Here is a 60948-nt window from a genome sequence, read left to right on the forward strand (position 1 = left end):
AAGAGTAGGCTACCACAAAATTTTTAGGATTTTTAGACACACAGAACAACCGATACAAAATAAACTAGCTTAAACACAACCCATAATTTTAGCAGGGGTAAAATTGACATTTCACATGCATGAATATTTTTCCTTTGAATATATTGATCTAAGCAACCCAACAAAATTTAGTTTGCATTTTTAGCATTTTTCCACAATTTGTTCTTCATTTATGAAATTTTGGCCAAAAATAAATAATTTTGAAATAAATAAAACAACTCCTAAATAGGGGCTGACGACTGGGCAACACTAGTCAGTGAGAGCCCAGCCCTCAGCTCCCTCCCCGGTTTCGCCCGCGCCATGGCCGGCATGCGGCCAGGCCATCCCGCGGCGGCGCTGCCCTCGCCGGCGGTGGCCGGCCGGCGGCGCGGCTTGGGCGGCCGGGGGGGGCAGGGGCGGCCGGCGGCCGAGCTGGGGGGCAGCCTAGGGGCGCGCGCGGCACAGCGCAGGGGCAGGGCTGCAGTGGCGCGGCCACTTCGGCCAGCGCAGGGCCAGGCGGCGGCGGCGTGGTGGCGCGGCCTTGTGCCGCGCGGGCACTGCCCGCGGCGTGCGGCGGCGGGAGCAGGGCGGGCCGACGGCGGCGCGGCGCGTTCCCGGTGGCGGCAACACAGAGATTGAGCAGGAAAAAGGGCGATGAGGAAGAGGAGAGCGTGGGGAAGCTCACTGGGCGCTCGAATCGGGCGGAGGTGGACTGGAGGATGGGGATCGACGGGCAGGCGGAGCTCCGGCGAGAACGTCAATGGCGGTCGGGTTTGGCGGGCTCGATTTCGGCTGGTTTTGGGTGCGGCCGAGCTCGGGAATGGGTGGAGGAGGTGCGGGGCAAGGCTGCGCGGCTTGGGGCACGAGGAAATCGTAGCGGGGGCGACAAGGATGGCCGGCGCGGCGAGCGACGGCGGCTCTGCTCGGCTTGGCTCGTCTCAAGCTCGAGCAGGAAGAAGAAGGGGAGGGGAATGAAGTTGAACGCCGGGAGGGGATAAGCACGAGCCCACGCCGAGTTCGGGGCGTGATCGCCGATGCGTGGAGGAAGCTCGCCGACGACGACAGTCGCCGGTATGGGCGTCGCGGCGACACAGTGAAGAGCAGTGCAGCACAGTGATCCATTTGACTAAATTTTGACTCGCGTTTGACCGATTGAAACTCAAAAATTCATATGGCAACTTGAAATTTGGCCAAAATAGAAGTTGTAGAGGAAGATAAGGTCTACAACTTTGCTTTTGGGTGAAAGTTGATTTAGAGCTCAGATTAGGGAGAAAATCGAGATCGAACATAGCTAAGTTGAGTATACTATGCAACTTGATTAGCGCTAACGATGAGCTTAAGTCCATGATTAGCGGGTTAAGCACATGATTAGCATCGCGATTAACACTGGAGTGTTACACCTCCACCTTAGACAAACCAGACTGTCCGCTGGTCAAAGCCAACGGCTAGAAACCCAATCATTACGTGTCAGAGTCGACCGTTACAGCACTTCGCGGACTGTCCGCTCTCTAGGGGCGGACTGTCCGCAGTTCAAAAGCTAAATGACTCAGAGAAGGCAGCGTCTCTGGGCAAGTCAGAAAAAATAGGGGCGGACTTTCCGCACCCCAGGGACCACTTCGTGCACACCCCTAGAGCCACTCTTGTTTCTGTCAAAAGCGAAGTTAGAGGGGCGGACCGTCCACCCTAAAGGGCCGGACCATTCGCCCTTGATTCCTTTCACGTAACACAGAACAATAACCTTTTTGTCCCGAGTTGAGAAGTCAGGGGAGGGCCGTCCGTCCTAGGGGGGCGGACCGTCTGCCCTTACAGTCAGTTCAAGCTTTTTAAACTTAGTCACCGTTTTCTCAAAACATCGTTAGCCCTCATGCATGCAACTTATGTTTGAGCAAAATGGCACTAAAGAACAGTCAAGCAAGGGTACAACAATTCCTCTTGATAGTACGGCTATGCATCCTATTAATCCGGTCATATTTCAACCTCTAATCACCTCATGACCGGCAAAATAGAAAAGCCCTAACATATACAATTGCCTTGAGCGAAACCATCCATGTCATCTCCAATTTCTTTCATGGAATCAACTCATGCACACATTCTCATGGACCAACTTTACATACAAATTCTCTCAAGAAATCATTAGTCCATAAATATTGTCATTAATTACCAAAACACGAATTAGGGGCCTTGATACTTTCACCAGTATTGTGACTGATCGTTTATATGTCCGTTTTCAAATTTATTTAACTATTTAGCTTCCCTATTCCTGGAAACCATTTGCTAATATTAAATTCTATGAATTTATATGTACTTTTTTGTTGGATTTTATATGGATGTTTTAGACAATCATTTATGTGGTTTTTTGCATGACTAATAAGCTACTGTTTTGTACGGTAATATTTTTTTTCTACAATTTGTTGAATGACGATTTACAATGCACTAAAAATGAACATTATATAGTACATATAAAGTGATTGCATATTCAGTACATAAAACTGAATTTATAAAATAAATTGATGTTTGTAAAATACAATTGCAAAAAGAAAAGCAATACACAAAAGTCCCTCAAACCGGATAACATAGACCATCCAACTATCAAAACTGAGCAAATTTGATCCTTGGAGTGGTTTTCAAGATGGTTTTGTATTTAAGAAATAAAAATGAAATATTCTAATTAGATCTAAAAATCAAAACTAATTTATTTTCAATCAGAAAAATTTGAAAGTAGTATCATAAATTTTCTAAAAAGGTAACATATTTATTATTACTCTATTTGAATCTTTATGATTAAAAAATAATAGACATAACTACAAGCTACCAAATATTATGAAAATAAAAAAACTGGATCCGAATAACTAAAAAGTATGGTGCAAATAGATAGGTTACATTTTTTGAAAACTTTTGACACTCATATCGTATTTTATTTACAAAAATAATTAATTATAAACTTTTTTAGTTTAAAATTAAATATTTTTAATCCTCATAAAATGAAAAACCACCTTCAAAACCATCTAAGGGGCCAAATTTGCCTGATTTTAACAGTTGAATAGCTTTTGTTCTCCAATCTTGTTGTTGAAGGTTGAAAATCAAACTTTTGTGATAGTTCAAGAGTGTAAACCAGACTTTTTCCTTTATAAAATTTTGTACTTCAGTATATGAAAGTTTCTAGATTTCATATTTATATGCAAAATTACTCATAGATTTATGCATGGTGTTAAAGTAGAAATGAATAATTATGAGAAGTTTCTAGAAGGTTAGAGAGTATGCATGAATCACGGTTACCATGATTCATGGTGAAATATGAAATATGAAATACTCTAGAAATTATATATTTGTATGGTAAGATAAGTATGAGGAAAATTTTAGAGTTAGATATTTTGTAAAAGAAGTGTGCACAAGATATATGAACAAATATATGGACACATGATAAAACCATATGAGCCATGGAGTTCTATACTTAGAGGTGCCCCCATCTCCTCTTACCATATCATGGCATGAGGTCTCAAGTAGGATATGGCAAGACTGTCATGTCGTGCAATAGTGTCATGATAGGGTAGCCACATAAAAAATGCAAAAGTTTTGTGTTGTATTAAGTTGGTCTATCATATTAGTGTCGAGGTGAGGTCTTCTTGGTGTAGTATGGGCATAGGGTCCACGAAAGAACTAGTATCATACTAATTTGGTACAGTTTCTTAGAAATCGATATCAAGATTAGGGGTGCCGGTTTCTCAACACATGGGTTAACTAGGCTATAGCCCGCTATTCGGAGAAGGATGCGGCCGGAGGAGTCGGCGACGAGGGAGTGGTCGGCAGAGAGAGAGTGACCTAAGGAGTTCTTGACGCAGAATACACCAATGAAGGCAGCGCGGTTGGCAGGAGATGAGGCCATACCAACCTGGCTTCTGGCTGGGCGGTTGTGGAGCTTGTCAGCGACTCACTAGGTGAAAGGTGCTCTATCGTAGTCGGGGGAGCTCTTGGAAGTAGAGAGGCACACGAATTTGTGCGAGAGCATCTCGGTGGTGGAGGAGGCGGGATGGTTGGTGGCGGCTGGCTCGGTGATGCGGAGAATGTAGGATGCACGCCCATGCGCCCGAACGATCTTGCTATTAATGAAGGTGAATGGCTCCAGCGATCTACTCTCGACCACCCAGCCCTTCTCCTCCATGTCCGCGAGCAGGAGCCACATGCTCGTCACCTCAGCGATGGAGACAATGTGGCTGGTGAAGCTAATGGACATGCCTTCATTGTGGTCACGGAGGATCTGTTGGATTTGCTTTAGGCATGACACCTCCTAGGCAAACGCCATGGTTGTTGCGCCTCCTGGAATTGGATCTACACCGAAAAGTTCAGGGTATTTGTAGACGAGGAACGATGAAGGGAAGGAGGAGGGAGGAGGAGGGGGGAGTGAGTTCTCGATCCATGTGATCGGGAAGCCTGGCCGTCGGATGATTTTCGAGTTACGGCTGAGATGTATTCAGGAAAGCACGTGACGATCGTGTCTGCGACATCAGACGTGAGAGGAACGCCATCCAAATTTGGAAAGCAAGAGGCGCGATTAAAACCGGCGTGTGGCATGCCGGCGTCGAACGTTTTACTTTTTTCATTTTATTTGAACAAAAAGACAGTAAAGACAGAGCTCGAGGCCTCGTGCTGTGTTTCTTCATAAGCAAAAGAAATCACGAGCACTGTTTAGATTTAACACATCATATAACCTTAGATTGGCGCTTATGAGTCCCGCTCACTTAGGCTATCAGCAATATAGAACGTGTTTGGTTTGCACTATTAGCGTAAATTATGGTTACATCTAAAGTTAGAGTACTAGTATACTCCAGCGATGAGCAGCAGCAGCAGGCCAGCAACCTCACCTTCAACTTCAAGCTGGGACGATCAGAGTGAGACGGCGCGCCGCACGCGAATGGTGTGTGTCGTTGGATTGGTGGGGATGCGTACTTCCGCTGCATGTCCAGATGACTATACGGTGAGGGAAGAGAAGCTACCGAAAGATGACAGTTGAGAGCCGAGACCCGCCGAGTTGACTTTTACTTCCTTGGTCCTAAAATAAAAATTAGTCGTTTTAGCTTTTCTATAGATACATCAATTTTTTTATTCATGTAAACATAATATTATACTTCTAAATGCATAGCAAAATCGATGTATCTAAAAAAACAACTAATAATTTAGGACAGAGAGAGAGTAACAAGTAATTATTAGCTGATTCCCCGCATGTTGCTGTAGGATTTAAGAGAGCTTTTCGATAAATTATGACAAAAGTTACAATAATTCTTTAAATAAAACGCTATGGAGAGTATGTAGTAAGACAAATAAGCACTTAGATTGAGTTTGTTAAAACAAAAAAAAATGCATAGATTTTTTTCTAATGAAGAAAAACTCGTATAATTTTGGTTCAATTTGAAAATTTATAGTGTAAAATCACCTTGATTAGAGAGTTGGAAAGGCGGATGGTTCTCGACCCTGACGATCCATTTTGTTGCCTTTGTGATAATTTATTTAGAGCGGAGCACTTGATGTAGGGCAAGGAGAAAGAAAGACATGAGAATCAATTTATTTTGAGTGGAGCATTTTTTGTCAGGAAAGGAGATAAGAAAGACATGAGAATTAAATCAAAGTGATTATTTATTTCGAGTGGAGCACAGAGTGCGCAAATAAAATTGGTATAAGGATAGTGTGACGTGATGTTCATGTGTAAGCTAATTAAGATTTTGTTTCATTTGCTTTGCCTCCTACATGCATGCATGACAATATATGTGTGACTGTGAGTAATCGACGTGCAACTTTCGGGCTTGATTATATTGATTGCCCCAAGCTGGTGGAAAAAGTACATGAATTTTGTGATTATTTATTTGAGTGGAGCACTTGGTGTAGAGTAGGGAGATAGAAGGACATGAGAATTAAAGCAGAGTGAATATTTATTTTGTGTGGAGAACAGAAGGTAAAAAGACATAAGCTAGAATGATGAATCAACGGTCATGATTAAACTTGAGATTAAGATCGAATGGACACAATTTTCTTGATGATATAGTGCAATGTGAGTTGAGAGAAATAGAAGTTAATGGTTTGTAGTGGGGACCAACTATATAGGTTTTATAGATTCTCTTACCCCTGCCTTCCTTTATTTGAAAGTTTGAAACATATAAAATGAAAGAGAATATCTCTCTCGCAAGTCGCAACCCACACACATACATGCGACGCGACTAGAGGCCTTCTTCAACATTCAAACGCACATCCGTTTGTAACCCTACTTGTATTTGGATGTAGTTAATCAAAGTTTACAAATGACGGAGGTCGGCTATTTATAAACTAACCCTAACCTCCCTTACCGATACGATGAGATTACAACTTGCGAATCATAAAACAAACTTGTTTAATTTAAACAAAACTAAATCTAAGAGATAACTTGTCAGCTCCATTTGCCAGCTTCTTCCATAGCTCCATGGGTTGCGACACCTTCTCCTGGCCTAAAGGCCCAATATGCTTCATCTTTCTTCTTTGATCCAGTCTGTCCATTCTCCATCGACCACTTGCGTGGGCGTATTTTGTAATTAATAGACTAGGGGTATTTTAGTTTTTCCAGTGGAGAAATTAGAGGATAAATGGAAGAGGATGGGTAGCCATCCACCTTCGCTCGTCAAAACAGATCGCGGCGCCCCCTACTTCCCTCTCTCAGTTCCTCTCTTTTTTTCCCTTCTTTCCACCTAGGGATAGGAATTGATATGGATTTTTGAGTTCTTGAATCTCGAATTCATGGGGAAGGAGATCCTTTTCTCCTTGTGCCCTCCGAGGTTTTAATTTGATTTAATTCGAGTCTCGTTTATCTTGCTGTTTGGTGGATTTTGTGCCTTCGGTTCTTGAACTCCAGGAAGAGAGGCTCGGTGATTTGGAGCGGCAAGGGAGTAACGCACGCGAGAGGAGGCCAGCGGCGACGCGTTGCCGCGCGCACGCCGGCGCAAGGTGCGGGGCAGGCGGCCCCCCTCCGGCGCAGCGGCCAGCCGCGCTTGCCGACGGTGACCGGGCGCGTCCAGCGCGTGCAACGGCGGCACTTCAGTTCGAGGGCGAGGCGGCCCAGCACGCTGCAGCGGGCAGCCGGCCCAGCAGCTTGTACACGCGGTTCAAGGCCTGGCGGGGCACAGGCCGGCCGGCAACCAGTGGCCGTGCGCATGCACGCAGCCCAGGAAGGGCACGACACGAGCAGGCCGCAAGCAAAGGTCCGGTGAGCATTTTTGCTTGTCTTTTATTCTTCCGTACATGCTTATGGTTAGATTAGTTCATTCCTAATTATTGCTATAATCACTTTGGTTTAAGTAATTCTTTCTATCTTATTTGAGTTAATTAATTAATTAGCATTTGGTCTTGCTAATCTCTATCAGTAGCATGCTTAATTAATTGAGGTTGATTAGTGCTAGTATTTTTGGTGAGACTTGTCTTTTACTCTTTGGACAAGATTTGCTTTCGCTTGTTTCGAGCTTTGCTAATTATTATTAAATCGTTGTATGCTCTTTGAAGAAAGTTCTTTTAGGAACCTGTTTGGAAAAACTTTTTCGGCGCTCTGATTATTCTATGCTTCCGCTTTGTGCTGTGCCAAGTAGATAGCTTTTTGCATGCTTCCGCTTTGCGTCGACCTTTTCCTAATCGTTTCTACGGTGAGCTCGTCACGAGTTGGCTTGTGTCACTTTGGCGGTTAGAAGAGAGGTGCGCCGGGTTGGATTCGGGGCATATGTCTTGTTCTTTTAGAGAATATTTAAAGACTCACATTCACACTCTCTCTGGTCACATGTCCGGTCCTTCAGAATTTTTGAAAAATCAAAGTAAATCACAAAAAATCAAAAAACAGAATGATATAATGTATATCTATGCATTGAACATATTGTATGATATAATGTAATAAAAATTATATTTTAGTTTTAAATATATAATTTTATGTAATTAATTCATATCTACATATTACTTGGTCCAATTATGGTAAAAATTTTATGGTGAGTTAATAGTTAAATTCTTAAGTTGCTATAAATATTTCATGGTCATAGGATTATTTATTCTTATTTTATGTAATTAATTCATATCTACAAACTGAAGAGTTTGGAATAATTTGGAATTAAACTCCTGAATTTATAACTCAGGTATACATGATCCAATGAGCATGACATTTTTACTACAGTTTGATCATTTAATTATTAGACTATCATAAAAATTTTACCATAATTGAACCAAAGAAAATGCAGATATGAATTAATTATAGAAAAAATATATCTAAAATTTAAAATACAATTTTTACTAATTTGTATCGTATCGTATGTTTAATGCACAGATCTATTTTATAATTTTTTGTGATTTACTATATTTTTTCAAAGATTTATCCAAAATAAATATAAAAGAAAAAGGAGAAAACCCACTAAAAAATCACCCAGGGAGGTCATCACTCTGTTTGGCTGGCTGTGGCTGGTGCTAATTTGCTGTGAAAGAAAGTACTGCTGGTTGGCTGTGGCTTGTGCTGATTTAGTATGAGAGAAAAATATTGTTGCTAGTTGACAACAGAAAAGGGTGCATATGTTCAGTTTTGCGAGTTGGAGAAAATAAAATACCCGGTTTTTAAGTTTAAGATGGAAACGTAAATACGACCGGTAGTTCAGGGGTAGGACTTTTTTTTCAAAGGAAAACGTGCGGGTGTGCGGTAACGGTATCAAGCCGGCGGCGGGCCTCGAGCCCAGGAAACCGGACCGCTTGACGAGTCATTTGGTGGGCCGTCGTGCTGATGACGGAGTCGGAGCCGTGGTCCCATCAACGGTTTCATTTGGTGGGCCGGCCGATCGAGAAAGTCACGAGGCCGAGGCGTTTGACGGTTTGAGGGAATAAAACGCGATCGTATATACTGTAGGAATACTCCTTGCACTTGCTCTTCCAAAGTTCCAATCGATTCAGCTGGGGTACTTGGGTTGGGTATTTAATTTTTTGACCGTGATGACTTGGCGGAGCGGCAGGGGAAGATCGACGTACTACTACTGGCCACAACGAGCAATCAGTGTATGTGCTCTTTGAGGCTTCCCACGGGCCAACATCTCAGCTGCAAGTCGTTTAGTAAATAGTAGCTGTGTATGTTCAGTGTCAAACCGGGTCTTCCTCTTGGAAACAAAAGATTTAGTAAATAGTAGCTGTATTGCAATGGTGCTCCAAACCAATGATTTAATACGTGAAATTAGAAATGAGATGCAATTCAAATTTTCCCCGCCTGGTTAGCTAGATAATTGTTGACCGGACGAAATGAATTCCAACTATGGCCGCTGAGCATTTCTCCAGCCGCGGCGCTACTGGAGGACGACGGTGGTCTACCGTTGAGGATGTCAGGATGACAATGATTTATTATGCTAATTAAATTACATTTTGAGTTTCAGTTTTGATTTCAACCCTCCATAAAACTGCATTGCAACGAAGCAACAACCAAAACGGGCCTAAATGAATTCCACCACAAAGCACAGCATCATCATTAATCTAAAACAAGTCTGTCTATCTTGCAACCAGGTGTTTCATAGGTCCCTGACACCTGACACCCGGGTGTTCTGAGTAAACAAAACACGCAGATTTTTCATGGGTGGAAAAAACCAAGTGTTCCAGATGCATATGACACCCGAATTTTGCATCCATCCAATTGACATCTATTGGCTGCAGGCATCATCAACATATTCAACACAGAAATCACAAATGTTATTCACACCATTTGACACAAACTTGAAGCCGATATCCGAAATGCTGCACTACAGCACATAGCACATCAGAAAAAAAAAACAGTGGATTGCATATAGTCATATTTCTTCATATATAGCATACCACAGAATATACACACATAATAAAGATAGCTACATATGGTAGTTTCCATCAAACATAGATGTATGAATTGAGATACTGTCTCATACAGGGTAGTGTGTGCATCACATCCTAACTATTTAGTCAAGCTAAATTATCAGTAAGATATAGACATAACTTCATCGAAAGGTCCTTCCATTGAGTTCTCAGAAGAAATCAACCCTGGCATGTTGTCCCACATCGCAATGGAATAGCAGGAGTTAAACATTCTTCACATACTCAAAGCAGTCCATCTTGCTTAATCTTCTAGCATGCAGACGCTGAGCCATTGCATGGTTAGAGTAGTGCAGTAGATAAAAAGATGTACTCTCTCCGTTCCAAAATGTAGGTCGTTTTGGTTTTTTTAGATTCATAGTGTTTACTATGCACATAAATATAACATATGTCTAGATACATAGCAAAATATATGAATCTAGAAAAGTCAAAACAACTTACATTTTGGAACAGAGGGAGTAGCACCTAGAAGGATCACAAGCAATAAGGCAAGCAAAAAAAGGGCCAGCTGAGTGTAATATCTTCGCAAGGGCTTGTATAGTCATCATGATACGGTCGATTCCTAGATGCCGAGGAGCATGCCGTTGACCCATATTACCATCTCTACATATTCCTCTCAAATTGTCAAGGCTTCAGTAACATATCATCTGCAAAAGAAAACATGTAGCCATTTGTAAGATAGAAAAACTGTTGATGGGTATAACACATCAAAAACTGAGACTGGTACTAACAGTGTAAAGTAAAGAGCAGAATTGTTGTACATGGTCATAAATTGATAACAGTATGAATAGACCAAAAAGAATGCAAATATGTTGTACATGATCCTAAATACACACATTCAAATATGTTGTACTTTCACTATTATTTTAACATTTTCAGAAATTATTTCCATCAGAACTTCACGAAATCAAACTCCTTCACATCCAAACCATTCCCATGTTCCTATTCTTCCACAGCTATGCATACTCCAAATTCAGGTGCTGAACATTCATATTCCTACAATCTACACTTACTTCAAGATCAGGAGGCTGAAGCCTGTAGCAGATCCTGGACCCGAGCGGACTCATTCCAGCACATCACCAAAGTTCCTATTTAGTTTCTTCACAGCTTCACGAAAAATAGACGTCGGCTCCTTGTCCCAGGTGAGATGAACTGCGAGCTCGCGCATACGCTCTACAAGCGCACGAACTTTATTTATTGGCATGTGCATAAGCTCCTTCCCCGCGCTAACAACCCATGTAGCAACTTGGGGGGTTACGAATCGACATGCGGGGCGGTTGTCTTAGCGGCGTCAGGAAGCGAAACATTAGGGAGAGGGGTCGCGCCGGGCGAGTTGACGTCGCGGGGACGCTCGGGAAAGCTTGCGTCGCGGGCACGCCCGTCGGAGAGGGAGCAGTTCGGCGAGTTGACGTCGCGGCAAGGTTAATCACCCGGAGGAGAGAGTAGGATATCCATCTTTTAGCTTTAAAAGGCTAAATCTACTATAGTTTTCTATATTCTATTATAGCTGCTAAATTAAGAGTTATTTAGCCAACTAAACCATATAATTAGTCTTTATTTGTTGTTAGTTTATTAGTATTGAACTTTGTCATTTATAAAAGAGAAAAGTCTGAATTACACCCTCGAACTACGGCAGAAGTCAGATTTTCAACCTTCAACTATAAAACTGGATAACATAGACCATCCAACTGTCGATACCGGAAAAATTTGGCCCTTGGAGTGGTTTCTAAGATGGTTTTATATTTTTAAAAAATCAAATAAAATCTAATTAGATCTAAAAAATCAAAACTAATTTATTATAAATTAGAAAAACTTGAAGCTAGTGTCAATTTTTTTTAAAATGTAACATATCTATTATTGCTCTATTTGAATATTTGTTATTAAAAAATAATAGACATAACTACAAGCTACCAAATATTATAGAAATAAAAAAATTAGATCCGAATAACTGAAAAGTAACATGCCAATAGATAGGTTATATTTATGCATGGTGTTAAAGTAGAAATGCATAATTAAAAGAAGTTTCTGGAAGGTTAGAGAGTATGCATGAACCATGGTTATCATGCTTCATGGTGAAATATGGAATACTCTAGAAATTATATATTTGTATGATTAGATAAGTATGAAAAACATTCTAGAGTTAGATATTTTGTAAAGAAGTGTATACAAAATTAACACATGACAAAACTATATGAGCCATGAAGTACTATACATAGAGGTACTCCCCTCTACTCTTGCCATATCATGGAATAAAAGGTCTCAAGTAGGATATGACAAGGCTGCCATATCGTGTAGTAGTGTAATGATAGAATAGCCATATAAAGAGTGCAAAAGTCTTGTGTTGTAAGTTATGGGGAACCAGGAGTTAAGTTCCATATAGAGATGGTCTCTCATATTAGTGTCTAGGTGAAGATCTTCTTAGTGTAGTATGGTCATAGGATCCACGGAAGAAGTGGTATCATACTAATTTGGTACAGTTTCTCAGAAATCGGTGTCAAAGGTTAGGGGCGCCAATTTCTCAACACATGCTATTTACAGAACCGCTAAATGGATTAGCTAGTATATAGCCGGTTATTTCATTTATTAGCCTCTACAAACACCAACCGCTAAATATCTTAGCCCACCATTTTAAAAACTGTGTCGCGAGCGTCGCAAGCGCGCTCGAAAGAGAGAGATCTTTCTTAGAGCCGGTGATGCGGGCACGCTCAGCTGAGAGGGAGTGGCCGGGGAAGCTTGACACCGGCGAAGGCAGCGCGGTCGGTGGGAAATGCAGCCATGCCACACGCCGACTTCTGGCTGGGTGTGGCTGGGCGATTGTGGAGCTTGTCGGCGACTCGCTAGGCGAAAGCTGCTGTCTCATAGTCGGGGGAGGTCTTTGAAGTAGAGAGGCGCATGGACTTGTGGGAGAGCATCTCAATGGTGGAGGAGGGGGGATGGTCGGTGGCGTCTGGCTCGGTGATGCGGATGATGTAGAATGCAAGCCCATGCACCTGAGTGATCTAGCTATCGATGAAGGTGAACAGTTTCAACGAGCTCCTCTTGACCACCCAGCCCTTCTCTGTCCGCGAGCAGGCGCCACATGCCTGTCGCCTTAGCGATGGGGACAATGGCAGGGTGAGTCCGTCGGATGATGTCGTCGATAGTTGAGTTGGTGGAGGCGAGGTCGTTGTGGATGAGTACGAGCTTGGAGAGGTCATCGATGCCAGAGACGACCCGGTCCTTGGTGTCCACTATCAACTGGAGCAGCTCGGCCATCTCCTTTGCCTGGTTCAGGGCTTTGATCTTCTCACCAACATAGACGATAATGTGCTCAACCTCACCTCACTTGCTGACTAACTCATGCACCTTCGCTAAGCTAGACACATTTTTGGAAGACGAGGGGGGAGCCATGGCTGACTGACTGGCTGGCTGCTTTGGATAAATGCATAGGAAGGAAGGGAGCATTTTATAGCCGGAGAATACTTTGTGACGGCGTGAAAATACTCAAGCTTGTAATACGTGATTATTACAAGATTAATACTTGTCATCTCAATATCTGCCTCGAAAATGCTATCACACCTGGTATTGAAGAAGTCACCCTTTTGCTATCTGCAAAATATAGAGCGAAGTACAAGTTCCCGTTCTCCATTTTACTTGATGGGCGTGGAAACTCTATTCGTTATCTTCGTCTCTCTTGTTGTACCGTGCGGCCATCATTTGGATTTGATTGCTTGAGAACTCTGATAAAACTGCATCTATTTCAAATGTGTATCACTGGGGATGAGTTAGGGTGTCTTATTTCTAATTCTTTTTCTTTGGAGGAGTTGGAACTAAGGTATTGCAACGAGCTAATCTGCATCACAGAGGTAGAGAAGTACAATGGAAATGCAATTAGTGTTAGGTAAGTTCAACATGTGTAGAGAACTTTCTATTTTGTGTAATAGTAGTATTTCTATTTTCTGTAATAGTAGTATTGGTGATTTTCCTAAAATTGTATCACCAAGAAGTCTGATTCTTTTTCTGTAATCTTTTCATATTTGAGTTAAGTTAAGCCCGGAGTAGTCCACATTCTACGGGATATGTTTCAGTGCATTTGTGCCAACAAAGAAATAATGCTTTGAACAATAGTGCAATAAGTAAGCCAACATAGCAAAAGACAGAAAAAGCATTAACACACAAAGTACTCATTTTAGGTAAACCATGTAACAAGAACTGGTCTGAAGAGAGAGTAGAGAGAACTGTGTACGAAACCGAGCTAGCTATGTACGGAACCGAGCTGTGGTCTGTCCGTCTGTGGAACCGGAAATGACCCAGTTCTGCTGTTCTGCTCCAGCACCAACCAACAGTGTTTTTCTCTCACACCATTCCAGCAACAATCTCCAGCCACCAACCAGTCAGCAGTATTTTTCTCTCACACTACTCCAGCAGCAGTCTCAAGCACCAGCACAGCGAACAGAGCCAATGTGTTTCCACATGCCCTTGTGAGCACCGGGCTTATCATGGCTGTCCACCACGCATGTGGACCCGATATGATGACCCTATTTCTGTGTTCCTCTGACAAGATTCTCACAGGGGCATTCAGGGAATGAAAAAACTGGCGCACTCCGCCTGGCGCTCTTCGTCTTCAAGGCCATGTTTGGTTGGGTTGTGAAAAAATTTTGATGAGAGAGAAACGATGCTTTGACCACTAATTTAGGGTATTAAATAAAGTCTAATTACAAAATTACCTCCACAACTATGGTACTGTAGCAGTTGCTCTAGCTAATGAGGCCTTTGACCGCACGATTAGAAGATGATTGAGTGCGGTTACTGTAGCATCACTGTAGCCAATCATGATGAAACTTGGCTCATTAGATTCGTCTCGAAAAGTTACACCCATTCCTAAAAAGGTTTTGCAAATAAACTTCGTTTAGTACTTCATGCATGCATTCGTCTTTTTGTGAAAAAATTTTGATGCATTCATCCAAACATGGCCCAAGTTTCGACGGCCTGCCCCTTCTCTCTCCCTCCCAACCTGTTCCTCCAGTCCTCCACCACGCTAGCAAATTGGAGCCCACAAATTAGAATAGTATGGATCCCACAAATCCATGCCCTTGCTGCTTGCCGGACTCGATGTGTGCCGCCTGGGCGTGTACCTCGCCCTCCCGCTCGGTGCAGGCCATGTTGGCGGTGACGAAGAGCGCCCGCAGCTCGTGCTGCTTCTAGAGCGCGACGTGTGTGGCGGCGAACCGCTGGGTGTCGATGAGCAGCTCCATCCCGATCGACAAGGCGCTACTCGACAGCTCCGCCTCCCGCGTCGCTTGCTCTGCCGGAGCAGCGCTGCTCGCACCTGCACCCGAGTTCTCTTCTCCCCCAACTCCGGCGAGCTCACTCTCCTCGGCGGCGGCGACGCGCGCAGAAGCTCGGGAGGTGGTTCGCCATGGTGCTGCGACACGCGCTATTTAGCCGGCGCGAGCAGGTCCGCGCGCCGCGGAGTGGCGGACTCTTCCCCAACTCCGGCGGGCTTAGAAAAAAAGGGGCTCGGGGGAGGCAGGCTGGCCAGGCGGTGGGGATGGCAGGAGGGCGGCTTTATGGTTCTGGCGGTGGGGGAGGCGGCCGGGCCAGGTCGGGGCAGGGGCGCTTATGGCCGGAGCTGTGCGCGGCAGCGACCTATGCGCGGTGGGCCACGCTAGATGCCGGTGGTGGAGACAACCGGTTCGCGTGGGCACTAGAGATGGAGCTGTGCGAGTGGTGGCGAGGGCGGCAAGGATGCCTCCCGAGCCTGGGCGTCGACGGCGGTGAGGGCGTGAAGAAAGAGATGGCGCCGGAGGAAGAAGATAAACAGTGAAAGAGATAAGATAGAGAGGGAGAACGGATTCCTATTTTGACCTTCAATCCACTAACGCCAATGTACACCACCGGTGTGTTCATGTACCACCAGTTTCCCGAATCTCCACGCAGTGTCCAGCTCCGAACGGTCGCAATAACTCTGGCGACCGCAAGGGCAGGTGGAAAATCCGCGTCCGGCAAATCTGATGTAATCTGCAATGAGCCGAAAGCTACTGCGTGGGCTGAATTTGGCGCTGTGGGCTTTGTAGGCACGCACAACGACCCGTGGAACTGAAGCAAGCTAACAGGACCAATATTTGCTCAAAAAAGAAAAACTAACAGGACCAACTTTTTTTTACTATCGAGAGCTAAACTAGACTGATCTTAAAAGTTCAAATCAACTCGCACCGTACAGCAAAGCAAATGCTGTGTAACTGTGTAAACTAAGAAAGAGGACATGGTTGTAACTTGTAAGTGTGATATTTATATATATCATATGACCGAAACAAAGCACGAGTTAGGAAGAAGTGATTAACATGACTAAACCTCTGCTGATGGATGTAGGAAGAAAAGGACTATTTACACGATTAACAGAAAAATGGCAAAGCTAACCGACCCAAGAGGACGCAAATGGGTATGTAGCCCGGCAGTGCGCGGTGGCAGCCGGCACCCATAGCGTCAGTAGGAGATGTCGACGAGCGCAATCATGGCGTTGGCGACGAGATCCCCGTGCGGCGGCGTCGCCTGCCGCACGCCGCTGAGCGAGGCGTGCTGCTGGCTCTGCGGCGTTGCCGGCAGCAGCCTCGCCGCGCCGCTCGCGTAGGGCCGCAGCTCGGCGTCGTAGAAGGACGCGACCTCCCGGAGCGCGGCGCACGCCCGCGGCAGGTGGCGCGCGAGCGGCAGCGCGAGGTTGAAGGGCCACAGCAGGAACGCGAAGTGGAACGCGTGCGCGAACCCGCTGGCCACGGCCGGCACGGCGAGGAGCACCACGGGAACCGGCATCGATCGCGATCGCAGCCCTTTTTTTTTCCCGAGCTCTGTCTACGATATGATCGACGACCGCGCGCCACCGCCGCGCTGCCAGATGACGCGTCGATCTGCGTGCACAGGTGGCGCGGCCTGGGCCTCTCTATCCCTGCGTGGTGGTGTTCGCCATGGCTATGTGCCCGACGAGCTCTCGAGGCGTTGGTGGTTGATTAGCGAACACCTGGCAAGGTAGCCATGGACAGAGCGAGATACCTTGCTTGCTCGTGGACAATGGCGATGGGGTTTTATAATTGAAATCCGCAACCACTGACTGTTTGGAGTCGTAACGTTTAGCGAGGCTGCTTGTGATCGAGGGGTCCGTCCGTTAACCCCGCTTGCCGACCTGGATTATTGCACGGGCGGCCGCGGCTGGTTCGTTGCTTTGCTTACGTTTGTTTGTGTCGGCACAGATTCTTGCGAGGGGCCAATCGATTCAATTCCTTCACCGGCGCCACGTCGTCGTTTTCTTTGCGCCACGTTTGTTTGTGACTCTTTCGTTTTGATTTTTGACCTGTACAGTATGTCAGTATGCGTTAATCCTCAATGCTATCAGGTAACCATGGTGTGGTTCTGAAACCTGGTCCAATTGAATTGAAGCATACTAATCTGTATACGATGTCCTGCGACTCGCCGGGGAGTGATCGAACTCTGTCATGGTATGCAAAAAGGAGAGAAGAAAAGAAACAGGCCTTGGATTGGCCAGTTGAGATCAGCAGCGGAAGCAAAAGCCTGAAAACCTGAATCTGAAGTTCCTGCTTGAAATCTGGAAGTGTCCAAACCGTATGGTTGGCCTACGGTTGCCAACTTGCCATCAACCGACGCGTCCGGCTATTTCTGGAACGGGACAACCTCTGCAAGACAAAGAAACGGCCGTTGTTCCATTCCTGCAGCCGGGAAGAGTACAATACAGAATCCTTTCCGGGGACGGATAAACCTAGAACCACTACTAGCTCACGGATGAAAACTGTGGGCCCACTCGGATAATGTCCAGGTGCGACAGCTGGAATGTACAGGAGTCGTGGCAGGTGCGTGACTGATTGGCTGATTGCTCGTCAGGAGAAAGGAGCACGACCGATCGGGGAGATATTTGCGAGAGGCTGGCCGCTTGAGCCTGGTGCTGGCATCACCTGGATAAGTTCGCGATCATACGGGCAGGCGGCACCATGGTCGTTTCGCCACAGCTTTCTTGGTTGGCCTCCGTCGAAGGAGACGGATGGCTCGCCCTTTCTAGGCTCCAGGAGCCGCTTTTTGCAGGAGCTGCCGGCCTTTCGGCGATCCTTAACCGGCTATCGGTAGTAGGAGTACGATCTGCTGCCGAGTGTGCGAGGAGATCCGATCCGTCTGGATATAGATAAGGCTGCTGCGTGCAAGTTTTATTTTGTAATTTTTTTCCGTCACGCGTAACGGCAATGCAAGACAGATGAGTAGTATATATATGCGATGGAATTGAACGCCACGGGAAGATCAGTAGGGTCGAGGGCGATGGGGACACGGGAATGGTGTGTTGATCGTGCGCCGCACGCACGCTGGCGCGTAGCTGATCATCAAGCGTGGAGCCGGCCGGACATCACAAGACCATCTGTCGTGTGTCGTTGAAGGAATAAATTGTTTGCGTACACTGCACACGTATCAGTTGGACGCACGGGACGGGAATGTTGTTGGCTGCGATGATTAGAGACGATGGCAGCGTCGATCGTGGCGAACTGGGCATGGTATATCACGTACAAGCAAGCGAGCAAGCATGCAGTCACGGGCGTATCTAGAGGAAGATTTGGCCCAAGCACTCTTCCATATTCTTATTTACGACTCTTAGAAAAGTAGCTATTAATTATTTTCTTACATACAAATATTCATAATTGAATTGAGAAGATGAAAAATATATCAGAAATTATAATTTTTTATAAGATTAAGGGTCTATTGGAGGGGTTAAAGTTTAGCACCGATTGCAACTCATACTTTTGCTAAGTTTTTAGATCTTGACTAAACCTTAATCTACCTTATTAGCACTTTTGTTTGGACATACTAGTGCTAAAGTTTAGCATACTTGGATCCAAACAGGAGCTTTTAGTGTTCTTTTTGGATCCAAATTCTAATTAATAAAATGCTAAAGTTTACCACTAGCGCATCCAAATGAGAGTACTAATTAATGAGGTGGGCTAAACTTTAGACAAAACTTAAAAACTTTAGCATACATTATAAGTACTAGCATGTGCTAAAATTTAGCACTTAAAATTAGCTCCTCCGAATATGCACTTATTCACTAATACTAAATTTGCATGGCTCATCGGCTACGATCAAAGTTTTAAATAGCCGGCTATAACTTCCGCTATAGACCGCTGTAGCTTCTAGAAAAGGTGGCCGCTATGGCATTTAGCCCGCTAAACACCGTAACGGCAGCTCTGCCGCTAAACGTCTTAGCCGGCGATTTAAAATCTTGGCTCCGATACGCTTCCTAGGGTCAGTAAGGAATCAAGGGGCACCGAACGCATCGACTGTACAGTACGTGTCATTAGAGCTGTAAATCTGGGCCGTGCTTAATGAGCTGGCACGAGCACGGCCCGAAAACTTGGGCACGAAGCCCGGCCCAGCACGAAAACAACTGGGCCGTGCTGGCACGGCACGAAGGGCGGGCTGGGCCGTGCCTGAGATTTCGGCCCATCGTGCCGCTCGGCACGGCATGGTGTCCTGGGCCGTGCCTGGGCCGGCCCGGCAGCTGCAAATCTGGAGGATCACTAGTGTTAATTTTTTGTAATTTTTGCCATTGTGGAAAAAAAACCTTTCAAATGGTGGTATTCATGATCTGTGGGCCGTGCTTGGGCTGGCACGGCCCGAAGGTGGCCCGACGTGCTTTTGGGCCGTGCTGGGCCGTGGTTTCAGGTCTTAGGCCCAGCACGGCACGGCCCGGTAAAATTCCGTGCCTTATCGGCCCGGCACGGTTCAGCCCGAAGCACGATGGATCTGTGCAGAGCTTTGACCTCATCATACTTCTTCTTGTGTTCAGGAGGGAGTTCTTCATACGTGATGGGCTTGGGAGCGGGTTCTTGATCTTGAACTCCCGTCATCTCTGTTGTGGGCGTTGCTGTTGATGAGTCCCACCGGGCGTGCCAGAATGTGTTGTCGGTCGAAACCCACCGGCGAGCAGCGACAGGCAACACGAAGAGCCGGGAGGTCGCCGGGGCGCTAGCGGGCACTGCTCCCTCGTCGACGGCCCGCAATTCCAGCAACGCGCCGCGGCTTGTGAAGACGCAAGGCGTGCCACCTGACCTATACCCGATCAGGAATGTGCGGACGTGCTTGCGATGATTGACCTGCATACACAAACACGTGGAAACGTAAGTCCGAGCCGATCATCTTCAGTAAATAATTGGTAACTAAATGCATGGCGACGGCGACGGCGACGGCAATGCATGGTGTCGTCGTCCGGGGTTCAGTAGGAGATGACGAGAGCACGCAGGCGCGTGGCGGGCGTGCTCGTCGGTGCCGGGTGCCATTCCCACCCGGGCACCCTCGCTGCTCCCACGGCAGCGGCGGGGCTGGCCCCAGACCTCTCCACGCGGCGTGCGAGGCGAGCGCGCCGCAGAAGGCCGCGCAGGTGGCGCGCGTGCGGGCAGCCAGGAGGCCCCTCGATCGCCAGCGGGCAGGCAGGTGGAGGTGGAGCCCCCGAGACCACGCCGGCCGCCGGGCAGATCTTGCCCGCTCGCAGATGCACACTCTTCCAGAGAGAAATGCTGCCGCTCGCCTCGTCGTGGGGTTCTCTTTCTCTAATCAAGAATTCAAGAGAGACGGCGACGTCGCCGCCGCTCGCTGCTCTCATATTTGCCGGGTGGCGTAGCGCTGGGACCTGTTGGGACGGAGGGGGTTGCGGCCTTCCCCGGTTGCGCCTATTGCGAGCGGGAAAGCACCGACCGGTTTAGAGCTGTAAATCTGGGCCGTGCTTAATGTGCTGGCACGAGCACGACCCGAAAATCTGGGCACGAAGCCCGGCCCAGCACGAAAACAACTGGGCCGTGCTGGCACGGCACGAAGGGCGGGCTGGGCTGTGCCTGAGATTTCGGCCCATCGTGCCGCCCGGCACGGCACGGTGTCCTGGGCCGTGCTTAATGGGCTGGCACGAGCACGGCCCAAAAACCTGGGCACGAAGCCCGGCCCAGCACGAAAACAACTGGACCGTGCTGGCATGGCACGAAGGGCGGGTTGGGCCGTGCCTGAGATTTCGGCCCATCGTGCCGCCCGGCACGGTGTCCTGGGCCGTGCCTGGGCCGGCCCGGCAGCTGCAGATCTGGAGGATCACTAGTGTTAATTTCTTGTAATTTTTGCCATTGTGGAAAAACCTTTCAAATGATGGTATTCATGATCTGTGGGCCGTGCTTGGGCTGGCACGGTCCGAAGGTGGCCCGACGTGCTTTTGGGCCGTGCTGGGCCGTGGTTTCAGGTCTTAGGCCCAGCACGGCACGGCCCGGTAAAATTCCGTGCCTTATCGATCCGGCACAGTTCAGCCCGAAGCACGATGGGTCCGGGCCGTGCCGGCCCGGCACGGCCCAACTTTCAGCTCTAGACCGGTTGATGCCTCGATGGTGTGGGTCAAGACAGGGCGCGGCTGCTTCTGACACGTCATTACACGGCGGACGTGGCATGCCGTTCCGATGTGGCATGGTTGCCGCAAACGGCAGCTTCTTCCATCTGGGAACCAGGTGGACCAACCTTTTCGGTCGTCTTTGAAATTTCATCGATCACGCGCTGTGCCCACCGATCCGCAGTGTGAAGATTTCAAACATGATTTCGGGGATATTGTTAGAAGTGGACTTTGTAGTGATGTAGGACTGTCAATAAGGAAGTGCAGGATCAGTATTAGGTCAGCTAGCCCCAGCCCCGCAAAGAAACCAGCTGCCGTCAACGGAGCAGCTTGGTTGTCCGTGTGGCCTTTCTGGCCTGCTCATGGAGGTCGGCATAATCATTACCTCCGATGAGAAAAATTTGTCCGCGCAAATTTCAGAGAAAATCTCTTGTACTGAATTTACCAACCAGAGTTACAGAAAACTCCCCAACTCATTCAGCCAAATTCAAATTTTAACTGTGCCAACAACAACCACAAACGAAACGAGCGGATGGATGGAGAAGCTAGCGGGGCGAGAGACTTCCTAATTTAAACTGAACATAGCAAAGGGCAACTGGCAACTGCCACGACGGCAGCGCCGCCGCGCCCTCGAGCGCCTGGTGGCCGCTCGCCGGCGGCGCTCAGTCGGAGATGCTGAGCATGGCGTGGAAGACGTAGTCGTCGACGACGCCGCCCCCGCTCCGGCTGTGGCCGCTCCGGACGGCGCCGCGCGCCAGGGCCTGGTGCAGCCACGCGGCGTGCGAGGCGAGGAGGCCGTACAGGGCGGCGCAGGCATTGGGCAGGTGGCGCGCCAGCGGCAGCCGGAGGTCGTGCGGCGCCGAGAGGTTGAACACCTGCATCAGCCCCCTCGCCGCCACGAACGCCAGCAGGTGGAGCCCATCGAAGCTTCACCTCAAGCCAACAACAATCCCGCCGGCAGCGAGCACACCTAGGGTGGTATTGGCCGAAGATTTTGAACTAAAAAATCTAAAGACCGGGTTCTAAAAAAATCGAACTATAATTTTATTTAATTTTAAACTAAATAATTTAAAATCTTATTGGATTGTAAAAAAGTCACTAGAGTCATAGCCCATTACTACCCCTAAGCACACCTGTGATCTCTTCTTGGCAACAACTAACGGCGGCGAGGGAGAACGTTGCCCCCCGCGCAATTCTTCTCTGAACAAGAGCAGACCGGCGGCCTATCTGAGGTCGTCTCGTCTGGAGAATACGGTGTCCGACTCCGATCCCATCGCCGGTTAAGTAAGCAAAGGACGGCGAGGCGTCGCTGCCACAATGGTGTGGTTTGCCGGGGAGGGACTCAGGGGGTTGCGCCCTTCCCCGGTTGCGAGCGCCAACGGGCCAGCGGCTTGACTAGTACAGTAGCTCATAGGATTTTGGATAAATGGCAGCTAACTTTCCTGACGTGTCATTTGCCATGTGCTCTAGGGAGTACGAGTGTTGTGCGAGAGTGTGCAGCAGTGCAAGGGAGAAGGTGAAGTCAGAGGAACATGTAGCCCTGCTTGTACATTGTATTTAAATGTGTAGGTGCAAAAAGTTAGTTTCAAAACTTTATGAAAATAGAGTCGGAGTTTTACCAGCATTTTTGGGACGTTGTCAAAGGAGATCTGATACAAATATTCCACGAACTACACAGCGGTGAAATCCCAATCTTTAGTCTAAATTTTGGTGTAATCACCCTGTTGCCCAAAACCCAGAACGCTAGCAGAATACAACAGTACAGACCCATCTGCTCGCTAAATGTGAGCTTTAAAATCTTCACGAAGATCGCGACCATCCGTGTTAACTCAGTCGCGGATCACTTGATTAGCCCAACTCAAACAGCCTTTATGCAAGGACGGAACATCCTTGAAAGAATTGTTACCCTCCATGAAACTGTTCACGAGTTACACCGCAAAAACCAAAGCGCAATCATCTTCAAAATAGATTTCGAAAAAGCTTACGACAAAGTAAAGTGGGATTTCCTATTACAAAATCTTCGGATGAAAGAATTTTCACCAAAATGGATTGAGTGGATTAGATCCTTCATATCTGGCGGGAGTGTTGCAATTAACATCAACGACGAGATTGGCCCTTTCTTCCAAACAAATAAAAAGCCTTCGACAAGGAGATCCCCTTTCATCCATTCTTTTCAATGTGGTATCCAGTATGCTAGCTTTGTTCATAAACAGGGCAAAGGCAGATAATCAGCTGAAAGGTGTTGTGCCGCACCTAGTAGAGGACGGCCTTTCAATACTTCAATATGCTGATGATACTATCCTATTTATGGAACACAACCTGGAACAGGCTCAAAATCTGAAGTTAATCCTTTGTGCGTTTGAGCAATTATCGGGGTTGAAAATAAACTTCCATAAGAGCGAGCTCTTCTGCTTCGGGGAAGCAAAGGAATTCGAAGATCATTACATGCAGTTGTTCGGATGCAACACCGGATCCTTCCCAATACGCTATTTAGGAATACTGATTCACTATCGGCGTCTATCAAATAGTGACTGGTTGAGGGTACAAGAATGGTTGGAAAAGCGCCTCAGTAGCTGGAAAGGAAAAAAAAACTATCCACGGGAGGAAGGCTGACACTAATCAACTCGGTTCTTAGCAGCTTGCCAATGTATATGATGTCCTTCTTTGAGATTCCAAAAGGAGTCCGTAAAAAGTTGGATTACTTTCGATCCCCCTTTTTTTGGCAGAGCGACAAGCACAAAAGGAAATATCGGCTAGCTAAATGGGATATCCTGTGCCAACCAAAAGAACAAGAGAGCTTAGAGATACAAAACTTAGAATTAAAGAACATAGCTTTGCTCGGAAAATGGCTGTATCCTCTGTTAACTACAGATGGCAGTGGCAGCAGATCCTACGTAACAAGTATCTAGGGACAAAGCCTTTGGTGCAAATCCATTGGAAAAACGGGGATTCTCATTTCTGGGCAAACTTAATGAAAATGAAAAACGATTTCCTCAAATTTGGCACTTTCATCATAAAGAATGGGTCTCAAGTAAGATTCTGGGAGGACATTTGGCTAGGAAATAGACCTTTGCGACAACAATATCCGCAGTTATATAATATAGTCAGGAAGAAACAGGATACGGTGGGCCAAGTGCTTTCGACACCACAACCCAATCTATCTTGGCGCAGAGATCTAATAGGAAACAACCTAGCAGCATGGAACAACCTGGCAACCCGACTGGCCGTTCTCAACCTTAGCCAAGTGGATGATGAGTTCAAGTGGGATTTAGGCCCTCCGAGTGTCTTTTCAGTTAAGACACATTACAGGGCGCTAATCAACCGGAATGTTCCCTACGATAATAAGAAGCTGTGGAAACTGAAAACGCCGCTTAAAATTAAAATCTTCCTTTGGTTACCTTAGGCGAGGGGTTGTAATCACTAAGGATAACCTTAGGGTAATCACTAAGGATAACCTTAGGGTAATCACTAAGATTGCCCTATGCTGGTCTGTCTGGCTCTGCAGAAATACTGTGGTATTTGAAAACAAAAATTTCTCTTTTTTGCAGGTACTCTACAGGACTACGCACTGGCAGAGCACTTGGGCTACCCTTCAACAGTCTACTTCGCAGGAGGCGCTTGTTGCGGCCTCTCGGTTCTTGGAGCAGGTGATCAAGGATATTTTCTCCCAGGCGCATGGGTGGCGATCTAGTCATAGAATTGATAGTCACTAGCGTTTGGCTTTGTGTCGGACTCACTTTAGGCTGTGTGCTTTTTGAGGTAGAGGCCGAAATCATTTTCAAGATGTTATATCTTCTCGATGTAATATCTTGAAATCAATAAAGTTCCCCCTTCAAAAAAATGAAACTAGAGTCGGACCTTTAAATTATCTAGCTAAATTCACCTCTAAGATGGGGCTACTTCTATTATTCTCTATGGCGGTGGGCCTTGGAAGAGGCCCGGGCAGCTGTGCTGTGCTGATGGATCGCTGCCGTACGGCTTGGCTTACCCTACTAGAACATTCGGCGCGCGATGCGCGCCCTACCATTTGATGCAAGTAAACAAAAAATACAAAGAAGCAAAACATGGCAAACTACATGCTCCTCAGGATTGGGCATGGTGCATCAGCCAACACTCTAAATATTACTATTTTACAAATATAAATTTGCTATTCAACAAATTAAATCTGAATATGTATCTCTGAATTCTTTGTCTATCTCTGATCTTAATTCTTTTCTAGCATAGCCATCACCAGCATGGAAGTCAGCCTCAGCTTCCAACATGGCCAGCAAAAGCACTAACACCAACGCAGATAGATATGCCTTTCCACTTAATGTCGTGATGGCATCAGTATTCCTCGGAACAATGAAGAAGTCAGCTATCTCACCTCCAGCATGGCCTATTGGGAGAGTCAGGTGAATATCAGATTTGTTGATGAACAAAAGTTAAAACAGGACCTGAAGAATAGCATCAAAGGGACTTCATGCTTATAGTGTGTCTTATCAAGACACCAATCAGAACCTGATATAGAACAATCATAGTGATTACCCTACGCAATTAGTATTTGGAATTCTTAATGTGTAAGTAGTACATACAAATTGCAATTTAGTCAGAAACGTACATATACATACCTCCCCGAAGGATTGCTTCTTTTCTCTAATGCAAGCAAGCAGCAGCTCCTCTCGAGCACATGAATCACAAGCAACAGGACCGCAACTCCTCCATTTCCCATCGATTCAAGCAGCAGCTCCACCACTGTAGGCATATGTAATGAGCTTCCCGAAGACCAAATCCAAATAGACACGGAATGATCGCCTTCTACTGCATACCAATTAATTGATGAAAGTAAATTTGTCATCAATATAAAGAGGTAAAAAAACTAAAATAGACTGCATAAAACTGAAGTGTTTGTACATTAACAATGCTCATTTAGCAGAGTGAAGATTGTTTAGTGTATTGTCTATTTGATAAATTAATATTAAGATTATCATGTCAGTGAGCCCAACCTCTTTCCTGTGTACTAATTTTCCTACTCACTGATAAAAGACAAAATTAAAAATTCACCAATTGAACATATACAAACACCACCTGAGGAGCACATAGATTTGCTGCAGTCTGTAAAACAATTGAGCAGAGGAATAGCAATAGTTGTCATGATTACTTTTACAAGCATAGGACCACGATGCAAATAAGATATGATGTTGCGGTTTGTAGGCTCAATTGAAAGAATCCTCAAACACTTACCTATATTATATTTGCCACTTAAAGATAACCTTAGCCGGTGTTAGTGCAATAAACATATTGGCCTGCACAATAACCTTTTGGTTCAACAAATCGTTGCATGTGGAAGCACAAGTCACTGCATAAATAAAGAGGACATCAAAACAGAATTAATACTCAGTGAGCTATTTCAGATTAAAGAAATAACCAAATATAAGAGAACCACCAACCAGACCTTTTGGTTGCTGGTCAAAGTACAGATTTCCATGCAGTACTAACACCCACGAAAATTAACTATGCCAAAGTTTCTAAAATACTCAGGCTATTAACTATTAACTATGAAGCTTACATCCAAGCTCATCCACAAGACCACAACCACGCTGAAATCCTCAGCATCTAATAAGTAACCATCAGTTGTAACAAAGAGCTTATTCACAATTAAGCTAATAATGATGTCATCAGCCTCATATATACACAAGCTATTAGCTCAGGTAGCATGCATTATAAAGCAAGCAGCTACAATTTATATGCTCACAATCACAGCTAAAGATGAAATCCTAGGCAAAAAACCAGATCAGGAAGCTATACTTAGGAAGGGGAATGGGAGCACTACCTTAATTGAGAAGAGCGAGGAATGAGGAGTCATTACCAATGAAGGGCCCACATCAAGCAACGACCATTGTGTTACCTGGTAGCACGTGCAGCCTTGTCGGATTCAAATCCGATGATCTGATCCACAGACGATTTGTGGCTATCTGTCTCCAATCGAGTTAACCTTCTTCTGAAGTACTAATTCCTTCTAAGAGTCTAAGTAAGTAACTACATGGCCTTCTTCTGATAAAATCTGCAAATCATATCATTATATGAGTATGAATGTGCTAAACATTGTTAAAGAGATGTCCCTGGTCACTGAAATATTAACAACCTTTCTCCCTTGCAGAATCTAGAATGAAATCCCTCTGCTTGACCATGGCACAATTCACATCTGACAGAATGCACAATGAAATTACATCTTAGCCAGCAAGACAAAACAAGAAACCAAAAAATCTAGTGTTTGCTGGGGGTGAGAGGAATACCGTTGAAAATAACTTCCAGATAAAATTCATCCTAGAACTTATGACAGACTCTTCCATGGCATTTCAGGAAGTGGCAAAATACAATTTCAGAAAGTAGCATTCATCTACAAGTTAAAATGCATACCGTGGATCAGCCCCAGATAATGATATATGGACCCAACCAACAGACTTTGCAAGCTCCACAATTTTAATTTCCTGGAATCATTAGAAAATATATTGCAAATTATTTGTATCATAGCAATATTTTTCAGCCAGTTAGCTCATTATTCTGAGCACCATTACTTGCAATGCAGCAGCAACTTTCTCCTGAAATGTCAGGTCATGTATCTGTATCTAACCTATAAACAAGGCATGTACACATACAACCAAGTTACAGTTACAGTATTACCATAATTCCAGTTTTTTTAACCAAGATAAATAACAAGGCAAAGTAAAAAAAATATTAGTCTTTCACATGCTTTAAAACTCAAGAATGTATGTCCACACTCAGCTCTCTGCACATAAGTTGGACCAATCAATCAACATGTATAATCATGCCTAAAATCTACTGTAACCGATAAGCTGCTGAACATTGTTAAACGATGTCGTGGCCAAAAGGAGTACCTCGAGGTTGTGGAAGCCATCCCCAGCCCGGATGGAGATCTTTCTCAGCGTGTAGCTCTAGCCGAGCTTGAAATCCATGTAGAGCGCAACAAGCTGCCATGGAACACAAAACAAATTAACCGTGAATCCCGTGAATCAAACAAGCCAAAAGGAATAGCATGTCTACTTAAGCAAGCACCTCCAACTGCACCTTCTTCTGGAACTGGATGTTCACCAGATGCGGCTGCGCACCGTCCGACCTGCAGCGGTGCTCGCGCTCAAGCGCCGCCCGCGCATCGAAGCCGGCGTCATCCCTTCGAGGAGGTGTGCGGGGGCGGCGTGGTGTAGCCGGAGGGAGTGGCGGGTGCTGTGGTGGTAGCGGCGGCGCGGAGCCGATCTCGGAGCTCGTCGTGATCGGAGGAGCGGGACAAGTAGGGAACCGCAGCCGTGTGCCCAGGATGCTGCCCGTGGCCCCTCACTCCGAGCGGCGCCCCGCGCCAGATCTGGATCCCGCGGGAGCAGGCGGCGGTGGAGACCAGAGAGCAGAGGAGCGCCGTCGGGGAGAGGCGACGGAGGTACGGCCGGCCGGGAGCAGCGAGCCCACCGGCTCAGCTCGGCTCGGTTCTTGTCCTTTGCTGACGGTGGAGGGCGGAGGGGAGGCCGCGCGGCGTAGGTTAGGAGGCGAGCGTGGCGCGGCCGACCGCGCCTCTGTCTCCCGCGCGATGCCGCTGCCGGCCGCGCTGCGAGCTAGTCCTCTGGATCCACGCCGGCCCGTGGCGCGAGGAGGGGTGAAGGGTGAGGAGAGACATCGCCGGGAAAAAGGCGCCGGGAGAGAGAAAAGAGAGGAGGCACCGCCGGGGTAGAGAGAGAGAGAGGAAGGGTTAGGGAGAGGGGCGGCGTGGATCCTGCGGGAGCGTGTGGCGGCGGAGGAGAGCAGGAGGAGCGCCGGCAGAGGGAGAACGGGAGGCGGTGGCGGCGACAGCGGGGAGGGAGAGAGCAGATATGGAGGGAGAATGGAAGGGAAGAGAGAGGGGGTTAGGGTTTGTGACTTGGGGAGGGGTTTATTGCAAAAGCGCTCTGCGGGGTTTTTTTTACAAAAATGATAGGATTTTGGAATTTTTTCTTCTTTTAGTTGAAATAAAGATTAGTTGGAGGGTCTACTTCGTAAAGATATTAACGTGGGTAGGGATGTTCGGGGCTTATTTGCAATTTCTAGATAATAGAAGGTTTTTTTTGCAAAATGTCCAAAACAAGGGTTGCTCGACACGCGTCACCTTTTCTCCGTGGGATGCGGCGGTGCAAGCACCAGTCAACAGGTATTAACAATTTTGACTCGTCCACTAGCGCCGCTACGCGACATTCCTTTTTTGTAGCGCATGGGAACGAGAACACGATTCCAATCCCACCCTCGCGCTAGTTTTCTTCCTAGCAATCGATCCAACCAGTGTGGAGCCGTCCTTCCTTTTTTTTCCAGCGCGGAGCTCCTTCCTTTTTTCCCAGCGCGGAGCACGAAAATTCAATTCCACCGGCACGCATTAGCAAGCTTCCATTATATTTTCTCTTTAGAAGTTTTTGTTTGATAAATGTTTCATTGAAATTATGCTAAAATATATATCGAAAAGTTGGATAGTGAACTTATGCTTAAAAGTTGTGCGATATGATTTCTAGATAATATTAGTATCATGGAAGTTATGCTAAAAGAATTGCTAAAAAATATCTTTTGAAAATTTGATTGAAAGAAGTTATGTATAAAAATTATGTATCACGAAAGTTGTGTTGAAAAAATATTCCCTGAGAAGTTATTTGGAGAAAGTTATATGCAAAATTTATACGCATAAGCTATAACTTTTTCAAAATTAGAAAGTCGTGGGGGAGAAAAGTTTTCTAAAAAAACAAACCCACCTGCTGTCCGAGATCGTGCGCGAGCAGCCTTCCTGGGGCGCGCGCCGATTAGAAAGGCCCGAACGAGAACGAGACCCGTTTCAGCAATGGATAAGGTAGCAGCTCAGACGATCGTCTCCACGGTGGCTAGCAGCACCGGACAGAGTGAGTGATGAGATAAACTAACCAAACCTTTTGTCCTCCTCTCTTCATCGATCACAATTCACAAATACTGTTGGTGCGACTATCAAGCAACATGATACAATTAAGTCCAATCATCCTTATGCTGACCGTACATCTGCATGCTCGTCGATCGATCAGGAAAAAAAATAGGATAAGAAAGATATGTGCACGATCGACATTTCAGTCTCAGGCCCCAGGCTCATCACAAACAAGTTGGGTAGCAGCGGCGTCGACCTCGCATTTCCTGGAGCAATCATACGGCACGCGAGGTCGTTTCCCTGCGTATCCTGCCCCCTGTCGATGGCCTTTCTTGGCCCCGAGGAGCCGCTCCCCTCTCTCATTCTGCCGTTGGTCCTTTTGGAGATCCTTGGCTAGCTAGCTACATGATTCAGATCGACACTGAGTGATCGATCTGTCGAGTGTGTACATACAGGGGTCCGATCATCAAGTCTTTTTAGATGGAAAAAAAAGTTCGATTTACACTTTCGAACTATCACAAAAGTTCGAGTTTCAACCTTCAACTACAAAATCGGATAACAAAAGCAATCTAATTGTTGAAACCAGACAAATTTGACCTCTTAGGTGATTTTGAAGGTGAATTTCCATTTTATGAGAATTTAAAATATTCAATTTTAAACTAACAAGATCATAATAATTTATTTTAAATTAGAAAAATGCGAAATAGGTATCAAAAAATCATAATAATTGTAGGCTACGCAGATGTCAGTTGTCAAGAGAAGAGCACGCCGAGGACGCAAAGACTCCCCGACTTTTCTTTGTTGCAGGAACGTCGATGATGATGATTTACGATTGATGGTTGCATCTGGAGTGCATGTGGGACCTCGACGTCACATTGTCCTACTGCTATTCGTCGCGCCGTCACCTTCAGTTCACTCACATCCCACAGACCATGAATCCATGATCCCCGTACGCTTACAAGCGTGAAATGTTGACTACAGAGGACGGACGGGGCGGCAACAGCGAATTGATCTGCCCGCATGGTGATGTCTCACTCTTCTGGTGATCTGGAAAAACCTTCCATGCCTCATCACCCCTTGCTGAGTAATCCGCACGCAATTGCTCTTGGACCATTGACGACCGGAGTACCGTACGGGCCCCGGTGGGTCCCAATGGGCCAAGCTGTCTATTTTTTTTTCGAAAAAAAAACGCTGGGCCAAGCTGCCGGGCCATATGGAAAGAGACTGAAAGAGGAGCTGTCTTGTTGCTGGTAATTGATTTTGCATGAAATTCTGATGATCCTAATCAAGCGACTTATTGGTAAGGCAAAACCAGGAATCATCGCAACCAAATCGTGAGTTGGCCGTTCGAAAAATCTCGTGACCCTAGCCTCTCGACGACAAGACAACGGCGGGCACTGTCATTCACCGCGATTTCGATCGTACGCATGGTTTGTTGGTGACGATTTGATCTCAAGTTCTCAACGCCCAAGATAATACACACAGTTTTGTTATTCTCTCCTGATTGCATTGGGCATTCGTGCCGTCATCGTAAACCCTGCATCTTTTCTTCGCAATTGATCGATCGGCATGTAAAAGGGAAACCATTTACATCCACCGGTAATTGCGATAGTATGCACAGACACATGTAAACCTGATGGAAGCTCGACGCAGATTAAAATGGCTTTGTAGTTACAAATCGTGATTTCAACAACACAGAGCTTCTCGCTCTTGAGAATTTGAGATGCTAGCTAGCTACTCACAGATTGGGGAAGAGCGCCGCCGCTGCGACGGCCTACACGGCGCCGTGCCTGGCTCGGGCCCCGGCCGCTCGCTTCGGTTCACAGGTTCAGTCCGAGAGCGTCAGGAGCGCGTTGCGGACGTACTCGTCGAGGGCGCTCTCGCCCCCGCGGCGCCGGCGGCTGCGGACGGCGGAGCCGCCGCCGCCGCCCTCGAGGTCGAGGACACGCCGCGCAACCCAAGTCTGAGAAAACCAGTGATCACATATGGCCACTGTTTCGCAACTAGGTAAAAATATCCTCAGGTTGTTGATTCTAGGAAGTTGAAGATTTGATTATTTTATCTTTGGGTAAATTTTCAGCTACCAAAAGAATGAAGTTTTAAACATAGAGAACCACAAAAATTATCTAAACTTGGCTTGTTGAGCTGCAACTAGCCAAGTCTGATGTTACGCAGCCTGGGTTAACTTTACAGTCTCTAATACGTACATGTATGAGTGGAGCACATTATTCTTACCATTTGGTAAACACGCAGACTTTCGGTCATTTGACGCCGTTGGAGAAGCGGATTAGCTTGAGAGCTGAAAGAAATGGTCCATTCACCATTCAATTCCTCAAACTAAACCATACACAAAAATATCACAATGCTTGGTATTAATAGAATTTAGAACAAGATCTTAGCTCAACACACTGCTTTGGTAACTTGACTACTATAAAGCCTAATAAACTTTCACAGAACAGAGTGGAGATGAAATTGCTAGTGGTAGCAAACATGCTCCCAGTACTGATCCTACATATGTTACAGCATAATAGCTCAAACGATACCAACCAGAGAGATCATGATTCTATTGCCTTCTCCTACACTAGAGTTCATCTTCACTTTGAATATCCGGTCTACATCCATCCAGCCAACACCTGTAGACAAGCTCCTACACTGGCATCGATATAGTTGCTTCGAAGTATCCACTTGACATGGACCCACAGAGGCAGCAACTAGGAGTTGCTGGTAAGATCACTGTCATTGTCGTTGTCGCCAGTTGTATCTGCTTCCTTCACCTCTTGAATCATCTTAAGTACTTGCCAGGCAGTGGGCCGACTTTCTGGTGAGGACCGAACGCAAGCAGCGGCTATGTCAATGATCATTGAGATACGGTCACTGTCCACTCCTTCATCCTCTCTTGCTGACTGGACATAGGTTTGGAGATTACTTGCGACCAAGATTGAGTGCTGAAGTGGTGGCTTTCCGCTAAGGAGCTCAAGGAGGAGGACACCAAAAGCATATATGTCTGATTTCGGAGTTAGCATTCTGTTGGACTTCATGTTTTCTGGTGCTCTATAAGCAGCATCGTCTTTGACCTCTGATGATTCCAGGAGGAACGACAAACAATTGTCTGTAAGGCAAGCCTCAAAGTCTGAACCAAGCAGAACGTTAGAAGATTTGATGTTTCCATGGACAAGTCGAGATGCTTGATGAATGTAAGCAAGGCCCTGTGCAACATCTTCTGCTATCTTCAGGCATGATGTCCAATGAAGTGGTTTTGCCCGCGATGACCTTGAACCTGCAGCTCACAAAAGTTAACAAAACTATTAAGCACAACTGATAAAATATCCTTTCATACAACTTATAGTCTGCATAAAACATATTGCTATATTGATATGTTCTAAATTGTGAAGAGTTTTCTTTATCTCAGCTATAAAACAAGTGTTTCATTTAGCTGGAGTGAATCGAACTAGTAATCAATGCTCATAAGCAAATCAACATAAGAAAGGAATGAAACCTTCTACTACTACAATGTTCATCTCATCTGCACATTCCTAAGCACTGACCAATATCATGCCACATCTCAACTAGTATGAGCATACCACTGCTATAGTAACAGATACTAAATCCTGACGTCGCTAAATACAGTTGCAATATTAGTGGAGCTAGATGCTAATTTTTATCCTTCAAAAATTAAGTAAAATACAAAGGAGAAGTCATCAACCATAAAATTCCACTGTGGAGGTCAAATGATGTTTTTCATGGGCCACAAAAATCAATTATACCTCTGTTAAAGTGTTATTCCCAATAAAATAAGTGCTGCATATTTATCATTCCAACATAAAGTGAATAAGCAATACCACCATTATACTCTTGGCAATGATTACTAGCCAGTAAAGCATTACATGCAACCTTGTTCTTTTTTTTCTAAACAAACCATTAGTCAGATGACCACTACATGTGACCAGCAACCACTTATGAGTTATGAGTGCATATATGCTCCGTATATTGGGACAAAGACAAGAATCTAAGCAATCAACCCATAAAAGCATCGCATATATGGATTTGATAAGCGTCAACATTTTGTGACATATCTTCACGTGGTCAAGTCTTCTTAGCTCTTAATCAGGAATGAAGAGTATCCAGTTTGAAAGAGGTATGCTTAGCTATGGATCGGACCAGGATCAGGTGCCATCATTACTGCTACTGCTTGCAACTTAAGCAGTAGCATTAACATCTGCCATCCATGTATCAATCAACACTCAGGATTGATCACCGGCACACCTTTACTTATATTCCCTCCCCCAAGGCCCATCATTCTTCTTTCATCCACTGCTTTCTATCCATCCATGGAGATCGCTGCAGGTGTTGTGGATGGGAAACTGGAGGGTAGGAGGAGAGAGAAGACAATAGACGCCGCCACTGGGAAAAGGCCCTGCCTTGTGGGCGAGTCAAAGATGCTAGTCTAGGGGGTGGAACTGTGCAACAACATAACACCCAACTCGTGAAGAGTTTTGTTTAGAACTACTAGAACAATTGATAAAATATCTACTGATTCAACTTATGAGCTAACTATCCTATGAATGCATAAAAAATGTATTGATATCTTTAACATGTTCTAACTTCTAACTTGTGAACAGTTTTGTTTAGCTTTGCTATAAAACAAGTAGGTTTAGCTGGAGTGTAAATAGAATGTATGCATTCCTCAAATTCCAAAACCTCATCAGTACAGTACCATCTCAAAACTCAAATATGCAAGCATATCACTGTTAACAGAACTATAAGAATGGCAAATGCATATGCAGCGCAACTGCATAAGCAGAGCTAGCGCCAAATTTCCGGTTCATCAAACAAATGGAAAGAGAGAGCAGAAGTCCCCAAGTATGCACTTCCCAACGATCAGTTTACTGTAGAGATTGACTGGCATTTTTCACTGTCCGCTAAGTTCATTACACCTTGCTACTTCCGAATAGTTTTACATAACTTAGCTAACCAACATCCAGCAATATAATACCGTTGGAAGTGATTACTAGTCAGAAAAACATTAGATGCAATGCAACCATGTTCTTTGTTTTCCTTCCATGAATCTAAAAAGGTGACCAGCGGCCACTTATGAATGCCTCTTTGCTTTGTTTAATGGGTTCTCAGAAAAAAGTGCCCACTAGTGGCGTCCACACTCTGCTGCCAGGTTTTCACGTGGAGTCTGCTGAATTTCAATTCGTGGCTAGTATGTTGGGATGAAGAATGTCTACTTTGAAAAGGTGATGCTAGCCTAGATCACTAATAATCTATCTAACATAGTACTAGATCTAAAGGTGAACATTAGAATTATCCCAGCACCAATCAGTTTAGTCTGTCCAACACAACTAACAGCTGATAAGATACTCTACTACAAAGTTCACCATTCAGATCGTAAATGGAAGAACACGGAACGTACCATGGATGAGAGAGTAGAGGCTGCCATTAGGCTGGTAGTCGTACACGAGCAGCCGCTCCTCCTTAGCCTGGAAGAATGCCCGGAGCGGCACAAGGTTCGGATGCCTCAGTCGGCCAACTGCATCCATGTTCTGCTCGAACGCCTCTGCTTCCAGCGCCGCCGGGCCAATCTTGGCTGCGTCCAGCCTCTTCACAATCACGACGAGCCGGCCGTCGAGCACCGCCTTGTACGTCGTCCCCACGCTCCCGCGGCCGAGCACCTCTGCCGAAGCGCGCATCAGCTGCTCGAGGCTGTAGCTCGCCGCCTCGCCCGCGCAGAACGTCAGGCAACCGCTCCGCTCCAGCCGCCGCGCCTTCTCCTCCGGCACCATAATTGCAGCCGTCTCCTCATCGGGCACACACTCCACGTAGCCAATGTCAGCATTGTCCCTGCTCAGCTCCGACGCGGGCGCGCTCTTCTTGGGGTTGGGGCTTTCGTACGACGCCGAGCTCGGGCGCCTCCGCTTGTTGCTCCTCTTCATCGCAATCATGGTGCAAAGGAGAAGCGCGGCCAGGACCGTCCCCACGGCAACCGCGACAGCCACCATGGTCCTCCTCCTCACTTTCTTCGCGTGGGGCGCGGACGAGTCCGGCATGCTCAAGCTCTCTCGCTGCGGGTCACTGTCGCGCGCGGCAGCGCTCTGAACTGGGGGAACGGCGGTCCCGTTGCTGCCGCCACCGTGGAAGAAGAGGAGGTGCGACCCGCGGCACTCGCGGCGGACCACCTCTCCGCAGAGCCCCGGGTTGCCCGCGAACGCGGCGGCGCCCGCCTGCGTCATGACGGGAGTGACCGGCACCGGCCCCGAGAAGTTGTTGTAGGAGACGTTGAGCAGTTTGAGCGACGTCTGGTTCCACGGCGGGAGGGAGCCGTTGAAGTGGTTGGCGTCGAGGCGCAGGAAGGTGAGATGCGGGAACGCGGCCTCGATGCCGGGCGGGAGCTCGCCGGAGAGCCTGTTCCCGGAGAGGTCGATGGAGCGGAGGCGGCGCAGGGTGGCGAGCGAGGCCGGGAAGGGGCCCGAGAAGCGGTTCCCCGCGAGGTAGAGCGCCTTGAGGTTGGCGAGCGGGGAGAGGTCCGGGACGGGCCCGTGGAGCGCGTTGGACTTGAGGCTGAGCACGCGGAGCTCGGCGAGGCGGGAGAGCGTGTCCGGCGGGAACGTCCCGTTGAGGCCCACCGACTCGAGGACGAGGCGGATGATCTGGCCGGACGCGGTGCAGGTGATCCCGGGGCGGGAGCACGGGGAGGGCGCCGGGGGCACGCGCAGGTGGGAGGACGGGTCGGCCTTGGCGAGGAAGGCGGCGAGGAGCGCGGCCGGGGCAGGCTGCCTGGAGGCCAGCGCCGCGGAGGGGGGCGCCGCGGCCTGGACCGGGGACGGCAGCGTCGGCTGCGAGCGGCCGGGGGCCGGGGGCTTCGAGGCCGGCGCCGCGGGCGGGGCCGCCGCGGCTTGGACCGGGGGTGGTAGTAGCGTCGGCTGCGAGTGCGCCGCGGCGCCGGGGGCCGCCACCCCGGCCGCGGAGGCGGTGGCGACGAGGAGGAGCGGGAGGAGGATGGGGAGCGGGAGGCCGCGGCGGTGCGGCATTGCGGTGGGCGTGTACGGGGGTTTTGGGGTTGGGGATTTTAGGGAGGGTGGTGGATTTCAGTGGAGCGGCATGTACTGGAGCCAGGAGGAAGGGTGATGGTGCGGTGGAGTGGCTGCCGATGCCGAGATGACAGGGAGAGGAGGAGACGCCGAGACGGGCTGGCTCCGAGTCGGGAGGACGCCAGGACGGGGAGGGGTCAGAGGGTGGTCGCGCGGCACGTGGGCGGTACGTGGAGTTTAGCGTGCTTTTTTGGCCTAGCGTGCGGAGTAAACTCATAGCGGGGACAACAAAGCACGCTCGCAGTCGCAGCCATGGAGTTTAAACGCGAATCATGGAGTTTAAACGCGAATCACGGAGAGAGGCACGACAAGTACAAGCCTAGCAGCACAATTCACAATTCGGATGGCGAACAACTTTAAAAGCAAAATCAGAGCTCAGAGGGTATTTGTCTTTGAAAAAAAAACTCCTACTCAAGCGTAAACATTCCTGCCATTTCAGTGCACTTGTACAATATAGAATACACGGCTGAAATAGGGGAGTAGAGCGCAACGGATTTTCACGGGGGATGTTTTTTAAAAAAAAAAGGATACGGGGGATGTTTGAAAAGGAGCCGTTGCTCTCTCGCCCGATGGCGCCGCTGTTGCCGTGAACTCGGTAGTCACTTTTTTTAAAGACTGCCGTACGCCTACGAGTACATCAATGCAAATGCAAATTTTATTGTACCTGTGTCAGGGGCCCCGGGTGCAGTGGCGACGGGGACAGTGGGGGGACCCGCTGCTATTCAATCAGGTTCCGGGGCCCACGTGACTGCTGCCGCCGTGCGGCCGTGGTTAATCCGAGAAGATCCGAGCTGGCGGTTTCCGTGCGACGACGCATCGCCGGAGCCCGGAGAGGGGCCGACGATAAGAGCGGCCTCTGGGCTGCACGTTCAGCCCAAAAATGGCGCAACCAGAATCAGGCCCTTAGTTTTACATGTAAACCCAAAAAAAATTTCGTGAGAATCTTGCTAATTTGGAGTACTAAATGAAGTTTATTTACAAAACTTTTTCATAGATGAGTTGTAAATCGCGAGACGAATCTAATGATGTTAATTAATTCATGATTAATCAATAATTAGCGGATGGTTACTGTAGCATCATTGTTGCAAATCATGGATTAAGTAGGCTCATTAGATTCGTCTCGCGATTTACAGCCCAACCATGCAAAAAATTTTATAAATAGACTTCATTTAGTACTTCAAATTAGCAAGATTCCTTCGCAAAATTTTGTGTTTACGGCTTTTTGTGTTTACGGGGTGGGAACTAAACAGGGTCTAAACACGCCCGCTCGCCGACGTCTCGCGCTCCACCTCACGCGAGCAGCCGAGCTGGGGGTGGCAGGGCCCATGAGCTTTTAGGGTCTGTTTGGCAGGGCTTCGGCTCCTCCAAAAACAGCTCCGGCTCCTTTGGTGGAGCGGCTTTTCTGGTGGAGCTGGAGCCGTTTTGGTGGCTCCACCCCTTGTGTGGAAGCTGCTACGGGCTCCAAGTACGGCTTCAAGTCTGGAGCGGCTCCATTTTAGACCCTTTGGCAGGGCTCCGGCTGGAGCTGGGTTTGGAGCCGGTTTGGGAGCCCTACCAATTACCAAAGAGGCCCGAGAGTGCAGCAATCCGCTCAATCAATGCATGCGCCCGGTTTCGCTAGCGGCTCGCAGTCGTCCGTTCTTTCTCTCACTTCGTTTCTCTCTCCGCCAGGTATGCTTTTTTTCTGACGTGTCCAACGAATAGCCCGCTCACGGAGGCTTATTAAACTTGCTCCCATGGTCATATGTTCGTCCCGCCGGCGGCCCGATCCACGGGCAGAGCAGCAAAGGCGCCATCATCATGGCATTTTCACTCGTACTGTATTCCTTGGCTCCAAGTAGGGGCGAAGCTCTCCATGAGGCACGGTGGGACAGCTGCCCCAGCTACCGGCGGAGCCGTTGAGCAGACCCGAGCCACTTGCGCATGGCGCGATGCGGGTCCCGGATCTCCGCCACCTACTTGCCCCACGGCCGTCGCCGCACGCCACGGTACTTGCTCACCCTCCTCCTCCTCCGCTTGCCCACGCCTCCGGTGACGACGCGGCTCGCGGAGCACTCTCCCCCATCCTTGTTTTTGCTGCTCGACCCAGTCCCCGCCGCGGCGAGGAGCTCGAACCTGCCGGCGCAGTGGCCCACCCGTCCGCCACCCGCGCGCGCAGTCGGCGCATGCCACGGCAGGAGCGGGAGCGGGATCCAGAGCAGACACGGCCGGCGGCACCACCTCCGCGGCCGGGAGCAGAACCCTTGCCGCCACCGGCCAGCCCCTCGCGCCCTCGCCCTCTGCCCTGCTTCCCCTCCCGCCACGGCTCCGTCTGATGCCTCGCGCGCTCGCCGCGCTGCCGGTTTGATTCATGGAGGGGGAGGCGGAAGAACAAGGGGGCGGCGCGCGGGGGCGACCCGCGTCAGCGACCGCGGCGGCTGGCCTCGTCTACGCCATGGCGCATAGGAGGCGGCGGTGAGCCACGGGCGTGCCGAGCTTGGACGGGTCAGGCGGTGAGATGGGCACAACGACGAGCCCCGCGCGCTGGCACGCGAAGATGAGCTTGAGGAGGCGGTGGCCCGGCGACGTGAGCAGGAGGACGGTGTCGCCCCTGCGCGCGATGGCGTTGGGCGAGGGCTAGTCTGCCCCACCTAAAATCTCCGGCGAGCTTCGCCACTGGCTCCAAGCGTTCCCTTCCCATACTACTGCTACACTACTCTACTTGCTAGGACTGCTACTCTGCTAGTACATCACGTACTCCTACAGCAGATATGGTGTGTTACTGTTGCTGCCTTGCTGGAGATGGAAGCTACTCTACTATACGGCGGTACTCCCCCATGTCGTGGAGCCTGTGAATTCATGACGTTGGCGCCCATGCGTACCCTCTTACCATGAGAAGTTTCAGAATTTGTGCTCCAATTCGTGAGGATCCATGCCAATATGCCGTCTCGCTTACTAGAGCAACAAGGACGAATCGTGATGGTCTGCCTGCCTTCTGTCCATGCGAACTTTGAACTGTTTTTTTTTCGGAAAAACTACATCGAGAGCCCCCTTATTACCTCCTTGAGCACCCAGGACGAAGTAACAAATTAAGAACGCAGCTGCTCAGCGGCACTTGCCATCTTCTCTGGCGACGGGATGGGCGGGAGGTGGGCGGGGCGGTCAGCGGCAGGGCCGCCGCCGGCCGCGGGTGGCGGCGGAGGCCGACGGGGTTAGGGTTCTGGATTCCCGGGATTGGGGTAGCTCCATGGCCGGCGACCTTAGAGGGATAGCCGTGGGCGGCGGGCGGACCAGCGGAGGAGGCGGGTTGTGGGCGGCGAGGCGGCGGCGAGGGCGCCGCCAGCCGGGTGGTGGTGGACAACCGGTGGGCGGGGTCTGTGGCGGGGGCGAGCGGTGGAGGTGGCCGGGATGGGGGAGGGGAGGGGGAAGGGGAAGGGGTCGGACTCGGGCGGTCCTCGCCGGCGTCGGAGGCGACGCCGGCGAGGGGGTGGTCGGCGGCGTGGCGGCGGGGCGACGGGCTGAAGGGAGGCAAAGCAGAGATGGCCGTGGTCGGCGGCGGCGGCGGCGTAGCCGTCGGAGCTGGTCGGGCGGCGCGGGCGGCGGGGGCAAGGGCGGCCGTGGTTGGGGCTACGGCGACGGCAGCGTAGCTGCCAGAGCCGGTTGGGTGGTGCTGGGCGGCGGGGTATTGTGCGCAGTTCGCGAGCGAAAGAGATGTGCCGGGAAGAAGATAAGGTAGAGTGGGCCCCACTTGAGTAAAAGGACGATCTCGGTCTCAGTCTCATTTTAGCCTTAAAGCGAGAGTGCTCTCCTTGTATCACCCTCTTTTTTTTAACGGAAACTCTGAACTTTAGAGGCAGGATCGCTGTCGCGGGGAGGCATCCAGGAGGGAAAAAAGCATCCTTGGAAAGAGGAGCGGCTTCACGTGCCCGGCCAGGAGCCCACGATTGTCCATGATGATTCGATGATTTGCGTCGTGTTTAGTTTCAAAAATCGGCACCTGCATGGAGACTTAAATCTAGACGAAATAAAAAACACATTGCGACTGGTCCCTGTAAATTGCGAGACAAATCTAATGATTCTAATTAAGCTGCAATTAGACACTAAATTGCTACAGTAATGCTAAAGTACACAACCTCTAATGACGGATTAATTAGACTCATTAGATTTGTCTCGCGATTTACAGACGAGTTCTGTAATTATTTTTATGTTTAGTATATGTTTAGTACTTTAAATATAAATATAGAAAGATGTCCTTTCAGAAATTTTACGGAAGACACCTAAGGGTGTGTTTAGTTCATTTTGCAAAAATGTGTAAAGATGTAAATAGGGCATTTGAAGTACTAAATGGAGTCTATTTGCAAAAATTTTTGCATAGATGGGTTGTAAATCGCGAGACGAATCTAATGATGCTAATTAATCCATGTTTAATTAATAATTAGCGGATGGTACTGTAGCATCACTGTTGCAAATCATGGATTAAGTTGGCTCATTAGATTCGTCTCGCGATTTACACCCCAACCATATAAAAAGTTTTATAAATAGACTTTATTTAGTAATTCAAATTAGCAAGATTCCTTTTTACTTTAATGCGTTTTCGGTTATTTTGCGTTTACATGTAAAAAACTAAACAGAGGCTAAACACGCGTTGATGGGCGCAGCTGCCGGCCTGCCGCAACGCGGGCGCATTCTGCCATTTGTACGCGCGCCCAGCGTAGCCGCGAGGCGAGGGTCTTCACTCTTCCGGAATCCGGATTCCGCATCCGGGTATGTGTTTCGTTTGGAGTCATGCGGCGGGGCCCACGAAGTGGAACAGAGCGAAGCTTTTGGTGCTCCCATCTCGTCAGTCTCGGACCCTACCTACTCTTCTGTCACGCTGTCTACTAATTCGAAATTTAAAAACTAGCGATGTGCATCATTTTTTGAAAAGTGCGATGTGCATCATTAAACACATTTCCCGGATCATCCGGTAATTAAGATCGGTCACGACACTGTAACGGCAGCTAGGCAGTGGACACCGTACCACTAAATGCTACCTTAATTATAAATACGAACGGCACATGTCGCAGAGCCATCATCATAACAAGCACTGTGGTTTTGTACTCCGAAGCCGTGACAACCCTCTGAACATTCAAGATTCATGCTACGGTTTGTCTTGGCGCCATCGGACATCACTGCCGCGTTTTTTTTTTGTTTTGTTTTTTTTTGTCTCTGCTGATTGCTGATGCACTGATGTCCGGGCCCGGGAGCAGACCCCATCTCCACGGCCAAAGGCAAGGCGATACAGTTCCATGCGCCATCTGTTTCTTTGCTCTTGCTGCACCAGCTCTTGAATAGAGCTCCATCAGACCACCGACGCTCATCTATCGGCGATTGTTTGCTGATTTCCCGCGGACACAGTTCCACGCAGAAACGGCAGAACATTCTCGGGGTCAAAGATGACACCATAGCAGCTGGAAAAAAAACAAGAAATGAAAGGGACGATCCAACTGACGTTCAGCTGTTAAGAATTCATGATAGGCTCGCTCATTCCCCGTCATCGGTTGCTTGATTGTGCTGCAAGCATGTGCTTCAGTTCAAATCCTAGCACCTGCTAGATCCAGATGTGATTGTGCGCCTGCTTTCACGGCCTATGGCTTCTGACTTCCTGTTGCGTGCAGAAGCAGCAGAATTGCATGCGCGTAAAAGTTAAAACCCGAGTTGAGCGGCGCAGTTAGTCAAGCATACAAGGGGCCCAGGTAGGTCCTTTACTGGGCCTTTTGGGCTTCGGACGCAACTTCAAGCGACGCACCTCGTAGGCCTTTTGGGCTTACTCATAGTGCGGTGGCAGGCACCATTGGGCCACAAGCCCACAAATTGAGCTGTTCCTTTTCCCAGTGTCCCGTACCGTACCATACGTCACTCACGCGGTCGGTGACGCATCCACAGGTTTGCGCCCTTCGATGCGCACGAACAACGTGCGGCCACCCGGCGCGGCAGACGATTTTTGAGCCAACAAACCACGCGAGGACCGGGTGAAAACAGCTAATCAGCCACACTGACAGAGCATAATTATCACTCCATCCAAACCTGGCCTGGGTCTTTCTTCCCCACACCGATTCCTACCTCCTTAAAATCCAGCTGACCTGCTCCACAGCTGGGACAGAGTCCCCGACGACCATTCCCCTCTTCCCTGACTGGCCCTCTGCTCGATCGATTCCCTCCCTCCTCTGCTCCTCGCCGAGCCCTACTCCGACCGGCCGCGCCTGCTTCCGCGGGATCATATCGCCGTGACCTCGAGCAATCAAATCTCCCAGCGGCGTCCGCGGCAGGCCGGGATACCACCGCCAGCATGAAGTCTATGGGCAGCCGCGACAAGCTCGCGGCGGCGTCGGGCCACCGCCGCACCCTCTTCGTCGTCTTCGCCTTCTGCTTCGCCTTCGCCATCTTCCTCTACACCACCTCCCACTTCACGTCCGCGGCGAGCTCCGGCCTCGGGGCCTCCGCGTCGGATTCCGCCGCGGCCTCTGCCTCTACCACCGCGGGCGGCGGCGGCGGCGGTCTAGTAGGCTCCGGGTCCAGCAAGCTGCCGCTCCCGGTGTTCGACGCGCTGGTCCACTACGCCTCCATCTCCAACGCGACGCACCGCATGACGGACACGGACATCCGCGCCATCTCGGCGGTGATCCGCGCGCGGGCGCCCTGCAACCTGCTCGTCTTCGGCCTGGGCGCCGAGTCCCCGCTCTGGCTGGCGCTCAACCACGGCGGGCGCACCGTGTTCCTGGAGGAGAACGAGTTCTACGTCAAGTACCTGGAGCCCCGGCACCCGGGGCTGGAGGCCTACGACGTGTCCTACACCACCAAGGTGCGCGACTTCCGAGACCTGCTGGCGGCGGCGCGGGCGTCGCGGGCCAAGGAGTGCCGCCCCGTCCAGAACCTCCTCTTCTCCGAGTGCCGCCTCGCCATCAACGACCTGCCCAACGACCTCTACGACGTGGCCTGGGACATGGTCCTCATCGACGGGCCCTCCGGGTGGAACCCCAATTCGCCCGGCCGGATGCCGTCCATCTTCACCACCGCCGTGCTGGCCCGCTCCGGCGCCACAGCCACCAAGGGCCGCCCCACGGACGTGCTCGTGCACGACTTCCAGTTCGAGGTGGAGCAGGTGCTGAGCAAGGAGTTCCTCTGCGACGAGAACCGCGTCGCCGGCAGCGGCACCCCGTCGGTCGGCCACTTCGTCATCCCCGGGGGCGGCGGCCGGAGCGACGCCTTCTGCTCCGCCCAGGAGGAGGGCTCGTCGGAATCAGGAGAGAAGACCCGCCGCCGCAAGTAAATTAGTCAACCTTGCCACGGAACGGAATCATTAGCCGCCTCCTCTCCCCTCTTGGCTAATTTCCACCTCCTCCTGTCTTCCTCAGCTGTTGATTTTTTTTCCATTTCTCTTTGCATATATATATGTTCGTTGTTGTTTTGGGGGCAATAATTGTAACAAAAACCGTGAAAATGTGATTTGCCTCCATCACAAAAAGGAGAAGTGATAATGAAAAGAAAAATAGGAGCTTTACACATCACTGGCTGAGAAAAAGATGCGATCATGCAATGTCAAATCTGACCAGAGTGTACGAACAATTCGGTAGCTGGTGGTAGTGGTAGTGGGGGAGATGGCAATCGGCAACCAGGAGGGGGGGGGGGGGGGGGGGGTCAGGATGAATGAACAAACGAGCGGGCGTGGTGGTTGGACCTCAGCCCAGTGTGAGTCCCGTGGCTTTTCTTTCTTTCGTTTTTTCCCCCATCTCGCCCCGCTCGGTTGCGTGCTTTGCCTGGCGATGCCAGGCGGTAAAGGGGATCGCCGGATCGCGGCTCGTCTTATCTCTCTGATGCCGCATGTGTTTCAGTGTTTGGGATCGGCGTCAGGCAGCGACAGCGAGTGGGTCACCGGAGATCCGCCAGGCGCTGAAATCAGCGGACGCGACGCGCACTTGCGTGTACCCGTGCGCTGCGCTCCGGCGGTTTCAAAAGCTGACGGTCTTTTGCCGCAACGTCTGATCCGACCCCCCAACAACTCGTGCTCATCTCGTCTGCCCCAAATGGGGAGCCTGTGTCGCCCAAGCGGCAGCGACTGTCTTCTCTTGTCAAGCTGATCGCTCCTGTTGCTTGCTGCAAGCCATGGCCGGAGCCGAACCTGTCGAGCGATGTGTAAGCAAGCTCACGGCAAAATCTGACCGTGGTTTGCGACTCCTGTGTATGGAGTGCTCGGCGAAAGGCTCCGCCAGATTATTCTGGCAGCGCAAAGCCGGCGGCCGGCGGCGGGCGTCTGGAGACAGAGACGGGGCACCGCGCGCGGGGGCGCGGACCGGACCACCGGACGACGGGCGAAGTTGCCATCGCACGTTAACGACAAGGCCTTTCCCTTTTCATCAGGAAAAAGAAAAGCCTTTTGGAGCTCCATGACGATCGATTGAGCACGTTGTGCGCGGCTGCAGCAGTATTACCCCGTCAAAAACTCAAGATGGCCGTGGTTGTTCGACTGTTCGTCGTCAGATCAGATGTGCAGCTACTAGTAGTAGTAGAATGGAACTGCTCACAGAAGACAGGACAATTATAAACTGGATCGGGTGAGTAGGAACGAACGAGCGACGTTACATTGCAGGCTGCCCCACCCCACCACCCATTTGGTGACTTTTTTTAGGAGAGTCCGGTGACACGCCAACCACCCCACCACCCCAAACGCCTAACATGAACAGTTTTCTAGTTACTCCTGGATTGACAATTGCAATTGAGAATTTCAGTTAGCGACAGAGGTCCGAACTACCAGCCTATGAAACACATAGTTTAGTAGATGGCAAAATCCTTGAAAAAAAATTAATGTACAGTCAAATTTTCAAAAAAGAAAGAAAGACAAAAAACAAAATCCTTGTCCTCTCAAGTCTCAAGTAAAACACGGAAATGGAGGCGATGCTACATCACACTCGGATACCGAGGTAGTTTCAATGTCAAATTTTACCCGTAAAAAAAGTGTCAAATTTGGTACAAGGTACCTGTCGGTTGAGTGGGTCAAGCAAAAATTTCTACTAGAGGAAATAGATCGGGTCAATGCTGATGGTAAATTCCTTTTGTTTAGAGGCCGTGACCTCTTTGTACTCGCTTGTTAAGCTGGCTTCCCCCAGCGTGGAGTTGAGTCTGTACCAAACTATATGATTTCTTCGTAAGCAGGAATATTTCTCGATCAAAAAATACACGAACACTCCAATTTCGACTAGGTCATTGCAAGGGCTGCTCTATAGGATTAACTAGTAGGAGTACTATCTTGTGCCATTGATTTGTTTTCTTTTCGGACGCTTGAACGGAAATCCCAGTTATATTTTCCAGCTGAGCTAGAAAGCTATCCGAGGAGGCTCAACTAGAAATGGACGTCCCGATGTGTGCGGGTACGTACCTGCACGGTTTACTTTTACTGCATTCAGCTTGTCAGTTTTTATTTTTTTGAAAACACTCAGAAGCACTAGAGAGTCATGTAAGATTTTTAAAAGCCCACGTTGGCCGGACTGAACGCAGACGAAGCTGTCCGAGTAGTCTCAGAACGCGCCGTACTGAGCCACTCATACCATACGCACTCACACGCACACACACACGCCTCAGCACCCATGGGAAAACGCGGGTCGGCAGCCTCCACACTTGGAGTGCTAGCCACCCGAGCCAAGGCTCGGTCCCCCTTGTCAGTCCTTATCAGTTGGTTCACGCACTCCCGTTCGGTAATCAGAAGTGCTTGTGTTCGTCACTGAAGTCTGTTCAGTTTCCAAAAAAATTGCTACAAGTAGACATATATACGGAATATTAAATACAGTTAAAAAATAATTAATTACATAGTCTAACTGATTACAACAAGATGAATATTTTAAGTCTAATTAGTTCATAATTAGATATTATTTGTTAAGTAACAACGAAATGTGCTACAGTATCAAAATCCAAACCTTTTCACCAACTAAACACATCTGAAGTTCATGAAAAGAACGCTATGATTCTTCCTAGCTGTATTTTAATTCAGTCCCATACTCCCATCGGCACCGATTCGCTCGATAGTTTATAGGTACAGCCTCCAAAAGGAAATCCCGACGAAGAAGGGACGCCGACGAGTCTGCAAAAGACAATTAGTAGCTCGATTAAAAAACAAAGAATTTGGGATAAACAAAGGCGGTGCATCTGTAGGGCATCATCACATGGGGTACCAGACTACTCCCTCCGGACATGCAAACCAATGTATATTGTGAAATTATAAAAATACCTCTTGTCTTTTGTGAGAAGAATCCAGATACTATTTTATCTCTTATGAGAAGGATGTGAATATTGTTTTGTCTTTTTTGTGAGAAGACTACGGATACTTTTGTCTTTTATGATAGTGGAGTCAAAGTAGTTATATTTTACGAGACAAATTTTAAATTTTAGATATGTAATTATTTTGAGACGAAGGGAGAAACCCGCTGGCCTGGAAAACTGACGCTGATCGCTGGCGGCTGAGGACGTGGACTTGGGCACTTGGCGAGGGAACCGAACAACAAGTCAACAACCGACCGCTCCGGGGAGTCTGAAACCACGAGCTTCTCGCGCTGTGCGTGCCCATCCGATCCATCGAGACCACGAGCAGGGCGCCGCGGGCAAGCCCGAGGTCGCCGAACACCCGTGTAGTGGGAGGCTTCGGCGCCTGGGCATCTTGGGCTTGCAGCCCTGCCAGGCAGCACGCCGCCCAGGCAGCGATCCTGACCCCAGGCCACCAAAATCGGACGCCTGGGGCTCGTTGCCTGGGCCAGACAGCTTGTGCGCCGACAGACTGCGATTCGGCGGCGCCGGTGTGGAGCAGCGGACCAGACTGGGCCAAGGACGGAGCGGGACTTCAAGGTGGCGCCCGGCGACGGCGAGGTGCCACTGCCACCGATTGCGCGTGGACGGTTCGTTGGGCTGTCGAGTTACGCTACGGAGCGGAAAGACACAATTGGGCCTCCATAACCAAAAGAAGCCCTTGGGATTTTTTTCATTTTTATATTTAAAAAAATAAAATTTCAAAAATATATGGCGGTTTCGAAAAATTTCAAAACTATACCCCTGTCGCCCCCTGCCTAGGCGACAGGGGGCCTGTCGCCCCTGGATGGGCGACAGGACCTAAATGTAAAAAAAATTATATTTAGGTCCTGGCGCCCGGGACGCATTAAACAGCGAACTTGTAAAATAAATATAACATCGTAGAAAAATCGGAAAAATACAAACTCAACTGTTCTGGATTCTATGAAACAAGATCTACAACTTTTGTTATATAAAGTTTTTCATTTGATCAATGTATCTTGCTCTATTTTAAATACTAGTTTAATGCACTTTTATTTAAATCTCAAGATCCATCTTTTGGATGCATGTGATCTTTGGCCAGAGTGTTGCATATGGTAAGCATAGGCTTGTACAAAATTGGTAGGCCCAGAAAACATTTCTAGAATAAGTTTTAAAATTAAATCTTGCAATATGTCTAGTTTAAATGAGTTATTTATCCATGCTGCTATACTGAGTTTTAGAAGCCATAACTTTTACAGTACTATTATTTTATTTCCTAAGAGTTATAAAAAGAATTTGGTAAATTTTAGATAAGCACAACTAGACCAAATGAATTATGACTAAGGTAAATGCACTAAATCAAGAAAAATAGTTATTGTACCTAGAAAAATTTGAAATAATTCATTTGGTCTAGTTGTGCATATCTAAAATTTACCAAACTTTTTTTTGTAGCTCTTAGGAAATAAAATAATGGTACTGTAAAAGTTATGGCTTCTAAAACTCAGTATAGCAGCATGGATAAATAACTCATTTAAACTAGACATATTGCAAGATTTAATTTAAAAACATATTCTAGAAATGTTTTCTGGACCTACCAATTTTGTATAAGCCTATGCTTACCATATGCAACACTCTAGCCAAAGGTGACATACATCCAAAGGATGGATCTTGAGATTTAAATAAAAGTGCATTAAACTAGTATTTAAAATAGAGCAAGATACATTGATCAAATGAAAAACTTTATATAACAAAAGTTGTAGATCTTGTTTCATAGAATCCAGAACAGTTGAGTCTGTATTTTTTCCGATTTTTCTACGATTTTATATCTATTTTACAAGTTCGCTGTTTAATACGTCTCGGGCGCCAGGACCTAAATGTAATTTTTTTTTTACATTTAGGTCCTGGCGCCCAGCCAGAGGGCAACAGGCCTCTGTCGCCCAGGCAAGGGGCGACAGGGGTATAATTTTGAAATTTTTCGAAACCGCCATATATTTTTGAAATTTTAATTTTTTTTAAATACAAAAATGAAAAAACGGCAAGCCCTTGCACGATCGAGACGGGCCCTAGTTGGGCTTTTCGGTTACGACAGGCCCTCCACCATCAAGAGTTTGTGAGCTCATTGACCATACTTCTATGTCATGGAAATCTGAAGAAGTGAGGAAATATTTCTTGGAAATAGACAGTGAAGCTATCCTCCAAATTCCACTTAGTATGAGGAAGCAAGAAGACTGTTGGGCTTGGCATCATGAAAGAAATGGTCTATTTACTGTTCGCTCAGCTTATAGGATGTTAATTGAAGCTAAGAAGAGGAGGGAGGATTATTTTGAAGGTCGTGGCAGCTGTTCTGATGCTGGAAGGAATTATAAAGAGTGGAAACAACTGTGGAAACTGAAGCTTCCATCAAAAATCAAGGTGTTTTGCTGGCGCTTAGCACTTGACTCAATTCCTACAGCGAGTGTGCTGAAAAGGAAGAATCTGGCAGCAACACCAGAATGCAAAATATGTGGGGCAGAAGATGATACATGGGATCACTCCTTGCTGCGCTGTACAATGTCTCGGTGCGTTTGGGCTTTGCTAGACGAAGACCTCTCTGAATTATTAGCTTCTTTACGTATTGTTGATCCTAAGCAATGGCTCTTCTTTATGTGCAGCAATGTTCCACAATCAGAAAGTACTCACATCTTGGTTACATGTTGGGCCATTTGGAATGCTAGAAGAAAATTTATTCATGAGGGGATTATGCAAAGCCCCTTCTCAATTATGACCATGGCCAAGCGCTTAATAGAAGAATTGGAGTTTGTGAACAGAACCCAATTCAAGGAAACCAGCAAGTGTCAGCCAAGATTAGGATCTCAATGTTGGAGAGCTCCTGAGAGTGGTTTCTCCAAGTTAAAAACAGATGCTGCTGTTAGTAAATCAGGTTCACATGGAGTTGTGGCAGCAGTTTGTAGAGATAATCAGGGGGCTTTTATTGCATGTAGTGCTTTGGTTGTACAGAATGTCTCCGATCCCGAAACTCTTGAAGCAATGGCTTGTTTGGAGGCGCAGGCTCTTGCAGAGGACTGCAGAATAAATAAAGTGCTGGTGGCATCAGATTGTCTCAATGTTATCAATAATATTAATGTAATGCCCCGTTGTGTTTATATGATGGTTCTTCAGGATATTCATCAGAGATCAAAATATTTTGACTGTGTGTGCTTCGCACACGAAGGTAGGGAATCAAATAGAGAGGCTCATTTCCTTGCTAAATATGCTTGTACTCTAGGGGTTGGCCGACATATTTGGCTTATCTCTCCTCCTATTTTTATTGATGTAAACACTCAAAATTGAGTAATGAAATCCCTACCTTCCTCTAAAAAAAAAATAGTGGGAAGGCAGCAGCGTGGGCGACGACGACGCATGTTGCCAAGTGCCAACTGATGCTCTCGAACTGCTGCATCGTTGCAGCAGGGTCAAACTCTGCCACACTAGGAAAGCTGGGCAAGTAAGGAAATGGTAGCCAAGAGATGAAGAACACCGTATCAACGCTACAGCCAAATAACTGAAAGCACTTGAATATCATAGCATCTAGCAGAGAGCGCAGAGCATGTCAAAAGCTATTGTTCATTTCGTCAGTATAGATAGAAAACAATTGGAGAACGGTGAATACCACTAACACAAGTGCGCATATCGAAGGAATGAATATAGCATAATCATTGATTATTGTTCCAATATCAATTTCCATAAACATCAATCGCAGTTCGGCCGAACTGCGCGGCAAGGCGCTTAGCAGAGCTAGCTGAATCTTACATATATAGTATGTAAAAGCAAATTTGGCAGCAGTTCCGTGAACAACTGAAACCCATTTTTTCAGGCTTATGTACAGGAGCACCTATTATACAGATACACTTAAAACAGCGGCGGCCGCACCACGCAATGTCTTGGTCGATTAAGCACCGGGTGATCGTTTGCAGGAGCTCTGATCACCGTGGCTGTTGGCGGCCTGATATCTTGTGCTGGAGATTGTTCAAGCGCTGCTCTTCATGCCATCAGCTGCGTTGCCAGAGAAAGCCCAGTGCGGCTTGGCCAGGGTGCGCTTCAGAGCCTTCACTGACAGCGGGCTGTCCTTGGCCTGCTCGTCAAGCAGCGAATTGCCAGTTAGAACCAGATCAAATTTACAATGATTTCGTAGCCAAGTTAAGGAAAACATCATAAGATGATCCGAGCATTTACCATGAGGCAGGTTCCCTCCTTGACGTTGCAGATGGGGTAGTCATGGGGGCAGCAGCTGTAGTGATCGTCGCAGCAGGTGGCGCCCTCCAGCGGGCAGCAGCCCCAGGAGAAGCAGTACTTGCCGTACTCGTAGATGCAGCAGCAGGTGGTGCTGTCCGGGCAGGAGTAGTAGTTGTCGCAGACGGCGGGCGGCGGGGTGGGGGATGGCGGCGTCGGGCCGGGGTTCGGGGGGTTCGCGCCCTTCTTCAGAGGGTACGATGGCTCGACGGCGATACCGCACTTGCCGCTGGACGCCTTCACGTTGCGCTCCATCCGGATGTAGCCGGCCTCGCCCCAGCTGGACCCCCACGAGTTCTTCACGATCCAGTAGTCCTTGCCGTTCTCTGTGCCGTAACCGACGGCCGTGACACCGTGGTCTAGCGCTGTTCCGCATCTTCCGGTGAAGATACCCTGGGAGATCGCGAAATGATGATCAGTACACGGCAGATGATTCATGGAAATGGTAGCAGTAGTAGCAACAATGAAAGATTAGATAGAAAACCAAAAGATGTTGACGCGGATGATTTTGTCAGAAAATGCCCATTTAACTTTATCAGAAGGAAAGACATATTCAGAATTTTCTGTCCAACTTTGCTGGAAGTTGATGATAGCTCACACCACTTCCTCCACTATGATACTTACAGAAACTACTCACTTTCAGAAAGCCCTTACAAAACACAATAAAACTTTCACGTAACCATTAAAAATGTTTCACAAAGAGGGGGCAATACACTCTTTGAAAAACACGGAGGATCATTGTCGTGTGATTTCTAGGGTACCCACAGCCGGGTGGCGGAACGCACCCGCCTATTCCCAGAGAGGGAGTGCTCGGGGAGGTACTAGGCGATTGGGCTGATCTAGCCCTGAGATAAGTACACAAGAACACACGATCTAGAGTGGTTCGGGCCGCCGGAGCGTAATACCTAGGGATGACAATGGGTACCCGAAACCCGAGTACCCGACGGGTTTTACCCGATAAGAAGGCGGGTATGGAATGATTTTTCTACCCGTGGGTACATTATTGGACAAAATCCTATACCCATTGGGTATGGCGGGTACGGGTGTGGGTTTATACTACCCATACCCGCCTACCCGTGGGTAAGAAATACCCGCAGGAAAAACAAATAAGCCTAAGTATCTAACTCATTTTAGCCCATATGACCTATGAATTTAGCTCAAATCCAATTAAACCCTCCTAGTATATATATTGTTGAACCCTCTCTAACTCATGTTAACCCATATGAGCCATTAACTTATTGAAATGAATCTTGTAATGATTTATTTTTCATGTGAATGTCTAATATTTATATGTAATACTCGGGTATGATTTCGGGTGTGGGTTACCCGGCGGGTAAAAATTACCCGACGGGTACGGGTATGGAATCATTTTCTTACCCGTATGCGGGTACGGGTAACCCGACGGGTAAAATTTAATCCTAACGGGTACGGGTATGGGTGGCCACTACCCGACGGGTATATACCCGTTGCCATCCCTAGTAATACCCTACGTCCACTGTGAGAAGTTTTGATCTCTGTTGTGTACGAGTCTATCCTCTGCCGGGCCTTGGCTCTCACCCAGCTTGAGTTTCCTTCTAGCGGGCGGCCCCTTTTATAGACCAAGGGGGCGGATACATAGGACGTTGGAGCCCCGACAAGTGGGCCCAACGTGACTGCGCAGCATACTACGCAGAGTATTTAGATAGGTACAGTGGTTACGAATCTTTCCTCCGATACGCTCCCACGCCCTGCTAGCGCTACAGTGGTATTCTCTTGTCCCGTCACCAAGGTGTTCGTTGGGGGAGCGTAGCTTGCGGCGTAGCCTGTGGAGGCTATTATGTAGGCGTCATAATGGGTGAAGCCGAGCCGTCGTATCAATCTGTTATGGCAGACTTGGCAGACGCGGCGCCAGCAGCTCCACTATCTTGGTAATACGCGTTCAATAATGAATGCCGCGGTAGGTGAGCCTTAATAAGGAGACCAAGCAGCTTTATATACGCGTCTGGGCCTGTTGACACGTGGTGGCCCCGGACCACCCCGAGGCGGGGTGACGATTCCTTTCCTTGGAGAGGGGTCCGGTTACTATACAGGGGTCCCGAACCCCATGGGGGGTCCGGGATTCCCTGGGGATCCGGTCCTCTTCGGGAGGAGGTCCGGAGCTTCCAGCCGTTCGGACTGACCGCCAGCTTTTCCCGGGACACGTGGTGCTCCCGGACCTTTCCTAACCAGGGGAAGGTCCGGACCGCTGTTGGGTGAGCGGGGCTCCGGACCGCAAGGGTCCAGCTGCTGGACGTAGTTAAGGATAACTATAAGGCTCTTGCCTAGACGCAGCAAGAGGGGGTACCCCAGTCCTGGGGTACCGACAAGCATGATTTGTGTGGAGTGGTGGGGCACTGAAGAACTATTGTATGCCAAAAGTTGTCTAACTATAGTCGGATTGTACAAAACTAAGCCAGGGGTATGGACAAGGTATCATAATTGGTGTAGTTGCGGCGACTTACAGAGTGAGAGCAGAATCATTCCTACTTATGAAAATAATCTTGGCTAAAGCGACATGAAGGACACAATTTTAAATCAATAAGGTGACTCGACCTAACATGTTCATATCTTCCAAGTCAGATGCACTTTATTTCTTTCTCCATCACGGAGATACCATCAACCCACTGTGCCTACTGAAAATCAAATACTAGATGATTGCATCTCTGAACTTAACCACATGACAGATGAATCCAACAGCAAGGTTAGTGACCATTACCGAGCTGTAGAGCTGAAATGCTCTGCCACTAGCCTCAATTGCAACACTGACGGGCTGGTTCGCAACGGCCTTTTGCAGACTCTTCTCGCTGTTCACCGGTACATCTTCATAGCTGTCAATGGTAACAACCTTTGCATTTTTCTGCGATCAAACCGAACACATATAAGCAACGAAAAGAAGAAGAAGAAAATGGTTGACGATTCTTTGAAATTCAAGGGAAAACCAAGTAGGCGAAAAATACCCTGTTGACATCACACCGGTTGTCAGTGCCCTTGTAAGGGTAATCCTCCTCCGTGTCAATTCCACCGTTGTTGATGATGAACTCAAACGCGTAGTCCATCAGACCTCCATTGCACCCCTCGTTGTATGAGGTGTCGCAGTCAACAAGCTCCTGCTCAGATAAAGAGATCAGGTCGCCCGTCACAATCTGGTTGATGCCTTCCACAGCTGCTATTGTTGAGAAAGCCCAGCAACTCCCTGGAAGAGAAAAACACAGATCAGATTTCGACATCAATGTATCATTGTTTTATTCTAACAATCAATAAAAAAACGTAGCCAAGTAATGACATAAAGGTGGAAAATAAAAATAGTGGAGGTTACTCATCACAACACGATGGAAAATATCTTCATGCACATACTACTTTTTAGTAAAAGAACAAATTGGTGGTGATGAATAGGGAGACAGGTGAGTAGGTGACCAATAGGAACGTCAAGTGGTCCCAAGAGCCGTGATGAAAGTTGTTTCCAAGAGCCTATCTTGAATCTTGGAGTGAGCTTAGCGAATAAGAGAAAAAAAGACTATCCATCAGCCTTATCAGCTTGACAACGACCTTTACTAGTGCAAGATATTTTTTCTCGAGTGCTCCTTCAAGCAGGGTCACTGGAGTTCACAAGGACAATAGTCAGTGGAGTCCACGTTCGATGAACCTACTTCCTTTGTATCTCCCCCCTTCCATGCAGGACCATAAAGATCCATACAAACATCGGCCCCTCCTGCCTCCTTCCGTGCATCGTTACAGTTATTATACTAGTCACGCACATGAGTACATGGCACAGCACCAAGTTATGGTAAATCAGACAAGAGCAAAATTAGCTAGACAATTTTGCAGGTTACAAAGAATCACTCAATATCCCAGCTCTAGAATTGGAGAGGTTCTTAACGATTGACTTCATGATATGGTGACTTTGCCACTGACATATGGGACCAGGTACCGTCAGGCCCACAAGAATTGACACAAACTAGTATAGTAGCCAAAATAAAATATTTTTATTTTGAAGACTTGTATTTGCTAGGCGTGACTCTCCCGTCGAATTTAGAAGCATGCTAATCTTTGCAAACTCCATCGATTTGATGCATAAGTAACTAGTAGAGTAGTGTATGCGTAATCTCGCCGTTGACCTTTCAGGTAGAAGATACAAGTCTCCTACTTTATGTGTATGTGCAGATAGCTAGATACTAATCAAAAATAGTGTGAGTTGACTAATTAACTTGACGATTTTTCATTAATCGAGGATGCAAGACCGGAGAATCTTGGCTTGTTCAAGAATCATGGAGGGCAGCTTTTAGCAGCAGCAGGGGGAGGATGGATACGGTTAGCTTACCGCAGCTGCCCTGGTCCTTGATCTCCGCGACGGCGCCCTTGGCCCTCCAGTCGACGGATTCCGGGAGCTCCTCGTTGTCGTCGGCTTGGTACCTGGCGCTGAGCTTCCTCTCCCTCTGCGGCTTGGGCCTGACGCCGAGGTAGGTGGCGCGGTACTCGTCGTTGGTGAGGTCGGCGAAGCGGTTGAGGCCCAGGCGGAAGGAGTGGACGCCCGCGTCGGCGGCGGCGTTGTGGGCGTCGATGTAGCGGAGGTTGTCCCTGAACACCTGGTACCGGCGCTCCTCCTCGCCGATGGCGTTGTAGGCCCGGCCGTGCGTGGCCATCCACTCGGCGTACATCCGCCGCGTCTCCTCCTCGCTGCGCTCGCCGTAGGACACGATCGACATGTCCGCCGCCGCGGCCAGGGAGACCAGCAGCAGCAGCGCCGCCGCCGCGAACGACGCCGTGGAGGAGGTGCCCATCTCCGCTGCTCCGAGAAGGCGACTAGCTGAGGAAGAGGAGGAGGGAGCAGGTGGACGGGGAGCTGCGGAGTGAGAGGGAGAGGAGGTGGAGGCCTTCCTTTTTCTTCCCATGACGGGCTGGTGCTGGGGTCGCTTTATACAAGTGGGGGCACCGGAGTCGCGGGCCCAGATTCCGCGATCCCGTTGGTTTTTTTTCCTCTGCGGCTATCATTTTGGCTATTTTTAACTACTGGACCAATAGTTCCAAAAAAAAAACTACTGGACCAATAGGATTTTTGTTTCCGTTGGGTTTTTATTGCTGGTGGGGGCCGTGGCGTGGCGCGGACGTGGACAGGTTGGATTGGATTGGATTGAATTGAAGACGAGCAATAATTTCTCTTTACCTTTTGTTACCAGGGTAGGCGCGATAGTTTTTCTGTGGCGTGTCGCTGTGAAATGTGTTTAGCAGCGTACTAGTCCAAATGGTAATGCGAGATTAGTCAGTTTTTTTTTGGAAAAAAAATTAGAGACGTGGGGGTGTCGTGTGCATACAGACACACGGAGGAGTGGAGAAGGGTGGTGACGAGGTGGTAACCTGGAGGTGGATGATTTTTGACTCTGTCCAGTGTTTCGTTTGTGGTTTACCAGTTTATTAATCCGTTCATGTAGCAGCTGCCATAGTTTAAACTTTAAAGCTTTATTAACTAGTCGTACGCCGGATACACCAAACGAGGAGAAAACGAGGGTCGTCTGCGGCTGGATTAGCTGAACGACCCACGAAGCGTAGTACTGATCGATCCGTGTCGGAGTGCACTTCTTCGTGTTGATCTGACGCGTACTGCACGGCAGTCGGCAGAATCTTTTCACCACTAGCAAACCGGTTAAACAACGTCTCAAGAAAAAGAATAAATAACGTCCGTTCTGTGGTATGGCACGTAGAAGTGGCTTGCACACATTGAACTCTAGCTGCTGCAAGGCCACATGCCCTGGCAACAGGGCATGGTCCTACGGCTACTTGGCCCTGGCAATGGCAGGCAGTGCAGGAGGGACGAATGGAGGAGAAGGCGGCTAATAAGTGGACGGAGGAGGGCCAAGCCAGGTAGCCAACCCCGGGTGTGCGGCCCGGAACGCGACGTGCTAACCACTGTAGTGTAGGGAAGGGAGCGGAGGTGCCAGCCTGTGGATGCTTTTCCACCATGGGTGGGCATGCCAGGGCATGGAAAATATGGAATCCGGCGGTCGTTGGGGATGAAGAAGAGATGAGATGAGCGCCGGCCACCACACGCGACGAGGGACGGATTCCTCATCGGATCGTCTGCGGTGTAGGCGCAGCGGACCGGCGGTACGCGCAGGGTATCCTCGTGCGCGTCCGGGCTGCATTTGCATGCCACAACTGTACATTCCAATTATCAGCCCATGGATTCATGATCGCGTTAGAATTAGATGGTGCCGATAAACCATATTTGCACATTTTTTTAGGCTGCCCTACCTTGTGCCATCAGTAACAACATCACCTTTCTCATCACAACAACACTGATTCTAGAAATGCAGGATCAATCTTGTCTCCGGATTATCAAAACATGTCTCATATAACCTACTACAAGTAACGAATTGTAATATGTTTTGTTGGGGATTGGACCCTCGGTAGAGCACCCGGAGGTTAATCCCGCCCCCGAAAACATCTCTTTGCATGTCTGCAGGGCTCCGGTGCCGGGAGACAAAGTACCCGAAGGGTGATCGCCGTCTGCAAGGGTGCCCAGAGCCAGGGAGCCCACCTTCGGGAGGCCGAAGGAGATGGTCGACTGCCCAGAAGTCTAAGCTCGAAGGCCAGGACCTGCGAAGGGACAGTGGGCCCACCTTCGTCTGCGAAGGTGATGGCTGTTCGCTAAGAGTGAATAACGTCCGGGGGAGAAAGGCCTGTGAAGGATCCTGAAGCCCGAAGCGTATCAAGCACGGAATACAAACCGGACGAAGGTTGCTAGGACCTTCGTCAAGATCTGGCATGCGTGTAAAATGTGAACACGAGAGAATGTCGGATTTGTACACTTCGCACATTGTAATATTACCCAAAAACCAGTTATAAATGAGCTGTACATGAGTTGGAAGGGGGCATTTTGGGGATATATGGCCGAGGGCCAGGGGTATAAATAGCCCCCTCGCTCCACAGTGTAAAGGGTTGAATTTTCCAGTTATTATTGGAGAATTAAATGCCTACTTTCATTGTCATTTTTATACTGTTCATGCTCCCTGTTTGGGCATCTAAGAAGCAAAGATCCCAACAGCGGCGCCCACCGTTCCAGCTCGAAAAAGAACCTTCGATGTCTCCACCGAAGAGGAAAGCCCCCGCCGGCACCACTAGCAAATCCACTCAGCCTGGCCCTGTCCTCGTCGGCTCTCCACTGCAGCACGAAGAAGCCAACCCACGAATTGAAGACATCACCATCGAAGCTGTTCTTCATGGAGATCCGGTTGAAGATATCGAAAACACCGAAGCTCATCAAACCCAATCCGCGGAGCTCACAGAAGCAGCACTCAAGCTCAAGGCTCTTGAAATGAAGAAAAGGAACATCGAAGCTCAGCTCGCCACCAAAAAGAGGGCACTGGACCAGGCAAACAAGCTAGTCGAGGCCAGGCGCAAACTAGCAGAAATGGAGGCAGAAGTTGAGAATTTGCAGAGAGCATAGCAAGAAATGTCCGAAGGTTCTGCCCAACAAGAAAATCGCGTCATCCACCAGACAACCTTCGCTCACAATGAAGACCGAAGGCCACCACTGTTCAACCTCTCATTTGACCCGACCTCGCCACTTTCAGTCGCTCTGTAGCGAACTTCATGGCTGCTCGGCTACAAGCCCACACAGCTCCCCAAGTACAATGCTACAACTGATCCAACCCAGTTCCTCATGGCCTACGAAGCAACCATTGCTTCGGCCGGAGGTGACGACTCAACCATGGCCAAGTCCTTCATCATGGCTTGTGAAGATTCTGTGGCCAACTGGTATTCATACCTTCCCCAACAATCAATCAATAACTGGCACCAGCTGAAAGGAAGGCTCCTCCAGGACTCCTAGGGTTTCAGAAGGCTAAATACCAACACTGTGAAAGACTTCAAGTGCCCACAGCATGACCGCGAGCCTCTCTATGACTATTTCCGGAGGTTCGTTCAGAAGAAAGCTCAAATCCCAAACTTCCCAAAGAAAGATGCGATTGAGAAATGCATCAAAGGTCTCCTGCCTGGCCAGCTTGCTTCTCATCTCACAAGTATGGGTGGGCAAAATACCCGAAACCCGAAGCTCGAACCCGAAAAACCCGAGACCGAACCCGAACAACCCGAACCCGAAAAACCCGAACCCTAATTCGGGTTCTAACCCACGGTACCCGAAATTATTACGGGTAGTTCGGGTATTGGGCCAAGGTACCCGAGCTACCCGAAATACAGCCCAGCCCATGTATGTTTACTCATTGCACTTTGTAAGCATCTAGGCCCTCAAGGTATGTTTCGGTGATTAATGACAACCATTATTGTGACTAATGAGTTTGTGCAGCTTAATAGATCATTATCGCTCATTTGGTCGTATGTCAAAAGAGGCCCCTCAATTTCGGTCATTCAAAAAGGCGATCTCAGTTTTTAACTTATATTTGTCAAGGCTAAGGATCTTTCTAGTCCTAAGTGTCACAAGGTTGAGAAGGACACTTAGGTTAGTATAGGTTTAATAGTTTTGTAGTGATCGCACTATTAAGAGGGGTTCATGAGTTAGTAGCTTGATCAAACTTGAGTTGGGCCTAGACATATTACACACTCACTCAAAAACAGCAAAAGATGGTCAATAGAAGTCAACACAACTCTTGGAAGAAGAAACAATCAAAGTCACATTCGAATCCAAGTCAAAACAGCCGAAAACAAAGAAAATCAGTAGCACCGGTTGAACCGGTGCACAAGCATCGGAGCATCCGATGCATGGCGGAAGGACCGATGCCCTGTCGGTCCATCTTCTCTGGATGAAGGCAGATATCAAGTAAAGCACCGGTTGAACCGATGGTCAAGAACATAAGCACCGGTGCAATGAAAGTCCTTTGTTCCAGAGAGCATGTTTTGATGGATTCCAACCTCTCTTCAGCACCGGTTGAACCGACGCTCCGAAATCAAAGCACCGGTGCAATGAAAGTCCTTTGTTCCAGAGAGCATGTTTTGGTGGACTTCAACATCTCTTCAGCACCGGTTGAACCGATGGTTCAGAAACAAAGCACCGGTGCATTGGATGTACTTTGTTCCAGAACGCTTGTTTGAGTTGATCAGCGAACCTCTTCAGCACCGGTTGAACCGATGCACCTACGGAGCATGCACCAGTGCAATGACGCAAGCGTGGATACTGTGTCAGAACT

The 60948-nt window shown here is 48.3% G+C and overlaps 5 protein-coding genes and 1 long non-coding RNA gene across 21 annotated transcripts; 1 reads left to right on the forward strand and 5 right to left on the reverse strand.

The window, feature by feature from the left end:
• Window positions 1-15996: 15996 nt before the first annotated feature.
• On the reverse strand, window positions 15997-16948 carry LOC120641986. Its single transcript, XM_039918355.1, has one exon. It carries the CDS (start codon window positions 16666-16668, stop codon window positions 16345-16347), a length of 324 nt encoding a protein of 107 aa, XP_039774289.1. The 5' UTR covers window positions 16669-16948; the 3' UTR covers window positions 15997-16344.
• A 4731-nt stretch (window positions 16949-21679) lies between these two features.
• LOC120640365 lies at window positions 21680-23084 on the reverse strand. The gene is made up of 2 exons (XM_039916197.1): window positions 23029-23084; window positions 21680-22192 (listed from the first exon to the last, which is right to left on the reverse strand). Exons 1-2 carry the CDS (start codon window positions 23082-23084, stop codon window positions 21928-21930), a joined length of 321 nt encoding a protein of 106 aa, XP_039772131.1. The 3' UTR covers window positions 21680-21927.
• A 2232-nt stretch (window positions 23085-25316) lies between these two features.
• On the reverse strand, window positions 25317-29107 carry LOC120641987. Of its 16 annotated transcripts, none has more exons than XR_005662475.1 (7): window positions 28322-29106; window positions 28144-28236; window positions 27390-27735; window positions 27153-27308; window positions 26489-26603; window positions 25876-26065; window positions 25320-25643 (listed from the first exon to the last, which is right to left on the reverse strand). It is a non-coding gene; the product is annotated as an uncharacterized LOC120641987 (long non-coding RNA). The 16 variants fall into 16 exon arrangements; XR_005662472.1 differs by having other exon boundaries at window positions 27078-27308; window positions 28322-29105; XR_005662467.1 differs by having other exon boundaries at window positions 26489-27308; window positions 27390-27449; window positions 27541-27735; window positions 28322-29102.
• A 3395-nt stretch (window positions 29108-32502) lies between these two features.
• LOC120641988 (probable inactive receptor kinase At5g67200) lies at window positions 32503-37264 on the reverse strand. The gene is made up of 2 exons (XM_039918357.1): window positions 35581-37264; window positions 32503-33441 (listed from the first exon to the last, which is right to left on the reverse strand). The coding sequence occupies exons 1-2, from the start codon at window positions 37193-37195 to the stop codon at window positions 32876-32878; spliced, it is 2181 nt and encodes a 726-aa protein (XP_039774291.1). The 5' UTR covers window positions 37196-37264; the 3' UTR covers window positions 32503-32875.
• A 6016-nt stretch (window positions 37265-43280) lies between these two features.
• LOC120641989 (protein IRX15-LIKE-like) lies at window positions 43281-44781 on the forward strand. Its single transcript, XM_039918358.1, has one exon. It carries the CDS (start codon window positions 43563-43565, stop codon window positions 44541-44543), a length of 981 nt encoding a protein of 326 aa, XP_039774292.1. The 5' UTR covers window positions 43281-43562; the 3' UTR covers window positions 44544-44781.
• Window positions 44782-51191: 6410 nt separating this feature from the next.
• LOC120641990 (oryzain alpha chain) lies at window positions 51192-56694 on the reverse strand. Its single transcript, XM_039918360.1, has 5 exons — window positions 56130-56694; window positions 54769-55004; window positions 54528-54668; window positions 51737-52186; window positions 51192-51635 (listed from the first exon to the last, which is right to left on the reverse strand). Exons 1-5 carry the CDS (start codon window positions 56587-56589, stop codon window positions 51531-51533), a joined length of 1392 nt encoding a protein of 463 aa, XP_039774294.1. The 5' UTR covers window positions 56590-56694; the 3' UTR covers window positions 51192-51530.
• Window positions 56695-60948: the final 4254 nt, after the last annotated feature.

Source organism: Panicum virgatum, chromosome 7K (assembly GCF_016808335.1).
Source record: "Panicum virgatum strain AP13 chromosome 7K, P.virgatum_v5, whole genome shotgun sequence".
Classification (NCBI taxonomy): domain Eukaryota; kingdom Viridiplantae; phylum Streptophyta; class Magnoliopsida; order Poales; family Poaceae; genus Panicum; species Panicum virgatum.

What these genes read in the sequence shown, in the direction of transcription:
- LOC120641986 (XM_039918355.1), bottom strand. Translation starts at nt 16,668, where the DNA reads ATGCCGGTTCCCGTGGTGCTCCTCGCCGTGCCGGCCGTGGCCAGCGGG.
- LOC120640365 (XM_039916197.1), bottom strand. Translation starts at nt 23,084, where the DNA reads ATGGTCGCGATCTTCGTGAAGATTTTAAAGCTCACATTTAGCGAGCAG. An exon ending in TTTAGCGAGCAGATGGGTCT is followed by an intron (nt 22,193 to 23,028) that starts GTACTGTTGTAT and finishes CTTGAGGTGAAG; the next exon opens with CTTCGATGGGCTCCACCTGC.
- LOC120641988 (XM_039918357.1), bottom strand. Translation starts at nt 37,195, where the DNA reads ATGCCGCACCGCCGCGGCCTCCCGCTCCCCATCCTCCTCCCGCTCCTC. An exon ending in CCTCTACTCTCTCATCCATG is followed by an intron (nt 33,442 to 35,580) that starts GTACGTTCCGTG and finishes TGTGAGCTGCAG; the next exon opens with GTTCAAGGTCATCGCGGGCA.
- LOC120641989 (XM_039918358.1), top strand. Translation starts at nt 43,563, where the DNA reads ATGAAGTCTATGGGCAGCCGCGACAAGCTCGCGGCGGCGTCGGGCCAC.
- LOC120641990 (XM_039918360.1), bottom strand. Translation starts at nt 56,589, where the DNA reads ATGGGCACCTCCTCCACGGCGTCGTTCGCGGCGGCGGCGCTGCTGCTG. An exon ending in CAAGGACCAGGGCAGCTGCG is followed by an intron (nt 55,005 to 56,129) that starts GTAAGCTAACCG and finishes TTTCTCTTCCAG; the next exon opens with GGAGTTGCTGGGCTTTCTCA. An exon ending in AGGAGGGAACCTGCCTCATG is followed by an intron (nt 51,636 to 51,736) that starts GTAAATGCTCGG and finishes CTTGACGAGCAG; the next exon opens with GCCAAGGACAGCCCGCTGTC.